At 50.1% G+C, this 72,089-nt stretch overlaps 1 protein-coding gene and 1 long non-coding RNA gene across 3 annotated transcripts in view; both read right to left on the bottom strand.

The window, feature by feature from the left end:
- Nucleotides 1–20,154, bottom strand: part of ADAMTS19 (ADAM metallopeptidase with thrombospondin type 1 motif 19) — a 205,051-nt gene extending 184,897 nt beyond the window's left edge. The window contains exons 1-2 of the mRNA XM_069960685.1: nt 20,105–20,154; nt 5,262–5,941 (exon numbers count right to left, since the gene is read on the bottom strand). Coding sequence (XP_069816786.1) covers nt 5,262–5,941; nt 20,105–20,129 — 705 coding nt within the window. The 5' untranslated portion in view covers nt 20,130–20,154. The remainder of the gene's footprint in view (nt 1–5,261; nt 5,942–20,104) is intronic.
- Nucleotides 20,155–31,430: 11,276 nt separating this feature from the next.
- Nucleotides 31,431–44,892, bottom strand: LOC138785127 (uncharacterized). Of its 2 annotated transcripts, none has more exons than XR_011362072.1 (3): nt 44,777–44,892; nt 32,433–32,550; nt 31,431–31,953 (listed from the first exon to the last, which is right to left on the bottom strand). It is a non-coding gene; the product is annotated as an uncharacterized lncRNA (long non-coding RNA). The 2 variants fall into 2 exon arrangements; XR_011362073.1 differs by lacking the exon at nt 44,777–44,892 and adding an exon at nt 43,144–43,356.
- Between the last annotated feature and the right edge of the window lie 27,197 nt (nt 44,893–72,089).

Genomic DNA, 72,089 nt, shown 5'->3' with positions numbered 1-72,089 from the left:
CCTCTATACATCCCCTATACATCTATACATCCCCTATACATCTATACATCCCCTATACATCTATACACCCTCTATACATCCCTTATACATCTATACACCCCCTATACATCTATACACCCTCTATACATCCCTTATACATCTATACACCCCCTATACATCTATACATACCCTATACATCTATACACCCCCTATACATCTATACACCCCCTATACATCCCTTATACATCTATACATCCCTTATACATCTATACACCCTCTATACATCCCTTATACATCTATACACCCCCTATACATCTATACACCCCCTATACATCTATACATCCCTTATACACCCCCTATACATCTATACATCTCATACATACTGGCAGAGCAGGAGCCAGCCATAGGCTCTCCTCTCTGCCAATTACTCTTGTGGCGGGAGGCAACACCCCCCCCCTATACATCTATACATCCCTTATACATCTATACATCCCCTATACATCTATACACCCCCTATACATCTATACATCCCCTATACATCTATACACCCCTATACATCTATACACCCCCTATACATCTATACATCCCCTATACATCTATCTATCTATACATCCCCTATACATCTATACACCCCATATACATCTATCTATACATCCCCTATACATCTATACACCCCTATACATCTATACACCCCCTATACATCTATACATCCCCTATACACCCCCTATACATCTATACATCTCTCATACATACTGGCAGAGCAGGAGCCAGCCATAGGCTCTCCTCTCTGCCAATTACTCTTGTGGCTGGAGGCAACACCCCCCCCCCCTATACATCTATACATCCCCTATACATCTATACATCCCCTATACATCTATACACCCCCTATACAGCTATACATCCCTTATACATCTACACACCCCCTATACATCTATACATCCCCTATACATCTATACACCCACTATACATCTATACATCCCTTATACATCTATACACCCCCTATACATCTATACATCCCCTATACACCCCCTATACATCTATACATCCCCTATACAGCTATACATCCCTTATACATCTATACACCCCCTATACATCTATACATCCCTTATACATCTATACACCCCCTATACATCTATACATCCCCTATACATCTATACACCCCCTATACATCTATACATCCCCTATACATCTATACACCCCCTATACATCTATACAACCCCTATACATCTATACATCCCTTATACAGCTATACACCCCCTATACATCTATACATCCCTTATACAGCTATACACCCCCTATACATCTATACACCCCCTATACATCTATACACCCCCTATACATCTATACACCCCCTATACATCTATACATCCCTTATACAGCTATACACCCCCTATACATCTATACACCCCCTATACATCTATACACCCCCTATACATCTATACATCCCTTATACAGCTATACACCCCCTATACATCTATACATCCCCTATACATCTATACACCCTCTATACATCCCTTATACATCTATACACCCCCTATACATCTATACACCCTCTATACATCCCTTATACATCTATACACCCCCTATACATCCCTTATACATCTATACACCCCCTATACATCTATACACCCCCTATACATCCCTTATACATCTATACACCCCCTATACATCTATACATCCCTTATACATCTATACACCCTCTATACATCCCTTATACATCTATACACCCCCTATACATCTATACACCCCCTATACATCCCTTATACATCTATACACCCCCTATACATCTATACATCTCATACATACTGGCAGAGCAGGAGCCAGCCATAGGCTCTCCTCTCTGCCAATTACTCTTGTGGCGGGAGGCAACACCCCCCCCCCCTATACATCTATACATCCCTTATACATCTATACATCCCCTATACATCTATACACCCCCTAAACATCTATACATCCCCTATACATCTATACACCCCCTATACATCTATACATCCCCTATACATCTATCTATCTATACATCCCCTATACATCTATACACCCCATATACATCTATCTATACATCCCCTATACATCTATACACCCCCTATACATCTATACACCCCTATACATCTATACATCCCCTATACACCCCCTATACATCTATACATCTCTCATACATACTGGCAGAGCAGGAGCCAGCCATAGGCTCTCCTCTCTGCCAATTACTCTTGTGGCTGGAGGCAACACCCCCCCCTATACATCTATACATCCCCTATACATCTATACACCCCCTATACAGCTATACATCCCTTATACATCTATACACCCCCTATACATCCCTTATACATCTATACACCCCCTATACATCTATACATCCCCTATACATCTATACACCCACTATACATCTATACATCCCTTATACATCTATACACCCCCTATAAATCTATACATCCCTTATACATCTATACACCCCCTATACATCTATACATCCCCTATACACCCCCTATACATCTATACATCCCCTATACATCTATACATCCCTTATACATCTATACACCCCCTATACATCCCTTATACATCTATACACCCCCTATACATCCCTTATACATCTATACACCCCCTATACATCTATACATCCCTTATACATCTATACACCCCCTATACATCTATACATCCCCTATACACCCCCTATACATCTATACATCCCTTATACATCTATACACCCCCTATACATCTATACATCCCCTATACATCTATACACCCCCTATACATCTATACACCCCCTATACATCTATACACCCCTATACATCCCCTATACACCCCCTATACATCTATACATCTCTCATACACACTGGCAGAGCAGGAGCCAGCCATAGGCTCTCCTCTCTGCCAATTACTCTTGTGGCTGGAGGCCACATTCTGCTCTGGCCACAAGAGGCCGCTCCCGCCCCCAAGTGACATCATGGAAAAAAGACACAGGATGCTGCAGATAGATGAGTATGTTTTTTTTTTTTTTGTTTCACATAGGGGGATGCCTAGAAGGGGAGATGCTACATAGGTGAGAGGGGGTCTAAATAACAGAGGAGACGCCTACATGGGGAGGGGGGGGAGGTGACCAACAGGGGAGATGCCTGTATGAGGGATGAGGGGGGGAGCAACTATGAGGGAAGAAGTCTACATGGAGGGCGGGGGGGGGGGGGTAATTAATAGGGGAATTGCCTACTCGGGAAGGGGGGGGCTAACTCACTGTGGGGATGCGTTTAGTAAGGGTATGGTGATATTAGTTATTAAGTAGTGATAATGGTGGTGGTCAAGATGTGTCAATAATAAGTGTTTTTATGTACTGTTATTACTGGTCTTGGTTTATTGGATTTTAGAAATGGTCTAGTGGTATTGATCACTATGTGGTGAGGGTGTAGTGATAATATATTATTTGGTTGACTGGTCAGTAACAGTGTGATGGTATCAATCTACTTCTGGCTGCTATGGCGCTACTTGGATTATGTGAACAGCAGTGGGAAAAGTGTTTGGGCGTGGCTATGGGAGCGTGACCATGGGGGTGTGGCCATGAGAGTGTGGCTATAGGGTGTGGCTATGGGAGCATGACCATGGGAGCGTGACCATGGGGATGTGGCCATGGGAGTGTGGCCATAGGGGTGTGGCCATGGGAGTGTGGCTATGGAAGTGTGGCCATAGGAGTGTGGCTATGGAGTGTGGCTATGGGAGTGTGGCTATGGGAGTGTGGCTATGGGAGTGTGGCTATGGAGTGTGGCTATGGAGTGTGGCTATGGAGTGTGGCTATGGAGTGTGGCTATGGAGTGTGGCTATGGAGTGTGGCTATGGAGTGTGGCTATGGAGTGTGGCTATGGAGTGTGGCTATGGAGTGTGGCTATGGAGTGTGGCTATGGAGTGTGGCTATGGAGTGTGGCTATGGAGTGTGGCTATGGAGTGTGGCTATGGAGTGTGGCTATGGAGTGTGGCTATGGAGTGTGGCCATGGGAGTGTGGCTATGGGGTGTGGCCATGGGAGTGTGGCTATGGGGTGTGGCTATGGGGTGTGGCCATGGGAGTGTGGCTATAGGGTGTGGCCATGGGAGTGTGGCCATGGGAGTGTGGCTATGGGGTGTGGCCATGGGAGTGTGGCTATGGAAGCGTGGCTATGGGAGTGTGGCTATGGACGCATGGCCATGGGGTGTGGCTATGGACGCGTGGCCATGGGGTGTGGCCATGGGAGCGTGGCATGAAGGCATGGCGTGTTGGCTTGAACGACCCTCTTTCTCAGCAAAAGTTGGGAGGCATAGAATAAATAAATAAATTCTATTACCAAGTCATCCGCCATATTACAAAGAGCAGCAGGGAAGCCTCTGGGCTTATTGTAATCCCTAGAAGGAAAGATTATATGTGGAGGCACCAGGCAGCCTTTCTACTGGGAACGATAGCGTCTACTATACATCTATACACCCCCTATACATCTATACACCCCCCCATACTGGGAGCAGGGATGTGCAGACCCCTGAGACCAGCCTACAGTAAATAGCAGGGACCACCCTGAAGCTCTGTCATTCTGTGCTTCACCCATCATTTGCCAATATTAAAGCGTAACTGTCATTTCAGGGTCATTTTTCTGAAAACATTAAATATCAACAGTACAAGCGATTTTAAGACACTCTGTAATAGGATTTATGTACTAAAAGAGTTTCCTTCTGTAGTGAAAAAGCAATCTCCCAGCCTTCCCCCTCACTTCAGAAGCAGCAGGATTTCTGTGTCCATTATGTGGCTATGGAGAGGGGAGGGGCTGAGAGGAGTGAGTGAGCACGGAGCAGTCCTGCACAGCACAACACCCTGCAATCTTCTCTCAGTAAGTTCATAGATAAGCACTGACCTTTCTGACCCCAGAATCCTGCGGTTTAGGTGCCCAGAGAGTCTACAAACAGCTGACCTTCATGTCACCTCTTCCTGCTCCCTCATCTCCCTCGGCCCCTCCCCCCTTCATAGGCTTACAATGGAGAGAGCAGAGCCCGTCTTCACTGGCTTCTCTGTAATGAAGACGTGTTTGCCTGATAATGCACAGATAAGAAGTCGGGGGGGAGGCTGGGAGATTGCTTCTTGAGTACAGAAGGAGGCTTTTTTGGCTGATGAAACCTATTACAGAGTTTCTTAAAATCGCTTATACTACTGATTTCTGCAATAAAAAAACATGACAGTTACGCTTTAAATCTTTTTATTCAGTAATAAAATATGCATCAATTTTTACTTTCTATGTGTTTCTACCAGTCAATATCATTTTACTTGCTTTGAACTTACCAGTCCCCCACATGTGCTGAAGGAAGCAAATGATCCCCTATGTCCAAGAACGATGCCGCTATAATAACAGTCTCTATCCGTAGTCCCAGGATTCAGTGATTCCTTCCTGTCTCTCTTCCGCTCTTCAACAACAAAGCTTGGAGACAGGAATCGGCTATCCTTCTTTAGTAGAAGATACAGGTCCTTCCCAAAGGCAGAAATCTTCACTTTCATCTTTCCACCATGATCTGCTGATCCTGTAGAACTGTTACATTTTCCAGAATGGGATGTTATCATGGCTGAGATTATACTAGGAGAAGATGGAGAAGAACTAGGAGAAGATGGAGAAGAACTAGGAGAAGATGGAGAAGATGCAGTCACTGATTTTGCTTCAGACAACCAAGGAAAAGAAGCCAAATGGTAAAGCTCCGGAGTCTCTTGCTCGTCATACGCCTCCTCATCGGGATCTGTTTGTTGATAACTTGGAGTAGATGAAAGAGAGGATACAGAACGAACTTCCCTTGAGCTACTAGCAGCCTGGTTACTGGCTGACGGAACGTCCTCACCACTACGGTTTCTGTTGGCATCTTGAACACTTGAACCCACAGTGGACCGTCCATCTTGTCCCTTTTCCTGTGGTCCCCACAGAGATGGAAAAACTACTTCCCATTCCTCATCCCATTGGGAGGATGAAATAAGACCTAAAAAATATCAAGTGTGATGATTATTCAAAAGGCAATGGTCGACTTCATGTATCAAGAGCAACACATGGTCTACAAAAGGCAGACTGATAACCTGTACACATACTACAGTGTCAGGAGGAACATCAGATACCATTGTGGGAGATCAGGAGAGACTTTCAGAAGTTTACTGTAAGGCTATGTTCACACATCATAAAATAAAGGTAAAATAAGTCAGTAATTCTGTGGTACAAATCCGGCCATATTTTCAATATAATAATGTGAGGAACAGGTCAGGGACACACGGAATACACAGACCAGGTGATGCCCTGACGCTGCTCCCCCAGACTGCCCCTGCCTCCTTTACAGGCCGCCCCAACCTGACTGTAACTGCTCTGAAATCGGTGCAAACACAAATCACGGACAAGACAACAAAATACACAATAATAGACAGGTCAGTAACTATCGGACAATGAAGTACAAAGTCATGGTTCAGTGGGATAGGAGAACGAGAGCCAAGATCTAGTAACAAGGTATTAGACAACGTCATAACTAGAGATAGACAGCTTAGTCACTCCAAATGACGGCTATAGCAGGCAAAGTAGAACATGGTGGGGGTAGCTGTTATATAAGTCCCGTCCCAAGAACGAGATTTGGTCCCTGCTTTTAAACTGGAGCATTGCAATACTCATTTCCTTTAAAATGCCTCAATACAGGCCGGGAACCCTTCCCTCACCTCCATCGCTCTCATTCATTCCTCATGTCCGTCCCTCACCTCCATCTCTTACCTCAGTCCCTCACATCCGCCCCCCACCTCCATCCCTCACATCCGCCCCCCACCTCCGTCCCTCACATCCGCCCCCCACCTCCGTCCCTCACCTCCGTCCCCCACCTCCGTCTCTCACCTCCGTCCTTCACATCCGTCCCCCACCTCCGTTTCTCACCTCCGTCCCTCACATCCGTCTCTCACCTCCGTCCCCCACCTCCGTCTCTCACCTCCGTCCCTCACCTGTGTCCCCCACATCCGTCTCTCACCTCCGTCCCTCACCTGTGTCCCCCACATCCGTCCCTCACCTCCGTCCCTCACCTCCGTCCCTCACCTGTGTCCCCCACATCCGTCTCTCACCTCCGTCCCTCACCTGTGTCCCCCACATCCGTCCCTCACCTCCGTCCCTCACCTCCGTCTCTCACCTCCGTCCCTCACCTCCGTCCCCCACCTCCGTCCCTCACCTCCGTCCCCCACCTCCGTCCCCCACCTCCGTCCCCCACCTCCGTCCCTCACCTCCGTCCCCCACCTCCGTCCCCCACCTCCGTCCCCCACCTCCGTCTCTCACCTCCGTCCCTCACCTCCGTCCCCCACCTCCGTTTCTCACCTCCGTTCCCCACATCCGTCTCTCACCTCGGTTTCTCACCTCCGTCCCTCACCTGTGTCCCCCACATCCGTCTCTCACCTCTGTCTCTTACCTCCGTCCCTGACACTTGTCCTTTAAGCTATGGTGGGGATTTATCATTGTCCGGGCTCGGCCGGGAACAGTTATAATAAATGAGGGAGCAAAAATAGACATACACTTGGTCTGAGGATTTACAGCCCCGGCTGTGCCAGATGTATAATAATTTCCTGAGGTCGCATAAATTATCTCAGAAATCCGCACTAACCTGAGGCGAGCAAATACTTCACATACACGGCCGCATCGTAATAAATCAGGGAAGCAGAAATCATCCGCATTACATAAAGACTGGCATGTACAATGTATTCTAACCATTGTGTAAACTCACGGCCGTTGTTTCTATAGACTTTAATGAAAACCATTGAATACTGAAAATAATGGAGCTGCTGCTGCTGGTGGTAATGGAGCTGCTGCTGCTGGAGCTGCTGGTGGTAATGGAGCTGCTGCTGGTGGTGGTGATGGAGCTGCTGCTGGTGGTGATGGAGCTGCTGCTGCTGGTGGTGATGGAGCTGGTGGTGGTGATGGAGCTGCTGCTGGTGGTAATGGAGCTGCTGCTGGTGGTGATGGAGCTGCTGCTGGTGGTAATGGAGCTGCTGCTGGTGGTGATGGAGCTGCTGCTGGTGGTTATGGAGCTGCTGCTGGTGGTGATGGAGCTGCTGCTGCTGGAGCTGCTGGTGGTGGTGATGGAGCTGCTGCTGGTAGTGATGGAGCTGCCTCTGGTGGTAATGGAGCTGCTGCTGCTGGAGCTGCTGGTGGTAATGGAGCTGCTTCTGGTGGTGATGGAGCTGCTGCTGCTGGTGGTAATGGAGCTGCTGCTGCTGGAGCTGCTGGTGGTAATGGAGCTGCTGCTGCTGGAGCTGCTGGTGGTGATGGAGCTGCTTCTGGTGGTAATGGAGCTGGAGCTGGTGGTGGTGATGGAGCTGCTGCTGGTAGTGATGGAGCTGCCTCTGGTGGTGATGGAGCTGCTGCTGGTGGTGAGGGAGCTGCTGCTTCTGGTAGTGATGGAGCTGCTGCTGCTGGTAGTGATGATGGAGCTGCTGCTGGTGGTGATGGAGCTGCTGGTGGTGATGGAGCTGCTGCTGCTGGTAGTGATGGAGCTGCTGCTGGTACTGATTGAGCTGGTGGTGGTGATGGAGCTGCGGCTGGTGGTGGTAGTGATGGAGCTGCTGCTGGTAGTGATGGAGCTGGTGGTGGTGATGGAGCTGCTTCTGGTGGTGGTGATGGAGCTGCTGCTGCTGGTAGTGATGAAGCTGCTGCTGGTAGTGATGGAGCTGCTGCTGCTGGTGATGGAGCTGCTGCTGCTGGTAGTGATGGAGCTGCTGGTGGTGATAGAGCTGCTGCTGGTAGTGATGGAGCTGCTGGTGGTGGTGATGGAGCTGCTGGTGGTGGTGATGGAGCTGCTGGTGGTAGTGATGGAGCTGCTGGTGGTAGTGATGGAGCTGCTGGTGGTAGTGATGGAGCTGCTGGTAGTGATGGAGCTGCTGCTGGTAGTGATGGAGCTGGTGGTGGTGATGGAGCTGCTTCTGGTGGTGGTGATGGAGCTGCTTCTGGTGGTAGTGATGGAGCTGCTGGTGGTGGTGATGGAGCTGCTGGTGGTAGTGATGGAGCTGCTGGTGGTGGTGATGGAGCTGCTGCTGGTGGTGATGGAGCTGCTGGTGGTGGTGATGGAGCTGCTGCTGGTAGTGATGGAGCTGCTTCTGGTGGTGATGGAGCTGCTGCTGGTGGTGATGGAGCTGCTGCTGGTGATGATAAGGCAGCTGCTGTAGGGAACGGAGTTGAGAGATCTGCACCAGCTACACTAGAAAAAAATAACCCCTTCCTCTTGTGCAAGCAGGTGGCAGAGATTACAGCGTCACATGATAGGCCCAATACCACCCGTCGAACGGGCAGTCAAGAGCAAGTGGGGGCTTTAGTTGATTACATGGCACAGTGCTCCTCCAGTTCCATAGGGTTGTCTTCTACCCACTCCTCTCCATCGCCCCCTTTAGCTCAACCCCTTCTAAATGGTTAGAAGACAATGTCAGGGCTGATGATGGAATTCTAGACACCACATGGACTGAACGGCATGACAGTCCGGAGCAAGAGGTGATGGTCAGTCAGCCCCAGAAACAGAGGGAGGGGGGCAAATGCCCAGCGGGGGGGCCCAAGGACAGTACCTCAACATGTGACAGCAAACGCGCCAAGGCACGGAGTGTGCCCAAAACAGTTCAAAGGAACTCTGCAGCCTGGCATATGGTGGTTTGCTTGGTGCGCCACAAGGCCCTCAGCTGAGGTGTGAAAAAAACAGCACCACATGATAAGGCACCTAAATGGCAAACAGGATCTGCAGCGGATCAGTCACCAGAAAAGCCAGCAAACACCTGAGGCTCTGCTGCTTTTGTAGTCTGGGCCTCTACACCAGCCCACCGAGCGACAGCCCCACCGAGTGACAGGCCCACCGAGCGACAGCCCCACCAAACAACGGGCCCTCAAACTGAACATGTGGCAGCAGCAGCAGTGCCACCACCAACATTAACGGCCATATCCACACCTTCCCAGGGAAAATGGCTTTCCATCCCACAAACTTTAGAAGAAAAGAGGCAAATATGTCCCCCTCGCATCCATGATCCCTGATTCTAAACGGGAACATTGCAAAACTCATTTTCTTTAAAATGCCCCTATTCAGGCTGGTGAAGACGGAGAGTTCCATAAAGCTGATGGCGGTGGCTGTCCCACAGTATACCATTCCCAGTGACCACTACTTCTGTTGGAGGGTCATCTCTCATCTGCACCAACAGGTTAGAGAGAAGATATGGTGTGCGCTGTGCAATATAATCAGTGCCAAAGTCCACATAACCACCGATACGCATACAGTGATAGAGCCCCCAGCCGATTGGCTGTACCAGATATAGTGATAGAGCCCCAAGCCAATTGGCTGTACTAGATATAGCGATAGAGCCCGCAGCCGATTGGCTGTACTAGATATAGTGATAGAGCCCGCAGCCGATTGGCTGTACCAGATATAGTGATAGAGCCCCAAGCCAATTGGCTGTACTAGATATAGCGATAGAGCCCCCAGCCGATTGGCTGTACTAGATATAGCGATAGAGCCCGCAGCCAATTGGCTGTACTAGATATAGCGATAGAGCTCCCAGCCGATTGGCTGTACTAGATATAGCGATAGAGCCCGCAGCCGATTGGCTGTACTAGATAAAGTGAGCTCTCAGAGGTGAGCACAATTGGAGGACCCCTATCTGCTGTATGTGGCTGGAGGACCCCTAGCTGCTGTATGTGGCTGGAGGACCCCTATCTGCTGTATGTGGCTGGAGGACCCCTTTCGGCTGTATGTGGGTCCCTTACTACACCACGCCGGTCTCCTTCCTATAACCAGTTACGAGATCAATATGTTTTGTGTTACACATGAGAAGCAAATACCGCAGCATAGTAACGTGTATAAAGCTGCTTCTACCGTCACCATCAGACTTCAATAACTTATACAGAACTTTCAGTTTAAACCCTAAAATCCAAGTCGCCGATGTGATGATGCCGTAATAAAAGCTCATCCGATGTACAATGGATTCCAAATGGCAGCAAGGAGCTGGGGGCCCAGGGCGAAGAGACGCCGCTGCACAGACGACGACACACAGAAACCGCTGCACAGACACAACACAGACGCCGCCGCACAGACGACACACAGACACCGCTGCACAGACACAACACAGACACTGCCGCACAGACACCGCCTCACAGACGACACACAGACACCGCCGCACAGACACTGCCGCACAGACACCGCCGCACAGACGACACACAGACACCGCCGCACAGACACTGCCGCACAGACACCGCCGCACAGACGACACACAGACACCGCCGCACAGACACAACACAGACACCGCCGCACAGACACAACACAGACACCGCCGCACAGACACAACACAGACACCGCTGCACAGACACCGCCGCACAGATGCCGCCGCACAGACACAACACAGACACCGCCGCACAGACACAACACAGACACCGCTGCACAGACACCGCCGCACAGATGCCGCCGCACAGACACAACACAGACACCGCCGCACAGACACAACACAGACACCGCTGCACAGACACCGCCGCACAGATGCCGCCGCACAGACACCGCCGCACAGACGACACACAGACACCGCCGCACAGACACAACACAGACGCCGCACGCCTTCTCCACCACTTAGGTAGATTCACCTTTAGGTTGTTGTGTCACAGTTTGTTCTTTTTTTTTGCTTGTTCGCTTTGACCAGATACTGGATGGTGCGATACATACGAGGAGGGGGGGTATTAAACTTTCCCTATACGTCACCTCCAAGCAGGGCGCGTATGTTGAAAATGACAACTCTCTTCTTGGGGAGACCCTGAATCAGCCATAACAACAAAACCATCTGCAATGCGGAGGGTAATGAGCAAACTAAAACCCAACGCATTTTAATCAGAGCAATGACTTCATCAGGGGAATGACTGGCTGGAAGTAGACATGAGCAAATATTGAGCATGCTCAAGTTAGTCTGAACCTGAGCGTTCGGCATTGGATTAGCGGTGGCTGCTGAAGTTGGATAAGGCTTAAGGCCTTCTGAAAAACATGGGTTTAGTCATTGGCTGTATCCATGTTTTCCAGACAACCTTAGGGCTTTATCCAACTTCAGCAGCCGCCGCTAATCAAATACCGAACACTCGGGTTCAGATGGACTCCAGCATGCTCGATATTCGCTCCTCTCTAGCTGGAAGTTCCAGAAAATGATTGCAGGGTATGAGGTGCATGGAGTCCCCCACACATACATATGCACTTTGCCCCCACAAGGTCTTACACCTTGGCATATTGGTGGTTTCCGGTCGGCGCGGTCACATGACGCCATGATATGTGAGTATCATATATAGTCGCACTGTTGGCGACCATTGTCCCATACCACGATACTTTCTCTATTCAGAAGTGAGAGAAAATCGGTTTCTGAAAGTCTCGTTCTCTCAGTGTGTAAAATAATAAGGTAATAAACATTCTAATTGGCGCTTACACAGAGGTGAGGGGCCGCCCGGCAGCAAATGCTTCACTCCTTACGGTGCTGGCGGATACAAGCCGACCTCCTATCACCCGGGGCAATGACATTTGTTTCCACCCCTTCCCCCCATTTCCTTTCCACAGCCGTCAGGTTAGTCGTCCCCCCGTTGTTTGACCCCATGACATCTGCCTGCTCCTCTATAGTACAAAGCCCCCATCATGCCATGCAGATTCATAGAATAATCAATCTACAGCAGGGACGTTACTATACACAGGACGGCGCTATACACAGGACGGCACTATACACAGGACGTCTCTAAACACAGGACGTCTCTATACACAGGACGGCACTATACACAGGACAGCGCTATACACAGGACGTCTCTATACACAGGATGGCGCTATACACAGGACGGCACTATACACAGGACAGCGCTATACACAGGACGTCTCTATACACAGGACGGCACTATACACAGGACGGCACTATACACAGGACAGCGCTATACACAGGACGTCTCTATACACAGGACGGCACTATACACAGGACGTTACTATACACAGGACGGCACTATACACAGGACGTCTCTATACACAGGACGGCGCTATACACAGGACGTTACTATACACAGGACGTTACTATACACAGGACGGCACTATATACAGGACAGCACTATACACAGGACGGCGCTATACACAGGACGGCACTATACACAGGACGTCTCTATACACAGGACGGCGCTATACACAGGACGTTACTATACACAGGACGGCACTATATACAGGACAGCACTATACACAGGACGGCGCTATACACAGGACGGCACTATATACAGGACGTCTCTATACACAGGACGTCTCTATACACAGGACGGCACTATATACAGGACAGCACTATACAAAGGACGGCGCTATACACAGGACGGCACTATATACAGGACGTCTCTATACACAGGACGTTACTATACACAGGACAGCACTATATACAGGACGGCGCTATACACAGGACGGCACTATATACAGGATGGCACTATACACAGGACGGCACTATACACAGGACGGCACTATACACAGGACGTCTCTATACACAGGACGGCGCTATACACAGGACGGCACTATACACAGGACGTCTCTATACACAGGATGTTACTATATACAGGACATTACTATACACAGGACAGCACTATACACACGACGTTGCTATACACAGGACGTCTCTATACACAGGATGTTACTATATACAGGACATTACTATACACAGGACGGCACTATACACAGGACGGCGCTATACACAGGACGTCTCTAAACACAGGACGGCGCTATACACAGGACGGCACTATACACAGGACGGCGCTATACACAGGACGTCTCTATACACAGGACGGCACTATACACAGGACGTCTCTAAACACAGGATGGCGCTATACACAGGACGTTACTATACACAGGACGTTACTATACACAGGACGGCACTATACACAGGACGTCTCTATACACAGGACGTCTCTATACACAGGACGGCACTATACACAGGACAGCGCTATACACAGGATGGCGCTATACACAGGACGGCACTATACACAGGACAGCGCTATACACAGGACGTCTCTATACACAGGACGGCGCTATACACAGGACGTTACTATACACAGGACGGCACTATATACAGGACAGCACTATACACAGGACGGCGCTATACACAGGACGGCACTATACACAGGACGTCTCTATACACAGGACGTCTCTATACACAGGACAGCACTATACAAAGGACGGCGCTATACACAGGACGGCACTATATACAGGACGTCTCTATACACAGGACGTTACTATACACAGGACGGCACTATATACAGGACGGCGCTATACACAGGACGGCACTATATACAGGATGGCACTATACACAGGACGGCACTATACACAGGACGGCACTATACACAGGACGTCTCTATACACAGGACGGCGCTATACACAGGACAGCACTATACACAGGACGTCTCTATACACAGGATGTTACTATATACAGGACATAACTATACACAGGACGGCACTATACACACGACGTTACTATACACAGGACGTTACTATACACAGGACGTCTCTATACACAGGATGTTACTATATACAGGACATTACTATACACAGGACGTCTCTATACACAGGATGTTACTATATACAGGACATTACTATACACAGGACGGCGCTATACACAGGACGTTACTATGTACAGGACATTACTATACACAGGACGTCTCTATACACAGGATGTTACTATATACAGGACATTACTATACACAGGACGTCTCTATACACAGGACGTCTCTATACACAGGACGTCTCTATACACAGGACGGCACTATACACAGGACGGCACTATACACAGGACGGCACTATACACAGGACGTCTATATACACAGGACGGCACTATATACAGGACATTACTATATACAGGACATTACTATACACAGGACGGCACTATATACAAAACGGCACTATACACAGGACGGCACTATATACAGGACATTACTATATACAGGACATTACTATACACAGGACGGCACTATACACAGGACGTTGCTATACACAGGACGGCGCTATACACAGGACGGCACTATACATAGGACGTCTCTATACACAGGACGGCACTATACACAGGACGTTGCTATACACAGGACGGCACTATATACAGGACAGCACTATACACAGGACGTCTCTATACACAGGACGGCACTATACACAGGACGTCTCTATACACAGGACGGCACTATACACAGGACGTCTCTATACACAGGACGTTGCTATACACAGGACGTTGCTATACACAGGACGGCACTATACACAGGACGGCACTATACACAGGACGTTGCTATACACAGGACGGCACTATACACAGGACGGCACTATACACAGGATATAATGAATTCATTAGAATAACATCCACTCTAATATACAGTATCAGCAGATCACATTTCATTCATTGGGAACTGCTGACATTTTCCTCATTGACAAAGTCCCCGACTATCAGCGGCCGCACACAGAGAACTGCTCTGCCAGGGACCCCTACAGTATATGATGAGCGGGGAACAGGGACCCCTACAGTATATAATGAGCGGGTGGGGGGGATATGGACAGGGACCCCTACAGTATATGATGAGCGGGGGATATGGACAGGGACCCCTACAGTATATGATAAGCGGGGGATATGGACAGGGACCCCTACAGTATATGATGAGCGGGGGATATGGACAGGGACCCCTACAGTATATGATGAGCGGGGAACAGGGACCCCTACAGTATATGATGAGGGGAGGGATATGGACAGGGACCCCTACAGTATATGATGAGCGGGGAACTGGGACCCCTACAGTATATGATGAGGGGAGGGATATGGACAGGGACCCCTACAGTGTATGATGAGGGGGGGATATGGACAGGGACCCCTACAGTATATGATGAGCGGGGAACAGGGACCCCTACAGTATATGATGAGCGGGGGATATGGACAGGGACCCCTACAGTATATGATGAGCGGGGGATATGGACAGGGACCCCTACAGTATATGATGAGCGGGGAACAGGGACCCCTACAGTATATGATGAGGGGGGGATATGGACAGGGACCCCTACAGTATATGATGAGGGGAGGGATATGGACAGGGACCCCTACAGTATATGATGAGCGGGGGATATGGACAGGGACCCCTACAGTATATGATGAGGGGGGGATATGGACAGGGACCCCTACAGTATATGATGAGGGGGGGATATGGACAGGGACCCCTACAGTATATGATGAGCGGGGGATATGGACAGGGACCCCTACAGTATATGATGAGCGGGGGGGGGGGGGGATATGGACAGGGACCCCTACAGTATATGATGAGGGGGGGATATGGACAGGGACCCCTACAGTATATGATGAGGGGGGGATATGGACAGGGACCCCTACAGTATATGATGAGCGGGGGATATGGACAGGGACCCCTACAGTATATGATGAGCGGGGGGGGGGGGGGATATGGACAGGGACCCCTACAGTATATGATGAGCGGGGGATATGGACAGGGACCCCTACAGTATATGATGAGCGGGGGATATGGACAGGGACACCTACAGTATTTGATGAGCGGGGGGATATGGACAGGGACCCTTACAGTATATGATGAGCGGGGAACAGGGACCCCTACAGTATATGATGAGGGGAGGGATATGGACAGGGACCCTTACAGTATATGATGAGCGGGGAACAGGGACCCCTACAGTATATGATGAGGGGAGGGATATGGACAGGGACCCCTACAGTGTATGATGAGGGGGGGATATGGACAGGGACCCCTACAGTATATGATGAGGGGGGGATATGGACAGGGACCCCTACAGTATATGATGAGAGGGGAACAGGGACCCCTACAGTATATGATGAGCGGGTGGGGGGGATATGGACAGGGACCCCTACAGTATATGATGAGCGGGTGGGGGGGATATGGACAGGGACCCCTACAGTATATGATGAGCGGGGAACTGGGACCCCTACAGTATATGATGAGGGGGGGGATATGGACAGGGACCCCTACAGTATATGATGTCCGGGGGATATGGACAGGGACCCCTACAGTATATGATGTCCGGGGGATATGGACAGGGACCCCTACAGTATATGATGAGCGGGGGATATGGACAGGGACCCCTACAGTATATGATGTCCGGGGGATATGGACAGGGACCCCTACAGTATATGATGTCCGGGGGATATGGACAGGGACCCCTACAGTATATGATGAGCGGGGGATATGGACAGGGACCCCTACAGTATATGATGAGGGGGGGGGGATATGGACAGGGACCCCTACAGTATATGATGAGGGAGGGATATGGACAGGGACCCCTACAGTATATGATGAGCGGGGGGGGATATGGACAGGGACCCCTACAGTATATGATGAGCGGGGGGGGATATGGACAGGGACCCCTACAGTGTATGATAAGCGGGGGATATGGACAGGGACCCCTACAGTGTATGATGAGGGGGGGGGGATATGGACAGGGACCCCTACAGTATATGATGAGGGGGGGGGATATGGACAGGGACCCCTACAGTATATGATGAGGGGGGGGGATATGGACAGGGACCCCTACAGTATATGATGTCCGGGGGATATGTACAGGGACCCCTACAGTATATGATGAGCGGGTGGGGGGGATATGTACAGGGACCCCTACAGTATATGATGAGCGGGTGGGGGGATATGGACAGGGACCCCTACAGTATATGCTGAGCGGGTGGGGGGATATGGACAGGGACCCCTACAGTGTATGACGAGTGGGGAACAGGGACCCCTACAGTATATGATGAGCGGGGGGGGGGGGGGGGGGGGGGGGGATATGGACAGGGACCCCTACAGTATATGATGAGGGGGGGGATATGGACAGGGACCCCTACAGTATATGATGAGGGGGGGGATATGGACAGGGACCCCTACAGTATATGATGAGCGGGGGGATATGGACAGGGACCCCTACAGTATATGATGAGCGGGGGGGGGGGGGGGGATATGGACAGGGACCCCTACAGTATATGATGAGGGGGGGATATGGACAGGGACCCCTACAGTATATGATGAGGGGGGGGGATATGGAGAGGGACCCCTACAGTATATGATGAGGGGGGGGGATATGGACAGGGACCCCTACAGTATATGATGTCCGGGGGATATGTACAGGGACCCCTACAGTGTATGATGAGCGGGGGGGGGGGGATATGGACAGGGACCCCTACAGTATATGATGAACGGGGGGGGGGGGGATATGGACAGGGACCCCTACAGTATATGATGAGCGGGGAACTGGGACCCCTACAGTATATGATGAGGGGGGGATATGGACAGGGACCCCTACAGTATATGATGAGCGGGGAACTGGGACCCCTACAGTATATGATGAGGGGAGGGATATGGACAGGGACCCCTACAGTGTATGATGAGGGGGGGATATGGACAGGGACCCCTACAGTATATGATTAGCGGGGGATATGGACAGGGACCCCTACAGTATATGATGAGCGGGGGATATGGACAGGGACCCCTACAGTGTATGATGAGGGGAGGGATATGGACAGAAACCCCTACAGTATATGATGAGCGGGGGATATGGACAGGGACCCCCTACAATATATGATGAGCGGGGAACAGGGACCCCTACAGTATATGATGAGGGGAGGGATATGGACAGGGACCCCTACAGTATATGATGAGGGGGGGATATGGACAGGGACCCCTACAGTATATGATGAGGGGAGGGATATGGACAGAGACCCCTACAGTATATGATGAGCGGGGGATATGGACAGGGACCCCTACAGTATATGATGAGCGGGGGATATGGACAGGGACCCCTACAGTATATGATGAGCGGGGGATATGGACAGGGACCCCTACAGTATATGATGAGGGGAGGGATATGGACAGGGACCCCTACAGTATATGATGAGGGGGGGATATGGACAGGGACCCCTACAGTATATGATGAGGGGAGGGATATGGACAGAGACCCCTACAGTATATGATGAGCGGGGGATATGGACAGGGACCCCTACAGTATATGATGAGCGGGGGATATGGACAGGGACCCCTACAGTATATGATGAGCGGGGGATATGGACAGGGACCCCTACAGTATATGATGAGGGGAGGGATATGGACAGGGACCCCTACAGTATATGATGAGCGGGGGATATGGACAGGGACCCCTACAGTATATGATGAGCGGGGGATATGGACAGGGACCCCTACAGTATATGATGTCCTGGGGATATGGACACAGTATACCACCGTAGAGGATTGCTGTATACTGTTATAGAGGATAGCTGTATACCACCATAGAGGATTGCTGTATACTGCTATAGAGGATTGCTGTATACTGCTATAAAGGACTGCTGTATACCACAATGTTCATTTTGCAGCCAAAAGACGGAGATGCAGATACTGAGCATGTAGTATGTAATGATGTAGAAACTTGTAATGAAGAAAATGAATGCCGCACTCACACTATCTAGTTGGCTTAAGCTGTATTTGTCAAACGTATCTCCTGTGCTACGGCCGTTACGGGACTCCTTAGCCGGAAGAAGGGGCGGAGCCCTGTAACGGCCGTAGCACAGGAGACGCGTCCTGCACCCTACACCATCCCCTCCCAAGCATTTGTGTCAGTTTGACGAATAAAGCCTAAGCCTGCTACTGGATACGGTGAGTGTGGCATTCATTTTCTACAGTACAAGTTTCTACATTACTGCATCCCATATATATGCCTAGCACCCCGCGGGGGTCTATATACTACTGGGGTAACACACAGGGGGGCCATGCACTAATGGGGAGTGCACAAGAGGGCTATATACTACTGGGGAAGCGCACGGGGGGGGGCTATATACTACCATGGGAGCACACAGGGGGGCTATATACTACCATGGGAGCACACAGGGGGGCTATATACTACTAGAAGAGCACACAGGGGGGCTATATACTACTGGAGTTGCACACAGGGGAGAGATATACTACTGGGGGAGTGCAACACTAATGATGTTCAGCTCGGACCTTCACCTGACAATAGACCCCGGTAAGTGGCCATTCACTAAAAGTTGTTTAGTACCCCTGCAGTAAATTATACTGCTATTACTATACATGACACTGCTATCCTCTATACAGTACATGACACAGCAGAGAGGCGGCCACCTACCTGTACTGATCCTGCAGGACACCATCCACCAGAGCACACACAGCAAAGAGGCGGCCACCTACCTATACTGATCCTGCAGGACACCAGAACACACAGAGCAGAGAGACAGCCACCTACCTGTACTGATCCTGCAGGACACCATCCATCAGAGCACACAGAGCAGAGAGGCGGCCACCTACCTGTACTGATCCTGCAGGACACCATCCACCAGAGCACACACAGCAAAGAGGCGGCCACCTACCTGTACTGATCCTGCAGGACACCATCCACCAGAGCGCACAGAGCAGAGAGGCAGCCACCTACCTGGACTGATCCTGCAGGACACCAGAACACACAGAGCAGAGAGGCGGCCACCTACCTGTACTGATCCTGCAGGACACCATCCACCAGAGCGCACAGAGCAGAGAGGCGGCCACCTACCTGTACTGATCCTGCAGGACACCATCCACCAGAGCGCACACAGCAGAGAGGCGGCCACCTACCTGTACTGATCCTGCAGGACACCAGAGCGCACAGAGCAGAGAGGCGGCCACCTACCTGTACTGATCCTGCAGGACACCATCCACCAGAGCGCACAGAGGAGAGGCGGCCACCTACCTGTACTGATCCTGCAGGACACCATCCACCAGAACACACAGATCAGAGAGGCGGCCACCTACCTGTACTGATCCTGCAGGACACCATCCACCAGAACACACAGATCAGAGAGGCGGCCACCTACCTGTACTGATCCTGCAGGACACCATCCACCAGAGCGCACAGAGCAGAGAGGCGGCCACCTACCTGTACTGATCCTGCAGGACACCATCCACCAGAGCACACACAGAAAAGAGGCGGCCACCTACCTGTACTGATCCTGCAGGACACCAGAACACACAAAGCAGAGAGGCGGCCACCTACCTGTACTGATCCTGCAGGACACCATCCACCAGAGCGCACACAGCAGGGAGGCGGCCACCTACCTGTACTGATCCTGCAGGACACCAGAACACACAGAGCAGAGAGGCGGCCACCTACCTGTACTGATCCTGCAGGACACCATCCACCAGAGCGCACACAGCAGAGAGGCGGCCACCTACCTGTACTGATCCTGTAGGACACCATCCACCAGAGCGCACAGAGAAGAGAGGCGGCCACCTACCTGTACTGATCCTCCAGGACACCATACACCAGAACACACAGAGCAGAGAGGCGGCCACCTACCTGTACTGATCCTGTAGGACACCATCCACCAGAGCGCACAGAGAAGAGAGGCGGCCACCTACCTGTACTGATCCTGCAGGACACCATACACCAGAACACACAGAGCAGAGAGGCGGCCACCTACCTGTACTGATCCTGCAGGACACCATCCACCAGAGCACACACAGCAAAGAGGCGGCCACCTACCTGTACTGATCCTGCAGGACACCATCCACCAGAGCGCACAGAGCAGAGAGGCAGCCACCTACCTGTACTGATCCTGCAGGACACCAGAACACACAGAGCAGAGAGGCGGCCACCTACCTGTACTGATCCTGCAGGACACCATCCACCAGAGCGCACACAGCACAGAGGCGGCCACCTACCTGTACTGATCCTGCAGGACACCATCCACCAGAGCGCACAGAGCAGAGAGGCAGCCACCTACCTGTACTGATCCTGCAGGACGCCATCCACCAGAGCGCACAGAGCAGAGAGGCGGCCACCTACCTGTACTGATCCTGCAGGACACCATCCACCAGAACACACAGAGCAGATAGGCGGCCACCTACCTGTACTGATCCTGCAGGACACCATCCACCAGAGCGCACAGAGAAGAGAGGCGGCCACCTACCTGTACTGATCCTCCAGGACACCATCCACCAGAGCGCACAGAGCAGATAGGCGGCCACCTACCTGTACTGATCCTGCAGGACACCATCCACCACAGAGCAGAGAGGCGGCCACCTACCTGTACTGATCCTGCAGGACACCATCCACCAGAGCGCACACAGCAGAGAGGCGGCCACCTACCTGTACTGATCCTGCAGGACACCATCCACCAGAACACACAGAGCAGAGAGGCGGCCACCTACCTGTACTGATCCTCCAGGACACCATACACCAGAACACACAGAGCAGAGAGGCGGCCACCTACCTGTACTGATCCTGCAGGACACCATCCACCAGAGCGCACACAGCAGAGAGGCGGCCACCTACCTGTACTGATCCTGCAGGACACCAGAACACACAGAGCAGAGAGGCGGCCACCTACCTGTACTGATCCTGCAGGACACCATCCACCAGAGCGCACACAGCAGAGAGGCGGCCACCTACCTGTACTGATCCTGTAGGACACCATCCACCAGAGCGCACAGAGAAGAGAGGCGGCCACCTACCTGTACTGATCCTGCAGGACACCATACACCAGAACACACAGAGCAGAGAGGCGGCCACCTACCTGTACTGATCCTGCAGGACACCATCCACCAGAGCACACACAGCAAAGAGGCGGCCACCTACCTGTACTGATCCTGCAGGACACCATCCACCAGAGCGCACAGAGCAGAGAGGCAGCCACCTACCTGTACTGATCCTGCAGGACACCAGAACACACAGAGCAGAGAGGCGGCCACCTACCTGTACTGATCCTGCAGGACACCATCCACCAGAGCGCACACAGCAAAGAGGCGGCCACCTACCTGTACTGATCCTGCAGGACACCATCCACCAGAGCGCACAGAGCAGAGAGGCAGCCACCTACCTGTACTGATCCTGCAGGACGCCATCCACCAGTGCGCACAGAGCAGAGAGGCGGCCACCTACCTGTACTGATCCTGCAGGACACCATCCACCAGAACACACAGAGCAGATAGGCGGCCACCTACCTGTACTGATCCTGCAGGACACCATCCACCAGAGCGCACAGAGAAGAGAGGCGGCCACCTACCTGTACTGATCCTCCAGGACACCATCCACCAGAGCGCACAGAGCAGATAGGCGGCCACCTACCTGTACTGATCCTGCAGGACACCATCCACCACAGAGCAGAGAGGCGGCCACCTACCTGTACTGATCCTGCAGGACACCATCCACCAGAGCGCACACAGCAGAGAGGCGGCCACCTACCTGTACTGATCCTGCAGGACACCATCCACCAGAACACACAGAGCAGAGAGGCGGCCACCTACCTGTACTGATCCTGCAGGACACCAGAACACACAGAGCAGAGAGGCGGCCACCTACCTGTACTGATCCTGCAGGACACCATCCACCAGAGCGCACAGAGCAGAGAGGCGGCCACCTACCTGTACTGATCCTGCAGGACGCCATCCACCAGAACACACACAGCAGAGAGGCGGCCACCTACCTCTACTGATCCTGCAGGACACCAGAACACACAGAGCAGAGAGGTGGCCACCTACCTGTACTGATCCTGCAGGACACCATTCACCAGAGCGCACACAGCAGAGAGGCGGCCACCTACCTGTACTGATCCTGCAGGACACCATCCACCAGAGCGCACACAGCAGAGAGGCGGCCACCTACCTGTACTGATCCTGCAGGACACCATTCACCAGAGCGCACAGAGCAGAGAGGCGGCCACCTACCTGTACTGATGCTGCAGGACACCATCCACCAGAGCGCACAGAGCAGAGAGGCGGCCACCTACCTGTACTGATCCTGCAGGACACCATCCACCAGAGCGCACACAGCAGAGAGGCGGCCACCTACCTGTACTGATCCTGCAGGACACCATCCACCAGAGCGCACAGAGCAGAGAGGCGGCCACCTACCTGTACTGATCCTGCAGGACACCATCCACCAGAGCGCACACAGCAGAGAGGCAGCCACCTACCTGTACTGATCCTGCAGGACACCATCCACCAGAGCGCACAGAGCAGAGAGGCGGCCACCTACCTGTACTGATCCTGCAGGACACCATCCACCAGAGCGCACACAGCAGAGAGGCGGCCACCTACCTGTACTGATCCTGCAGGACACCATCCACCAGAGCGCACACAGCAGAGAGGCGGCCACCTACCTGTACTGATCCTGCAGGACACCATCCACCAGAGCGCACACAGCAGAGAGGCGGCCACCTACCTGTACTGATCCTGCAGGACACCATCCACCAGAGCGTACACAGCAGGCAGCGCTTGCACAGCAGTCCCATCCCTTTTTCTTGCCCCATCCACTTAATGGTCTAAACACATGGAGCAGACGCCGAAATCTGCCAATGTGACTTTCTCGCTTCCCCAGCTGCTTTTTTTTTTTTCCAGAAAAGTTTGTGAATCACTGCCCAGAGAAGAACTTTGCCTTTTTTTCCACCGTCGTCTGTGCGGATTTATTCAAGGGGGCAAAAAAGGGGAAATGATAAGTTGGTTGCAGTTCTTTCTTCTGGGTGTTTCGTGTTATTGGAGATTCCCTCTAAGCACAATCAGGTTCCAGCTTCCTAGTAAAGGAGCTGAGGATTGGGGGAAAGATGAAAGAAAAGAGGAAGAGAGAAATATAAAGCAGCTGCAAAGCGGACAAAGAGGCCGAGAGCTGCGATCTCCTGCAGTCACACATGCTGGGCTATTGCACATTATTATATAGGAGCAGCCGGAGGGAGGAGAACCAGGGAGAACCCTGCAACTCACCAGGAGACATCAGAGGAGGGGGCTCTGCTGCACAGGGAATCCCATTGGCTGCAGCCAGGGAATTATTAGCATAAATTGCACGTGAAATGGGAGCAGGTAGGATGGCAGAGTCTCACAGGAGCCATGAACGTCCAGATCAGCAGCAGCAGTGGGAGAGCTGGATCAGTATCAAGGCTTTCTAGGTAATTGGATGTTACCTTTCTTATTACAGACATCATACGATTGCATCTTCTCAATCTTCTCTGCGGTTACTCACCCCTCTGACCTGCCTGGTACCAACCCCTCTGACCTGCCTGGTACCAACCCCTCTGACCTGCCTGGTACCAACCCCTCTGACCTGCCTGGTACCAACCCCTCTGACCTGCCTGGTGCCCGCCCCTCTGGTCTGCCTGGTGCCCGCCCTTCTGACCTGCCTGGTACCCGCCCCTCTGACCTGCCTGGTACCAACCCCTCTGACCTGCCTGGTACCAACCCCTCTGACCTGCCTGGTACCAACCCCTCTGACCTGCCTGGTACCAACCCCTCTGACCTGCCTGGTGCCCGCCCCTCTGGTCTGCCTGGTGCCCACCCCTCTGACCTGCCTGGTGCCCGCCCCTCTGGTCTGCCAGGTACCAACCCCTCTGGTCTGCCTGGTGCCCGCCCCTCTGACCTGCCTGGTACCAACCCCTCTGCTCTGCCTGGTCCCCACCCCTCTGGTCTGCCAGGTACCAACCCCTCTGGTCTGCCTGGTGCCTGCCCCTCTGGTCTGCCTGGTGCCCGCCCCTCTGGTCTGCCAGGTACCAACCCCTCTGGTCTGCCTGGTGCCCGCCCCTCTGGTCTGCCTGGTGCCCGCCCCTCTGGTCTGCCTGGTGCCCGCCCCTCTGGTCTGCCTGGTACCCACCCCTCTGATCTGCCTGGTGCCCTCCCCTCTGGTCTGCCTGGTGCCCGCCCCTCTGGTCTGCCTGGTGCCCACCCCTCTGGTCTGCCTGGTGCCCGCCCCTCTGGTCTGCCTGGTGCCCGCCCCTCTGGTCTGCCTGGTGCCCGCCCCTCTGGTCTGCCTGGTGCCCACCCCTCTGGTCTGCCTGGTGCCCGCCCCTCTGGTCTGCCTGGTACCCACCCCTCTGGTCTGCCTTGTGCCCTCCCCTCTGGTCTGCTCGATGCCCTCCCCTCTGGTCTGCTCGGTGCCCATCCCTCTGGTCTGCTCGGTGCCCACCCTTCTGGTCTGCTCGGTGCCCTCCCCTCTGGTCTGCTCGGTGCCCGCCCCTCTGGTCTGCTCTGTGCCCACCCCTTTGGTCTGCTCTGTGCCCACCCCTCTGGTCTGCTCGGTGCCCTCCCCTCTGGTCTGCTCGGTGCCCACCCCTCTGGTCTGCTCGGTGCCCTCCCCTCTGGTCTGCTCGGTGCCCACCCTTCTGGTCTGCTCGGTGCCCACCCCTCTGGTCTGCCCAGTGGTTCCCAACTGTCACCTTGGGGAACCCCTGAACGTTCTCCACTCTCTGCCTGTCAGCGTGCTTGGTGGGAATCGGTGACAGGCAGAGAGGGCCTCTCTGCCTGTCAATCATCTCCTCTGAGTACGCTGACAGGCAGAGAGCAGTGACTACACACAGGCGGGGAGCCGCCCAGATGACTACCTGCCACCCCTCTCCCTGCCGAGCATCCAGGTATAAGACTTCTTTTTCTCGGGTATAAAGCTGCTTTAGCCGCGGCCGTTACATGCCACACAGAAGCTTTATACAGCACTCCAGGGAAACAATTGGGCTGATCTGTTCCCTTTGAGTGTTCCCCTTATTTTTTCGAGCAGTGTGTATTGTCACTGGAGAGCTCCTTCGAATGGGCAATGTCACTAGAAAAAACTTCATATGTCATAAAAAACATATAGCAAAAGCTTTTTCAGAGTCTGAATGTTCAGACGGATCAGGAGAAGGAACTGGGAGAAGCCCATGCTCCGCACATCCCTCTGCGTCACCCGAATGAGAGAGATGCTGTAAGTGTATGGGGCGAGAGGCGGCACACCTCTCCCTTCTCCTCACTCTGACTGATAAAAAGGTTGGACGTCTCTCGTTCAGGTCTGCTTAACAAAACCTGCTGAACTAAAGCTAACAGTATATAAAGGCCATGTAATGCACAGAATGAACACATAATACCGCCAAATGGTTGCATATGGTTCTGTATGGGTGCCTATAGTTCTGTATGGGTGCGCATGGTTGTATATGGTTCTGTATGGGTGCGTATAGTTCTGTATGGGTGCGTATAGTTCTGTATGGGTGCGTATAGTTCTGTATGGGTGCGTATAGTTCTGTATGGTTCTGTATGGGTGCTTATAGTTCTGTATGGGTGCGCATGGTTGCATATGGTTCTGTATGGGTGCGTATAGTTCTGTATGGGTGCGTATAGTTCTGTATGGGTGCGTATAGTTCTGTATGGGTGCGTATAGTTCTGTATGGGTGCGTATAGTTCTGTATGGTTCTGTATGGGTGCGTATAGTTCTGTATGGGTGCGTATAGTTCTGTATGGTTCTGTATGGGTGCGCATGGTTGCATATGGTTCTGTATGGGTGCGTATAGTTCTGTATGGTTCTGTATGGGTGCGTATAGTTCTGTATGGGTGCGCATGGTTGCGTATGGTTTTGTATGGGTGCGCATGGTTGCGTATGATTCTGTATGGGTGTGCATGGTTGTATATGGTTATGTATGGGTGTGCATGGTTGTATATGGTTCTGTATGGGTGTGCATGGTGGCGTATGGTTCTGTATGGTTGCGCATGGGTTCATATGGGGACATTTAGCAGCATCATCATTTTTTCATTCTTCTGCTCCAATGATCAGGAGCAGACATACAAAAAAACAACACAAATATGAACCAAGCCTAATACATATAAACATTTCACATATATGCACACACAGTATACACATACATACCCCATATAAACTTTACACATAGACCCACATCCAGTATATACATACAGTACACATAGACCCACATCCAGTATATACATACAGTACACATAGACCCACATACCATATATACATACAGTACACATAGACCCACATACCGTATATACATACAGTACACATAGACCCACATACCGTATATACACTACCGTTCAAAGGTTTGGGGTCACCCAACCAATTTAGTGTTTTCCATGAAAAGTCGCACTTCTTCACCACCAGACGTTGTGAAATGAATAGAAAATAGAGACAAGACATTGACAAGGTTAGAAATAATGATTTGTATGTGAAATAACATTGTTCTTCCATCACACTTTGCTTCCGTCCCAGAATCCTCCTTGTGCACCAATTCCAGCATTGCGCACCTTTGGCATTCTAGCTATTAATCTGTTGGGGTAAGCTGGAGAAATTGCCCCCCACGCTTCTAGAAGCAGCTCCCACAAGTTGGATTGGTTGGATGGGCACTTCTGGAGTACCATACGGTCCAGCTGCTCCCACAATGGGGTGGTGATCTGGTGACTGCGCTGGCCACTCCATTACCTAGGATAGAATACCAGCTGCCGCTTCTGCTGGAAATAGTTCTTGCACAATTTGGAGGTGTTTAGGGTCATTGTCCTGTTGTAGGATGAAATTGGCTCCAACCAAGCGCTGCCCACTGGGTATGGCATGGCGGTGCAGAGTGATCGCCTTCCTTATTCACAATCCCTTTTACCCTGTACAAATCTCCCTCCTTACCAGCACCAACCCCAGACCATCACATGACCTCCACCATGCTAACAGATGGCGTCAGGCATTCTTCCAGCATCTTCTCATTTCTTCTGCGTCTCACAAACCTTCTTCTTTGTCATCCAAACACCTCAAACTTGGATTCATCCATCGTCCACAACACTTTTTTCCAGTCTTCCTCTGTCCAATCTCTGTGTTCTTTTGCCCATCTTAATCTTTTTCTTTTATTGGCCAGTCTCAGATATGGCTTTTTCTTTGCCACTCTGCCCTGAAGCCCAAAATCCTGCAGCCGCCTCCCTCTTCCCTGTAGATGGTGACACTGGTGTTTTGCGGGTACTATGTAATGAAGATGCCAGTTGGGGACCTGTGAGGCGTCTGTTTCTCAAACTAGAGACTCTAATGTGCTTATCTTCTTGCTTAGTTGTGCAACGCAGCCTCCCACTTCTTTTTCTACTCTGGTTAGAGCCTGTTTGTGCTGTCCTCTGAAGGGAGTAGTACACACCGGTGTAGGAAATCTTCAATTTCTTAGCAATTTCTCGGATGGAATAGCCTCCATTTCTAAGAACAAGAATAGACTGTCGAGTTTCAGATGAAAGTTCTCTTTTTCTGGCCATTTTGAGCGTTTAATTGACCCCACAAATGTGATGCTCCAGAAACACAATCTGCTCAAAGGAAGGTCAGTTTTGTAGCTTCTGTAATGAGCTAGACTGTTTTCAGATGTGTGAACATGATTGCACAAGGGTTTTCTAATCATCAATTTTATCATCAACATTAATGTATCTGGTGGAGGTGTACCAAGATAGCTCCAGAGGATCCTCCAAAAGATTCTTCCCTATCCCCCCCCTCCCCCATGGGGCCCAGAAGTAGCCTTACTTAACTTGACATTGGCCTCCCTACCCCCTTCATATTCATCTGTAGGTGTGCACATCCTCACAGCAATGATAACAGCTATAGCTAGGGTATGGAAAGAGTCTCCCCACCCCCAAGTGTGCCGCCTATACTGGCGACAGTGTCACATAACTAAGAAATGGAAAAGTTACTTGGGTAATTATGATTCCTTTTCCAGCAAATGGCAAGTTTGGGTAGATGACTACAATACCATAGCGACTCGCTGGTCTCCTTGTATTTTACTTGTTGTCTGCACTTACCTGTGACATATTGCTGCCTCTCAGCAAGCCTGAAGGTTTTTGTGTTCTATCTGTTACTCTCGCCACAAGGTTGCGGTATTGTGGATTTGCGCATCCTCGCCCATATGAAAGCTTTGTATTTTCTGTATTTTCCTACCTTGCACAGAAAACAAAGTGTTAAAAGAAAACACAGGTCTAAAAGAAACCTGAACTGAAAAGTTTTATCAGAAGGTTCGGCGGTGTTTAAATCCATTTACCAAGTCGAATTTTCCAGCCTGAAGACTGATGATTTGGAGGCGGCACTGGTCACATTTCACATCTGAAATTCTATAGATCTCTTGTTTTCCACCTGCTTTATGCATCAAGCGAATACAATTATGCCCTGAGGTTAACCATGCAATTGCCGCAGCTCCACAAAACGGGACTTTTTCATAAATGTAACTAATTTAGGGATTTCCAATGTGTCCGGACCATAAGGAGATCGTGTAGGTTCACACAGCCGGGTCAGTACCCACAAGGAAAGTACTTTTCATCCCGAAGGAAGCGAAATGCGTTGCGCACATGCATGTAACAGCTGGGAGCGCTCTGGTTTTAGTTAACATGTTTTATCTATGAAGTAATTGTTACAATCTGTATTGTTGCACTTTCTAATCTCTTATGAACCTGACATGAAGTTGGCGGCAATTCTATGTATCCCCAACTATAAGAAGATGGATGTGCCGTCTACAGTGGGGTAACTTGGATAACCAATGGCGTTGGTGTTACACGCTTATGTGGATGTCCTTCTAGTTAATGGAATAACCTCATATAAATATATTGCAGCCTAAATCAATCAAGTGCATGATTACATAGACTACATGGCGCAAGCCCTTCACGGCACATGACGTAAATGTACCTCATGGTAGGGGGGTCCTGAAAGGGGGTCACGCTATGACCCCACTCTGAACCGCACAGCTTCCGGCTGCTATTAGCCACCGTGGGCCGAATAGCAGTGCTGACTAATAAACCATTTAAATGCTGTAAAAACTGGATCCTTGGTGGTCTAGTGGTGGGATTTCACCCCTCCCCCACCCACAATGCGATTGCGAGGGTGCGACCTTCCTACTTGCTTGGCCTGGACTCAGCGATCTAATGTCACTGATCCCAGTCTGGCAATTCTTTACTATGAGCTTCAGCAGCCTTTAGGGTCCTTTTACAAAGACAGATTTATCTGACAGATTATTGAAGCCAAAGCCAGGAACAGACTATAAACAGGAAACAGGTCATAAAGGAAAGACTGAGATTTCTCCTCTTCTCACATCCATTCCTGGTTTTGGCTTCAATAATCTGTCAGATAATCTCTCTGTGGACTGAGCAATTGCAGAGATCAATGCAGGACATATGTACTGTCTCTATTAGAAATCAGTGCATTGCTCAGAGAAGTCCCCCAGGGGGGGCTACAAGTTACAGTAAAAAAAAATGTTTGTTCATCAATAAAAAATCCAATCACATGATAAAAGTTTAAATCACCCATTTCCCATTTTATAAATAAATAACCATATTTGGTGTCGCCACGTGCGGAATCACCTGAACTATTAAATGTTCACGTTCCTGATCTCGCCCAGAAAACGCCATAAGCACCAAAAAATTACAAAGGGCAAAATTGCAGATTTATGGTTGCATCAAATCCGGAAAAATTGTAAGAAAAAGCAATCAAAAAGTTGCATATATACGCAATAAGAAGTACAGATCTTGGCGCAAAAAATTACACCTCACATAGCCCCATGGACCAAAGGATAACAGCGTTATAAGGAGGGAATAGAGCAAAGGTGCAGTTCAGTTCAGGTTCGGTTCGGACTAACTCAAACTTTACGTTTAAATTTTGAAATGTTTCTAGTTTAAATTTTTTTTTTTACTTTTTTTGACTATTTTATTTTAGATACATGAGAATAATAAAGACCATTTTACAGATGTGCTTGTTTTAGACTTTCCATAATGTGTTTCAGGGATACAACCTACAATTGCTCGGGATTACAGGTCAGAATTGCTCCGGCACCAGAATCAATGGACGACAAGACGATACAGATGTAAACCTCATGTTGGATGGTACAAAAACTGGAAATGACATGTAATCATGAGAGTAGCCCTATACATGAAGCTAAATCATCGGAGTAGTCATTTTCATTTCTTCCTCTGCCAGAACAGCTTCTGATTATGTAAAACATTTATTAATGTCAGAGAATATAATGTCACGAGTTCCCTCAGTAATCAGTTACCGGGGAGCCGCCATCTGACAAGCATTTACGTGCAGCTAAACATCCATCACTCCGTCCAGCCCCCACATTTATTTCATTTTTTAATCCCAGGTCCTGTAAACATTGATGAATGTTTTTGAGCTTCTGTGGAATTTCATTTGTTTTCCATCCGGACGACCCCTGGGATACGATTTTTGCAACCCCCTTGCCGCTTCAAACATAATAGTGAAACATACTAAAAGGCATAAAACAAGGAGAAATGGAAAAGTCAAATTTTAGTGCAGAATGTTTAGCTATTTACACCACATTTTGCCCATTTGTCCGACCTATACACGAGGCGCGCTCCCAGTTACCCCGGTGAGTGGGATGTTAGAATAGTGGACTGAATGTGGTCTAGCCGTGACCAGTCTATCTGTTTAGTTCATTTTCAAAAGCCGGGTCTACCGCACATTTGTATAACCGCATATAAATTCTTTAGTAACAGACAAATACATTCACTACTAGACTATGTTCGGTCCAGTGCTGGCCGATAGTGTGTGGCAGTATATGTCTATACAATAAGAGGTAAAAACAGATGCCAGCACTGCCAGGAATCTGTATGGAGTATAGGCTAATGGATACTGGCTTAGCAGACCAGTAATAGAAGTGGACACGGTACATAAGACAGAGCAGTAGGTGGCAATGCAATGAGAAGAGAAGATGTCTTGCACTTACTGATTCTTAGCTCTCAGCAGGGAGGGGGGGGGGGAAAAGGGGTTGCAGGTGAGGGTGTGCCTCCTAGGATGATGGTTTCGCACTACTTGCGCCTCCTCAGGTCGGGAGCTCTACGTCACTGCAACAACATACAAAGTGCTTATTGGACTAGACCTCCAGGAACACTAGAGGAAAATCACCAAGATCCGTATACCATATGACAGTACAAGCGTTTATAACAAATGACAGTACAAGCGATTAGAACAAACTCTGTAATAGGTAATTAGGCAAAAGAGCTTCTTTCTGTACTGACAAGGCTGCGCCTCTGCTTCACTTCATAGCGGGTGTAGATTTCTGCCATGATGTACGCCTGCAAGGCCAGGCCTCCTCCCTGTCTTGTCACACCCCCACCCGCCCATGATTCTGTGACTTCTCCCTGGTGTACACCAGTGACACAGTCTTTATAAATTTCTCCCTATGGGTACGTTCACACTGAGCAAATGTGGTAGAACTCAGTGTCAGACAGCGTCTCTTTGGGAGGGCTTGCGTGCCTCCGCTCATAGAATTGACATGTCTCAGTTTGAACATACCCTAAGTGTGCAACATTTAGTCATAACGTTAGTCGCATGGAACCTTTCATACAATAAAATGATCTTAAAAACTTCTCAAATAATTAATCTGCGATGTGTGGAGTAATCGCCCTGTCCCCATCCCTTGTTATCACCCTGTCCCATGTAATCACCCTGTCCCGTGTAATCGCCCTGTCCTCATTCCGTGTAATCGACCTGTCCCCGTCCCGTGTAGTCACCCTGTCCCCGTCCCATGTAATCGCCCTTTTAGTTTGGTGTGGCTGGCTATACCCTTTCCCCTGTGGTCGGTGACCTGCCGGGCTGTGAGAGGGTTCCTTAGGCGCTTTTCACGGTGGTCCGGAGTGGAGATATGACCCGCCTATACTATCGGTACTTCCACCCACAAAAGTGAGATGACTCAAGGACGGTGTAACTACTGTGTAGGTGCTGGAACAATAACCACTAAGTCCCGTTATAATAAATAAACTCTTCTTTACAGAGGTAACACTTTATAATGCCAGCTGACAATATACTTCTGACTTGACTGGAGAAGATCTGTGCTGAGAGCCTCAGAGGTAGACTTATAGTACTGACTTGATTGTGTGCTGAAGAGTAGAGCGAGTTCAGAGCAGAGAAGAGGAGTAAGTTGTGAAATTTAAGAGTAGCGGAGAGGAGTTTGTCCTCAGAGTCCCAACTTAATTTTGTATTGTGCTCTGCCGGAACTTTATAAGAAAAAGAAGTAGAGTACTTGAGAGTAGAAGAATACTTGTGCCCGTGTTTTGACCTCTGTCGTGATACCACCTATTGCCCTGCAGTTTTGAGTGACACAAGTCCAAACAAGGTGACACAAGACCCAGTCCTTGTTACTTGGGTTGAGCAAAGCGTTTCCGGTGTCACTTGCATTGTGAGATAGAGTACGTAGGCTTATAGAAACTTTGCTCTATCCAGATAAGTTCCTCTAGCTTTAGGATACTGTCCTGCAGCTTTAGAGATATTCACGGCGTGGGTTAGGGTGATCCCTGACTTTTCCTCTTTGTTGGCGTTTAGCACTGCATAGTTGGAATAAGTGTAGCTTTAAAGAAAAGAGTCTCTGAGTTTCCCATGTAGATAAACTACAGATGGTCTGTCCAGTAGGGGGAACCTGGCAGAGCCAGGCCCCTGGCAAAACTCTGCAAGAGACTGTGTCTGTGTGTCTTGCCTCTACGAGAACCAGAGAAGAACTCCCTAAGTGTGGGTGTACACTTCCTCTCCCCATGTGACAACTTCCTACAGGGTGTGTAACAACTCCTGTGAGTGGTGGAGAAGAGAGTGCAAAGAGAAAGAAGAATAGAGATAGGTGAAGAAAAGGAATAGCTCTCATTGCACTATTGTACTACATGTTTTCTTTTGTGTGTGTGGGCGCGGTGTGTTTATGTGCTAAAAAAACTTCTAAAAAAATTCCAGGATGAAACCAAGAGTGAAAACTTTTTTTCACATTTCTTCCAATATAGCATTGGTTTTACCAATCAAAAGACATTAAGGGAACAAGAGGACATTTCATTGGGTTTCTGCAGAAGGATAATATTAAATGGAATCCAATTAAATGAATAAATGAGGAGGCATCTGTTTAACACCAGGGCCCCAACCCTGTTATGTAAAGGGGTTATTCAGGATTAGAAACACATGGCAGCTTTTTTCCAAAAACAGATCCACCCCTGTCCTCAGTTGGTATGTGATATTACAATTCTGCTCCATTCACCTCAATGGTACTGAGCTGCAATTCCCCCCCCACACACACACACCCACACACCCAACCTGAAGACAAGAGAGCCCCCATTCCTGGAACAAAGTAGCACTGTGGGGGAGATTTATCAAACATGGTGTAAAGTGAAACTGAATTTGAGTCTGTGAGGAATGAGAGGTGGAATCTGGAAGGGCTGGAAATCTGGAGGATCCCTCATATAGGCTCAAAACTCCACATTCAGCCGCATATTACCCTGTGCAAACATGCAACAATGATGACGGAGTAGTCAGGGATACCGGAACAATCCAGCCGGCACGCTGAGCCAGGTAAACCTCTCCCTAACGCAGCACTGATCTACCAGCTCGGCCTCATCATCCCAGCCATGCATCCACCTACTGTCCCCGCCAGTTGTGACCATTGTATGTTCTACAGCTGCCGCTGCCTTGTGTGCAGCCGGTGCGTTATATAGGGAGTACAAAGGACAGAGACAACCCCTCTCAGCCCTACTCTCCCTTTATAACACAATGGGCCCTACTCTCCCTATATAACACAATGGGCCCTACTCTCCCTATATAACACAATGGGCCCTACTCTCCCTATATAACACAATGGGCCCTACTCTCCCTATACACAATGGGCCCTACTCTCCCTATACACAATGGGCCCTACTCTCCCTTTATAACACAATGGGCCCTACTCTCCCTATATAACACAATGGGCCCTACTCTCCCTATACACAATGGGCCCTACTCTCCCTATATAACACAATGGGCCCTACTCTCCCTATATAACACAATGGGCCCTACTCTCCCTAAACACAATGGGCCCTACTCTCCCTATATAACACAATGAGCCCTACTCTTCCTACATAACACAATGGGCCCTACTCTCCCTATATAACACAATGGGCCCTACTCTCCCTATATAACACAATGGGCCCTACTCTCCCTATATAACACAATGGGCCCTACTCTCCCTATACACAATGGGCCCTACTCTCCCTATATAACACAATGGGCCCTACTTTCCCTATATAACACAATGAGCCCTACTCTCCCTATACACAATGGGCCCTACTCTCCCTATATAACACAATGGGCCCTACTCTCCCTATACACAATGAGCCCTACTCTCCCTATACACAATGGGCTCTACTCTCCTTATATAACACAATGAGCCCTACTCTCCCTATATAACACAATGAGCCCTACTCTCCCTATACACAATGGGCTCTACTCTCCTTATATAACACAATGAGCCCTACTCTCCCTATATAACACAATGAGCCCTACTCTCCCTATACACAATGAGCCCTACTCTCCCTATATAACACAATGGGCCCTACTCTCCCTATATAACACAATGGGCCCTACTCTCCCTATATAACGCAATGGGCCCTACTCTCCCTATATAACACAATAAGCCCTACTCTCCCTATATAACACAATGAGCCCTACTCTCCCTATACACAATGGGCCCTACTCTCCCTATATAACACAATGGGCCCTACTCTCCCTATATAACACAATGGGCCCTACTCTCCCTATATAACACAATGGGCCCTACTCTCCCTATATAACACAATGGGCCCTACTCTCCCTAAACACAATGGGCCCTACTCTCCCTATATAACACAATGAGCCCTACTCTTCCTACATAACACAATGGGCCCTACTCTCCCTATATAACACAATGGGCCCTACTCTCCCTATATAACACAATGGGCCCTACTCTCCCTATACACAATGGGCCCTACTCTCCCTATATAACACAATGGGCCCTACTCTCCCTATACACAATGAGCCCTACTCTCCCTATACACAATGGGCTCTACTCTCCTTATATAACACAATGAGCCCTACTCTCCCTATATAACACAATGAGCCCTACTCTCCCTATACACAATGGGCCCTACTCTCCCTATATAACACAATAAGCCCTACTCTCCCTATATAACACAATGAGCCCTACTCTCCCTATACACAATGGGCCCTACTCTCCCTATATAACACAATGGGCCCTACTCTCCCTATATAACACAATGGGCCTACTCTCCCTATATAACACAATGGGCCCTACTCTCCCTATATAACACAATGGGCCCTACTCTCCCTATATAACACAATGAGCCCTACTCTCCCTATATAACATAATGAGCCCTACTCTCCCTATACACAATGGGCCCTACTCTCCCTATACACAATGGGCCCTACTCTCCCTATATAACATAATGAGCCCTACTCTCCCTATACACAATGGGCCCTACTCTCCCTATATAACATAATGAGCCCTACTCTCCCTATACACAATGGGCCCTACTCTCCCTATATAACATAATGAGCCCTACTCTCCCTATATAACATAATGAGCCCTACTCTCCCTATACACAATGGGCCCTACTCTCCCTATATAACATAATGAGCCCTACTCTCCCTATACACAATGGGCCCTACTCTCCCTATATAACATAATGAGCCCTACTCTCCCTATATAACACAATGGGCCCTACTCTCCCTATATAACACAATGGGCCCTACTCTCCCTATATAACACAATGGGCCCTACTCTCCCTATATAACACAATGGGCCCTACTCTCCTTATATAACACAATGGGCCCTACTCTCCCTATACACAATGGGCCCTACTCTCCCTATACACAATGGGCCCTACTCTCCCTATATAACACAATGGGCCTTATGTACTAACAATCCGTCAATGATAAGCAGTTATGCTGCCGGTTGTGTCAGGTTTTTCGCGTCAAATTCATTAATTATTGGCCTTAGTAAATCTGGAAGGTTTTTCACAGGACAAAACTTAAACCGACCACCCGGCCACACGAGACACAAGAAGCCACTGGTTTTTAGAATCCAAAACCCTTCAAAGAAATGACGGTTTAGCTTAGTAAATCTGTGGGTTGTGGCGGGTTTTAAAGAACCCACCCACAGTCCACCCACTACACACCCACAGTCCACCCACTACACACCCACAGTCCACCCACTACACACCCACAGTCCACCCACTACACACCCACAGTCCACCCACTACACACCCATGACACGCCGGGACACACTCACTACACACCCATGACACGCCCGGGACACACTCACTACACACACATGACACGCCCACGACACACTCACTACACACCCATGACACGCCCGGGACACACTCACTACACACACATGACACGCCCACGACACACTCACTACACACACATGACACGCCCAGGACACACTCACTACACACCCATGACACGCCCGGGACACACTCACTACACACACATGACACGCCCACGACACACTCACTACACACACATGACACGCCCAGGACACACTCACTACACACACATGACACGCCCAGGACACACTCACTACACACCCATGACACGCCGGGACACACTCACTACACACACATGACACGCCCAGGACACACTCACTACACACCCATGACACGCCGGGACACACTCACTACACACACATGACACGCCCAGGACACACTCACTACACACACATGACACGCCCAGGACACACTCACTACACACCCATGACACGCCGGGACACACTCACTACACACACATGACACGCCCAGGACACACTCACTACATACCCATGACACGCTGGGACACACTCACTACACACCCATGACACGCCCGGGACACACTCACTACACACCCATGACAAGCCGGGACACACTCACTACACACCCATGACACGCCCGGGACACACTCACTACACACCCATGACACGCCCGGGACACACTCACTACACACCCATGACACGCGCCGGGACACACTCACTACACACCCATGACAAGCCGGGACACACTCACTACACACCCATGACACGCCCGGGACACACTCACTACACACCCATGACACGCCCGGGACACACTCACTACACACACATGACACGCCGGGGACACACTCACTACACACCCATGACACGCCCGGGACACACTCACTACACACCCATGACACGCCCGGGACACACTCACTACACACCCATGACAAGCCGGGACACACTCACTACACACCCATGACAAGCCGGGACACACTCACTACACACCCATGACACGGCCGGGACACACTCACTACACACCCATGACACGGCCGGGACACACTCACTACACACCCATGACACGCCCGGGACACACTCACTACACACCCATGACACGCCCGGGACATGTCGGAACACCAAACTGACAGGGAAAACGGACAATAACCCAACGGGAACATGTTAGTAAATGGCTGCCTATATTATCCAAAGCAAAGTTCTATGGTAAAAGGACAACCAGACAGGGCCGTTTTAATACATTGGTGGGCCCAGTGCACAGCCCTCAAGAGTGGGCCCCCCCTTCCCTTTCGGCACATTGTATAATGTACTGAATTTGCCCCCACACTGTATCAGGAGCCCCAATACATACAGTAGTTACCTTATAACATTATTTCCACCATACAGTGATTACATATTACATAAAAACTGCACTAAACAAAACAGAAAGCTATCATCAATGATACCATTACATAATACCGCCCTAACACTACAACCCTATAACAGAGTGCAGTTACATCCAGTGACTCACAGGGGGCGTCTTCTCCGATCAGAGTCTGTCACCTTTTCTTTTTCTCTCCATCCAGCCTGGGCCACCTTGAAGTCTTCTCCTGGCTGTTAATCTTCTCTCCAGAATCTGCCAGACAAATATTTTAGGCTCCAACACATACAGTAGTTAGGTCCTTTGTACCCCTATACAGTAGTTACACCCCTCTGTAACCCTACATAGTTACACCCCTCTGTGCCTCCATAGTTTTAAGGTGTCCCTGTAGTATATAGACCCTCATGTGCTCCTCCAGTTATATACAGCCCTCCTGTGCGCTCCCCCATTAGTATATAGCCCCCCTGTGCACTCTCCCCAGTAGTATATAGCCCCCCTGTGCTCTCCCACAATAGTATATAGCCCCCCTGTGCTCTCCCCCAATAATATATAGCCCCTCTGTGCTCTCCCACAATAGTATATAGCCCCCTGTGCTCTCCCCCCAATAGTATATAGCCCCCCTGTGCTCTCCCCAATAGTATATAGCCCCCCTGTGCTCTCCCCAATATATAGCCCCCCTGTGCTCTCCCCCATAGTATATAGCCCCCTGTGCTCGCCAATAGTATATAGCCCCCCTGTGCTCTCCCCAATATATAGCCCCCTTGTGCTCTCCCCCATAGTATATAGACCCCTGTGCTCCCCAATAGTATATAGCCCCCCGTGCTCTCCCCAATATATAGCCCCCCTGTGCTCTCCCCCATAGTATATAGACCCCTGTGCTCCCCAATAGTATATAGCCCCCCTGTGCGCTCTCCCATTAGTATATAGCCCTCCTGTGCTCTCCAATAGTATATAGCCCCCCCGTGCTCTCCCACAATAGTATATAGCTCCTCTGTGCTCTCTCCCCAATAGTATATAGCCCCCCTGTGCTCTCCCCACAATATTATATAGCCCCCCTGTGCTCTCCCCCCAATAGTATATAGCCCCCCTGTGCTCTCCCCAATAGTATATAGCCCCCCTGTGCTCTCCCCAATAGTATATAGCCCCCCTGTGCTCTCCCCCATAGTATATAGCCCCCTGTGCTCCCCAATAATATATAGACCCCTGTGCTCCCCAATAGTATATAGACCCCTGTGCTCCCCAATAGTATAAAGCTCCCATGTGCTCCCCAATAGTATATAGACCCCTGTGCTCCCCAATAGTATATAGTCCCCTGTGCTCCCCAATAGTATATAGACCCCTGTGCTCCCCAATAGTATATAGCTCTCCTGTGCTCCCCCATAGTATATAGCTCCCCTGTGCTCCCCCATAGTATATAGCTCCCCTGTGCTCCCCAATAGTATATAGCTCCCCTGTGCTCCCCAATAGTATATAGCTCCCCTGTGCTCCCCAATAGTATATAGCTCCCCTGTGCTCCCCCATAGTATATAGCCCCCTGTGCTCCCCCATAGTATATAGCTCCCCTGTGCTCCCCAGTAGTATATAGCTCCCCTGTGCTCCCCAGTAGTATATAGCCCCCTGTGCTCCCCAATAGTATATAGCTCCCCTGTGCTCCCCCATAGTATATAGCCCCCTGTTCTCTCCCATAGTTTATAGCTCCCCTGTGCTCCCCAATAGTATATGTGCTCCCCCTCCCATATAACATTGAAAAAAACAAACACTTACTCACCTGGGTCCACGCGTTCCTCTTCTCTTCCCTCCTGTGGCCGCACTTCCTGTGGTCACAAGAGGCTGCACTCCCCTTACCCTCGCGCCGACGCTCCAGTCGGGCGCTAGAGGGAGAGTGCGGCCTCTTGTGACCGCAGGAAGTGCGGCCACAAGAGGGACTGACAGGGAGGGAGCCAATGGCTCTCTCTCTGTCAGTGTCGCTGCTGCTGAAGCGCCGCAGCAGCAGCGGGCGGGGGCAGCGGCGGACGGGGGGGCCCTGCAGGGGGCGCCATGGAGGGGTAAGTAGATTACCCATCCATGACGCTCCCCCCTGACAGGCTGGTGGCCGGAGCCCTGTGCGACCGCATTGGTCGCACATAGCAACGGCCGGCCTGCTCGGGGGGCCCCTTTAACCAGTGGGCCCGGTGCACGTGCACCATGTGCCCTCTGGTTAAAGCGGCCCTGCAACCAGAAGGTCAGACATCTGTGATTTAAAGGTTTTCGACGCCACCATCTGCTCTCATGTACTATTACCTCGGCAAGCTGATGAGTATACAGAGTATACAGCACATTGCTCTGACTCTTCAGGTCCATTGGATCTTCTTATAAACAACTTGCCGCAAGCATCCAATCTCTAGACTATTCTGCTCGGTAAGCGGCTTCATCTTTTATTACTTATTTGTACTTATAATTTCACACAAGCGTTCCGTATAATAGATAGGTTTCAGCCAATGGTCAGGACGCTCTCCGTCCATGCTCTTCCCTCGGTATCTTTTACCTAATGACATAAGAGAAACGTGAAATACAAAATCCCTTTCGATTTTAAGGGGGAAAAGTAAACATATCTTTCCATGGCGACGGGGAAAACAATGAGCTGGAGTACAGATGCATTATTCATAGCGTTGTGCCTGCGCAGACAGATGGATTACTTCATGGATAAATAAATAAGGGACAGATCCAGGAAATTCTGTTCCTGAAGAGTTCATGGTGATTTGTATTTAACCTCTCGCTGACCTGACCCTTACCAGATTCCTCTTGGTCGGTTCTGTTTTCTGTTACTTTTTATCATTTTCACTGAATTGTATCAGCAGCTGCGTGCATCCAGTATGAGGTAACCCCCCAACACGGAACGCTCGCACCGCTCGACCATTACACCATCTTACTGTTACTGGACCTCCATTGTGCAGGATACTGAATAGAAAAAATATAGAAAGGCGTCCGTATACATGGACTGAATAGAAAAAATATAGAAAGGCGTCCGTATACATGGACTGAATAGAAAAAATATAGAAAGGCGTCCGTATACATGGACTGAATAGAACGGGAAACTGGATTCTGAGCAAATCTTGGGTCATCCTTAGAGGTCAGTGAACTTTTCAAAAGATTGTTTCGGCAACTTTAAGGGAAAGTTCAGGTTCATCAGAACTGGAGAAAGAGGACACGTGGGACAGGTGAGCATACCCTTTTTTGTGTGTCCTAAATTGTGCGGCTGCCATTTTAACAAACTCATTATGCAAAAAGTTTAGGACGGAACCAAACTCTTTGCGAAGTTTGTAATGAGTCTCAGTGCATGAAATTCAGTTCTCTCTTCTCCAGTTATCCCACAATGCAGTTATCTCCTCTCCATAGGAAAGAGGAGAACCAGTAGACTGATGGGGTCTGGCTGCTGGAACCCCCACCGATCATGAGAACCAAGATGACTTGTGCCCTGAAAACAGCCGAGTGCAGGAACCATAAAGAAGTTGTGAGTGAGCGCTGCACTGGGTGAGTGACTTCTACCACAGCAAAGTCTCCCAGACCATAATCCGGATTTGCATTGTATTCCGTTCTGACACCTACGCGGTAATCAGGTCATAATGTGACAATCCGCATATCAGCGGTAGAATAAAGTGTTGTCATCTAATAAGCAGAAACCTGAAAAACATTATACCTACAGATGAGCCAACCAAACTCCCCAAACTAAATTGGTTACCAACTCCGCACAAAGCTTGGTTAGTTCACAAATTGTCGGAAAACTTTGTACGAACCCGGTCCACAATGGCGGCCGCACATGGTACATTACTTTACATCAAAAGCACCTAAAAAATATGGAGGCATAAATCATAGTAAACTGGGCACAAGGATGGCGATCAAAAATCCTCCCGATAATGTAAAAATCCTCAATAAATACAAGTACAATCAGTGAGATCATTTATATATGAAGCCTCGCACTAAAAAGGTGTACGCTAGTGTGTGAGTGTGACCAACCTGTGAACAACCAACCTTAGTGGTCACGATGTATAACGATAATGGCGGAGGTTCAGCTTGTAGACGGTTACCGTGTTATCGATGAGCCGGTATAGTTGGTGCTGACTGATCCATGTTGTGAAGGAGTTGATGAGATGATGTATTATGATACGTTATTCCATCACAACTATCCCCAAAGCAAAGTCACCCAGGGATCGGACGACCATCGCCATGGATTCAGTGATCTGTGAGTCTGTGGAACTCGACGGAAAACTCAAAATGTCATCACAAAGTAACAAACATAAAGACGAAGGAAAATGAGCAAAAAATAGTAACATGTGAACTCAATAGCACTTCTGTATATAATAAGGGGGGGACGTGTTCAGTCATTTTGTAGATACAGAAATACACTGTATGAACACGGTCTAAGCAACACTACAAGTCTCAGCAGGTCTAGAAGGTCCCTGCAGCGTGCTGATGTCAGACACAGGGGATGTCTATAATGTCCCGGTGTAACAGAGTATATACCCCCAGCCCAGACTATACCCGGTGTAACAGAGTATATACCCCCAGCCCAGACTATACCCGGTGTATATACCCCCAGCCCAGACTATACCCGGTGTAACAGAGTATATACCCCCAGCCCAGACTATACCCGGTGTATATACCCCCAGCCCAGACTATACCCGGTGTATATACCCCCAGCCCAGACTATACCCGGTGTAACAGAGTATATACCCCCAGCCCAGACTATACCCGGTGTATATACCCCCAGCCCAGACTATACCCGGTGTATATACCCCCAGCCCAGACTATACCCGGTATAACAGAGTATATACCCCCAGCCCAGACTATACCCGGTATAACAGAGTATATACCCCCAGCCCAGACAATACCCGGTATAACAGAGTATATACCCCCAGCCCAGACTATACCCGGTATAACAGAGTATATACCCCCAGCCCAGACTATACCCGGTGTAACACAGTATATACCCCCAGCCCAGACTATACCCGGTGTAACAGGCCAGAGTATATACCTCCAGCCCAGACTATACCCGGTGTAACAGAGTATATACCCCCAGCCCAGACTATACCCGGTGTAACAGAGTATTTACCCCCAGCCCAGACTATACCCGGTGTAACAGAGTATATACCCCCAGCCCAGACTATACCCGGTGTAACAGAGTATATACCCCCAGCCCAGACTATACCCGGTGTAACAGAGTATATACCCCCAGCCCAGACTATACCCGGTGTAACAGAGTATATACCCCCAGCCCAGACTATACCCGGTGTAACAGAGTATATACCCCCAGCCCAGACTATACCCGGTGTAACAGAGTATATACCCCCAGCCCAGACTATACCCGGTGTAACAGAGTATATACCCCCAGCCCAGACTATACCCAGTGTAACAGAGTATATACCCCCAGCCCAGACTATACCCGGTGTAACACAGTATATACCCCCAGCCCAGACTATACCCGGTGTATATACCCCCAGCCCAGACTATACCCGGTGTAACAGGCCAGAGTATATACCCCCAGCCCAGACTATACCCGGTGTAACACAGTATATACCCCCAGCCCAGACTATGTATATTTTGGCCTAGGCTAGATTATACCCCCATGATATCAGCAGCAGTGAGTGATAGACACAAGAAATACTTTCTCACCATATTATTGGGGATTCGGCTTTGTCTGTGATATTAGGGAGAAGCTGCTGATGGAAATCTTACACATCTAATCACATAGGAGATTTATCAGACATGGTGTATAGTGACACTGGCAACCAATCAGATTCCACCTCTTATTCCTCACAGACTCTTTGGAAAATGGAAGGTGGAATCTGATTGGTTGCCGGGGGTGACTGAGCCAGTGTCACTATACACCATGTCTGATAAATCTCCCCCATACGGCACATGTATCATTGTGTTTTTGTTTTTTGGCTAATAAGGAGATTTTGTGACTTCATAAATATCTGTCCCGGACTTATTAAGGATTTTGTGCTATTCTACATCAGTTTTTATTGCCTGCACTGTTTTTCAATGTATGTGAGGGGGAGGGGGGAGGGGGGTGTTCTATTAACTAGTTTTCATTAGATTTGTCAAGTGCAAATTTTTTATCTTTTTGCGCAAAATCCTCCCCTAGCGTAGCTTTGTAGCCAAGCTGTTTTAGGCTGGGTTCACACTGTGTTTTTGCAGTCCTGTTTTTTTCCCATTCGTTTTTTTGCAAAATGGCAGCACTGATTGGCTGATGGGGAGCGAGGGGAGCCAGGAGCGTCGCACACAGCCGCAGCGCCAAACAGGTAATGTATGCTCGGGGCTGAGGCGGATGGCGGGCGGCGGAGGGGTTAAAGGAGCTGGGCGGCCGGCAGCAGGGGAGTTAAAGGGGCCAGGTCCCCTAAACGCAGCGGATCCGCTGCGTGTAGGGGAACCATTTAGCTTCACAGTATAGGATCCGGTGCAAACTCGCAGCGTGAAATCCGCTGCGGATCCGGTACGTGTTAAGTTACCATTAATCAGTTTTTACATTCCATAATAAAAAACGGATAAAAATGCCTCCTTTTAGCATACACAAATACTGTGGTTGACCGCATTTTTGTGTACGCTAAGAAAAATGAGTTTTGATCCGTTTTTCAATCCATATTTTTTTTTGCAAAAAATGATGAAAACAAAACGGACTGCAAAAAACGCATAAATTATGGAATAAATGTGTCTAAGGGTACAAACACACACACCGTATACGCAGCAGATCTGCAGCAGATTTGATGGTGCAGATTTGATGCTGTGTTCAGTTATTTAGATCTAATCTGCTGCGTATACGGTGTGTGTATTTGTACCCTAATGATGATTTTTGCGCAAAAAACTTTTGCACAGCCCATAAAAACCTCCACCTGCTTAAATAGTGCAGATGATGCAGTGATGGGACAGCGCCACCTACTGTCAGTATAATGTAAGCTGATGGGACAGCGCCATCTACTGTCAGTACAATGTAAGCTGATGGGACAGCGCCACCTACTGTCAGTATAATGTAAGCTGATGGGACAGCGCCACCTACTGTCAGTATAATGTAAGCTGATGGGACAGCGCCATCTACTGTCAGTACAATGTAAGCTGATGGGACAGCACCACCTACTGTCAGTACAATGTAACCTGATGGGACAGCGCCACCTACTGTCAGTATAATGTAACCTGATGGGACAGCGCCACCTACTGTCAGTGTAATGTAAGCTGATGGGACAGCGCCACCTACTGTCAGTATAATGTAAGCTGATGGGACAGCGCCACCTACAGTCAGTATAATGTAAGCTGATGGGACAGCGCCACCTACTGTCAGTACAATGTAAGCTGATGGGACAGCGCCACCTACTGTCAGTATAATGTAACCTGATGGGACAGCGCCACCTACTGTCAGTACAATGTAAGCTGATGAGACAGCGCCACCTACTGTCAGTGTAATGTAAGCTGATGGGACAGCGCCACCTACTGTCAGTGTAATGTAAGCTGATGGGACAGCGCCACCTACTGTCAGTATAATGTAAGCTGATGGGACAGCGCCACCTACTGTCAGCACAATGTAAGCCGATGGGACAGCGCCACCTACTGTCATTACAATGTAAGCTGATGGGACAGCGCCACCTACTGTCAGTATAATGTAAGCTGATGGGACAGCGCCACCTACTGTCAGTATAATGTAAGAAGATGGGACAGCGCCACCTACTGTCAGTATAATGTAAGCTGATGGGACAGCGCCACCTACTGTCAGTATAATGTAAGCTGATGGGACAGCGCCACCTACTGTCAGTATAATGTAAGCTGATGGGACAGCGCCACCTACTGTCAGTATAATGTAAGCTGATGGGACAGCGCCACCTACTGTCAGTATAATGTAACCTGATAGGACAGCGCCACCTACTGTCAGTGCAATGTAAGCTGATGGGACAGCGCCACCTACTGTCAGTATAATGTAAGCTGATGGGACAGCGCCACCTACTGTCAGTATAATGTAAGCTGATGGGACAGCGCCACCTACTGTCAGTGCAATGTAAGCTGATGGGACAGCGCCACCTACTGTCAGCACAATGTAAGCTGATGGGACAGCGCCACCTACTGTCAGTGCAATGTAAGCTGATGGGACAGCGCCATCTACTGTCAGTACAATGTAAGCTGATGGGACAGCGCTATCTACTGTCAGTACAATGTAAGCTGATGGGACAGCACCACCTACTGTCAGCTCAATGTAAGCACTGTACTGTAATTCCCAACAAGAGGAAGCAGCTGTGTTTCCGAGTATGATAAAAAAAAATGTAAAAAAATCTGCGCACTTTTCAACAAATTAAAGATAACGTGAAAAAAACTGTGAAGTGATAACATTATGACCTGGAGGGATATCCTGGCCTGGGCTATGTTACATCCCCCTGTATAGAATATATCCCTCCTGTATACTGTGGCCTGGGCTATGTTACACCCCCGGTATAGTATATATCCCCTCCTGTATACTGTGGCCTGGGCTATGTTACAACCCCGGTATAGAATATATCCCCTCCTGTATACTGTGGCCTGGGCTATGTTACATCCCCTGGTATAGAATATATCCCCTCCTGTATACTGTGGCCTGGGCTATGTTACACCCCCCGGTATAGTATATATCCCCTCCTGTATACTGTGGCCTGGGCTATGTTACACCCCCCGGTATAGAATATATCCCTCCTGTATACTGTAGCCTGGGCTATGTTACACCCCCGGTATAGAATATATCCCTCCTGTATACTGTAGCCTGGGCTATGTTACACCCCCCGGTATAGTATATATCCCCTCCTGTATACTGTGGCCTGGGCTATGTTACACCCCCTGGTATAGTATATATCCCCTCCTGTATACTGTAGCCTGGGCTATGTTACACCCCCCGGTATAGTATATATCCCTCCTGTATACTGTAGCCTGGGCTATGTTACACCCCCCGGTATAGAATATATCCCTCCTGTATACTGTGGCCTGGGCTATGTTACACCCCCTGGTATAGAATATATCCCCTCCTGTATACTGTGGCCTGGGCTATGTTACACCCCCTGGTATAGAATATATCCCCTCCTGTATACTGTGGCCTGGGCTATCTTACATCCCCTGGTATAGAATATATCCCTCCTGTATACTGTGGCCTGGGCTATGTTACACCCCCCGGTATAGTATATATCCCTCCTGTATACTGTGGCCTGGGCTATGTTACACCCCTGGTATAGAATATATCCCTCCTGTATACTGTGGCCTGGGCTATGTTACACCCCCCGGTATAGTATATATCCCTCCTGTATACTGTGGCCTGGGCTATGTTACACCCCTGGTATAGAATATATCCCCTCCTGTATACTGTGGTCTGGGCTATGTTACACCCCCTGCTATAGAATATATCCCCTCCTGTATACTGTGGCCTGGGCTATGTTACACCCCCTGGTATAGTATATATCCCTCCTGTATACTGTGGCCTGGGCTATGTTACACCCCCTGGTATAGTATATATCCCTCCTGTATACTGTGGCCTGGGCTATGTTACACCCCCGGTATAGTATATATCCCCTCCTGTATACTGTGGCCTGGGCTATGTTACACCCCCCGGTATAGTATATATCCCCTCCTGTATACTGTGGCCTGGGCTATGTTACACCCCCTGGTATAGTATATATCCCTCCTGTATACTGTGGCCTGGGCTATGTTACATCCCCTGGTATAGAATATATCCCTCCTGTATACTGTGGCCTGGGCTATGTTACACCCCCTGTATAGAATATATCCCCTCCTGTATACTGTGGCCTGGGCTATGTTACATCCCTGGTATAGAATATATCCCCTCCTATATACTGTGGCCTGGGCTATGTTACACCCCCTGTATAGTATATATCCCCTCCTGTATACTGTGGCCTGGGCTATGTTACACCCCCCGGTATAGTATATATCCCTCCTGTATACTGTGGCCTGGGCTATGTTACACCCCCCGGTATAGTATATATCCCCTCCTGTATACTGTGGCCTGGGCTATGTTACACCCCCTGTATAGAATATATCCCCTCCTGTATACTGTGGCCTGGGCTATGTTACACCCCCCGGTATAGTATATATCCCTCCTGTATACTGTGGCCTGGGCTATGTTACACCCCCCGGTATAGTATATATCCCCTCCTGTATACTGTGGCCTGGGCTATGTTACACCCCCTGTATAGAATATATCCCCTCCTGTATACTGTGTCCTGGGCTATGTTACACCCCCCGGTATAGAATATATCCCCTCCTGTATACTGTGGCCTGGGCTATGTTACATCCCCCCGGTATAGAATATATCCCCTCCTGTATACTGTGGCCTGGGCTATGTTACATCCCCTGGGTATAGTATATATCCCCTCCTGTATACTGTAGCCTGGGCTATGTTACATCCCCTGGTATAGTATATATCTCCTCCTGTATACTGTGGCCTGGGCTATGTTACACCCCCCGGTATAGTATATATCTCCTCCTGTATACTGTGGCCTGGGCTATGTTACACCCCCCGGTATAGTATATATCCCCTCCTGTATACTGTGGCCTGGGCTATGTTACACCCCCCGGTATAGTATATATCCCCTCCTGTATACTGTGGCCTGGGCTATGTTACACCCCCGGTATAGAATATATCCCCTCCTGTATACTGTGGCCTGGGCTATGTTACACCCCCGGTATAGAATATATCCCCTCCTGTATACTGTGACCTGGGCTATGTTACACCCCCGGCAGTAGCGAAATTTGGTGGGGGGCAAGGGGGGCGGTCGCCCCCGGGCCCACTCAGACAGGGGCCCACTGAGGTCTTAGACAGTTAATGCTGTCTGCAAAAGCTATTGCTTTTGCAGACAGCATTAACACGTCAGTAGTGGCCGGAACTGTATGCGCTCGCACTCCTAATGAGCGCATACAGTTCCGACTGGGCCAGGATGTGATTGACACAGCATCAGGAGCCATTGGCTCCTGGCTGTGTCAATCATTCTTGTGGCCGGAGGCAGCGTTATGCCTCCAGCCACAAGAGGCTGCGCTCCGCATCCGCACACGCCCCCCGAACCGCCGAGCCCACCCCTTCCTTTATGCCTCTCTTGCGACCGCAAGCACGGTCTTGCTTGCGGCCGCAAGAGGCAATCTTGCCCCTGTCTGATGCGTCGCTCCCTGGGGGATTCCCAGGGAGCGCACGTATCAGGAACCTTAGTGCGCGTCGCTGGGACTTCCTGTACCGGAAGTCCCGGCCTGGGCGCACACTCAGCTTCCGGATGTGTGCGCTGCCCGGGAATCCCCCAGGGAGGGACGCATCAGCTGGGGGCAGAAGAGAGGACAGCAGCGACGGGGGAGCGCTTGTTAGGTGAGTTGTGTGTTTGTTTTTTTTAATCTGCTGTGCAGGGGGCAAACTATAAGGGGGGATACAGGGGGGGAGCCATCTACAAGGGGGGAATACAGGGGAGGGAAGCCATCTATAAGGGGGGATACAGGGGAGGGGAGCCATCTATAAGGGGGGATACAGGGGGGGAGCTATCTATAAGGGAGGAATACAGGGGAGGGGAGCCATCTATAAGGGGGGGGGGGATACAGGGGAGGAGCCATCTATAAGGGGGGGGGGATACAGGGGGGGAGCCATCTATAAGGGGGAATTCAGGGGAGGGAAGCCATCTATAAGGGGGGATACAGGGGGGGGAGCCATCTATAAGGGGGGATACAGGGGGGGGAGCCATCTATAAGGGGGGAATACAGGGGAGGGAAGCCATCTATAAGGGGGGATACAGGGGGGGGAGCCATCTATAAGGGGGGAATACAGGAGGAGCCATCTATAAGGGGGGAATACAGGAGGAGCCATCTATAAGGGGGGATACAGGGGAGGGAAGCCATCTATAAGGGGGGGATACAGGGGGGGGGAGCCATCTATAAGGGGGGAATACAGGAGGAGCCATCTATAAGGGGGGAATACAGGAGGAGCCATCTATAAGGGGGGATACAGGGGAGGGAAGCCATCTATAAGGGGGGGATACAGGGGGGGGGAGCCATCTATAAGGGGGGGGATACAGGGGTAGCCATCTATAAGGGGGTAATACAGGGGGGGCATCTATAAGGGGGCAATACAGGGGGGAGCCATCTATAAGAGTCAGCCTACCCACTAAACAAGGGTGTAAAGGGGCCAGTACAGATGTGCAGTGTGTAGAGAGATGAGGATGGTGCCAGAGTGTGGAGCCTAATATGTATGTCTGGCAGATTCTGTGGATTCGTGGCTCGGAGAAGTTCTCATAACGGCCCAGGGCAGATGGAGAAGAAGATGAAAAGGGAAGAACTCTGATCAGAGAAGACGTCCCCTGTGAGTCACTAAATATATCTGCACTGTAATGTATATGGTGTGTAGAGCCTGTGTAGAGCTGGGGCTACTGCTAAATGACTTGAAGAGGTGATATTGCTCTGTGTACAGTGGATTATTCAGTTGCAGCAGTGGTGTTAGTCAGTATGTGCTGGTATTAGTCGGTATGTGGTGGTATTAGTCGGTATGTGCTGGTATTAGTCGGTATGTGCTGGTATTAGTCGGTATGTGCTGGTATTAGTCGGTATGTGCTGGTATTAGTCGGTATGTGCTGGTATTAGTCAGTAAGTAGTGGTGTTATTTGTTACTTGTAATCTGGTACTGTGTTTTATTGGATTTAGTATAGAGGATTTAGTCAGTAACAATATGGTGGTGATGGTAGTGGTTGTGGCGATATTTCCCCCTTGTATACTGGTATTATTGGTAATACCATATATATATACCAGTAGCATGCACTTGGTCGAGGAAGGGGGGCTCCAGGTTGACAGTCTGCAGCCCTCAGGGTATGCTGGGAGTTGTAGTACAGTAGTACAATCCTCTGATACCTGCCGCTGTAGACAGATGTATTGCTGGAACTTCAGGGCTGATGGTTGTCACCCACAGGTTGCAGCCACCAGGAGAATCAAACTGAGGACAAGAGTGGTGCTGTCTGTGGAAGAAGGCAGCTATATTTTTCTAATCTTAAGCCCTTTTACTTTTTTTGTGGTTCTATATTCCAGATGTAGAAGCCTCTTACACGGCTCTGTATCCTTATTCACTATAAGAAATGTAGAAGAATATTCCCTTTATTATTCAAAAAAATCCTTGTCACCTGCTGGGGTTCCCTATGGGTAACGTTGGTTGGGGGCCCACTCAGCCTCACTCGCCCCCCCTAGGCTGAACCCCTAGCTACGCCCCTGACCCCCGGTATAGAATAAATCCCTCCTGTATACTGTGGCCTGGGCTATGTTACACCCCCGGTATAGTATATATCCCCTCCTGTATACTGTGCCCTGGGCTATGTTACACCCCCTGGTATAGTATATATCCCCTCCTGTATACTGTGGCCTGGGCTATGTTACACCCCCCGGTATAGAATATATCCCTCCTGTATACTGTGGCCTGGGCTATGTTACACCCCCGGTATAGAATATATCCCCTCCTGTATACTGTGCCCTGGGCTATGTTACACCCCCCGGTATAGTATATATCCCTCCTGTATACTGTGGCCTGGGCTATGTTACACCCCCTGGTATAGTATATATCCCCTCCTGTATACTGTGGCCTGGGCTATGTTACACCCCCCCGGTATAGAATATATCCCCTCCTGTATACTGTAGCCTGGGCTATGTTACACCCCCCGGTATAAAATATATCCCCTCCTGTATACTGTGGCCTGGGCCAGAACTGAGAAAACCAGTGATATGATAACTTGGAGGGATATAGTCTGGCCTAGACTGTTTCACACTACCTTGTATAGAGTCTATCCTCCGGGGTATACTGTGGCCTGGGCTAGACTGTCCCCAGGTTTATAGTCTGGCCTAGGCTATATTACACCCCGGGGTATAGTTTGGCCTAGGCTATGTTACACCCCAGGGTATAGTCTGGCCTAGGCTATATTACACCCCGGGGTATAGTCTGGCCTAGGCTATGTTACACCCCGGGGTATAGTTTGGCCTAGGCTATGTTACACCCCGGGGTATAGTCTGGCCTAGGCTATGTTACACCCCGGGGTATATTTTGGCCTAGGCTATGTTACACACCGGGGTATAGTCTGGCCTTGGCTATGTTACACACCGGGGTATAGTCTGGCCTTGGCTATGTTACACACCGGGTATAGACTGGCCTAGGCTATGTTACACCCCGGGGTATAGTCTGGCCTTGGCTATGTTACACACCGGGTATAGTCTGGCCTAGGCTATGTTACACCCCGGGGTATAGTCTGGCCTAGGCTATGTTACACCCCGGGGTATAGTTTGGCCTATGCTATGTTACACACCGGGGTATAGTTTGGCCTAGGCTATGTTACACCCCGGGGTATAGTCTGGCCTAGGCTATGTTACACCCTGGGGTATAGTCTGGCCTAGGCTATGTTAGACCCCGGGGTATAGTTTGGCCTAGGCTATGTTACACCCTGGGGTATAGTCTGGCCTAGGCTATGTTACACCCCGGGGTATAGTATGGCCTAGGCTATGTTACACCCCGGGGTATAGTCTGACCTAGGCTATGTTACACCCCGGGGTATAGTTTGGCCTAGGCTATATTACACCCCGGGGTATAGTCTGGCCTAGGCTATGTTACACCCCTGGGTATAGTCTGGCCTAGGCTATGTTACACCCCGGGGTATAGTCTGGCCTAGGCTATATTACACCCTGGGGTATAGTCTGGCCTAGGCTATGTTACACCCGGGTATAGTCTGGCCTAGGCTATGTTACACCCCGGGGTATAGTTTGGTCTAGGCCATTTTATACCCGGGTATAATCTGGACGGGGGTTAATCTGGCCAGCTACACCGGCATACTGATGAGAGCAGCAGCGTAGGGTCAGGCCTCGTATGTCGGGGGAGCACTTTATGTTAGGTAAAATCTGCCACCTGGTGTTTTTATACTTCGCTTTTCTATGATAATTAGAGATGAGCGACCCTGGAGCAGCTGGAGTCCATCTGAACCCGAACGTTCGGCATGTGATTAGCGGCGGCTGCTGAAGTTGGATAAAGCCCTAAGGCTATGTGGGAATCATGGATATAGTCATTGGCTGTATCCATGTTTTCCAGACAACCTTAGTGCTTTATCCAAGTTCAGCAGCCGCCACTAATCAAATGCCGAACGATCGGGTTTGGATCGACTCGAACCGAACCCAGTTCGCTCATCTCTGGTGATAATGTAATCTGTCTGTACCTGTGGTAAGGATGGGATATTCTGTATATATAGTGCAGCCCTTACAATATGGCGCTGACCTTCTAAGCAAGTAGAGGTTATGTAAGTAACACTAGTGCTACACAAGTAACTCTCCTCTCACCTCAGCCAATGACGTACTGACACACGCCCTAGTAGAAGAACCCCCGCCCAGGATATATATACTGCCTACCCCCAGGGTATATGTATACTGCCCGCCCCCAGGATAATACACTGCCTACCCCCAGGGTATATGTATACTGCCCGCCCCCAGGATAATACACTGCCTACCCCCAGGGTATATGTATACTGCCCGCCCCCAGGATAATACACTGCCTACCCCCAGGGTATATGTATACTGCCCGCCCCCAGGATATATACACTGCCCACCCCCAGGATATATATACTGCCCACCCCCAGGATATATACACTGCCCACCCCCAGGATATATATACTGCCCACCCCCAGGATATATATATATATATATATATATATATATATATATATATATATACTGCCTGCCCCCAGGATATATACACTGCCTACCCCCAGGATATATGTATACTGTCCGCCCCCAGGATATATACACTGCCTACCCTCAGAATATATATATACTGCCCGCCCCCAGGATATATACACTGCTTACCCCCAGGATATATGTATACTGCCCGCCACTAGGATATATACACTGCCTACCCCCAGAATATATGTATACTACCCGCCCCCAGGATATATACACTGCCTACCCCCAGGATTTATGTATACTGCCCGCCCCCAGGATATATACACTGCCTACCCCCAGGATATATGTATACTGCCCGCCCCCAGGATATATACACTGCCTACCCCCAGAATATACAGTATGTATACTGCCCGCCCCCAGTATATAAACACTGCCTACCCCCTGGATATATATATATATATATATATATATATACTGCCCACCCCCAGGATATATACACTTCCCGCCCCCAGGATATATGTATACTGCCCACCCCCAGGATATATGTATACTGCCCGCCCCCAGGATATATACACTGCCCACCCCCAGGATATATATATATATATATACACTGCCCACCCCCAGGATATATACACTGCCCGCCCCCCAGGATTCCGTCCCAGAATCCTCCTTTTGCAGCAATTCCAGCATTGCACACCTTTGGCATTCTAGCTATTAATCTGTTGGGGTAAGCTGGAGAAATTGCCCCCCACGCTTCTAGAAGCAGCTCCCACAAGTTGGATTGGTTGGATGGGCACTTCTGGCGTACCATACGGTCCAGCTGCTCCCACAATGGGGTGGTGATGTGGTGACTGCGCTGGCCCCTCCATTACCTAGGATAGAATACCAGCTGCCGCTTCTGCTGGAAATAGTTCTTGCACAATTTGGAGGTGTGTTTAGGGTCACTGTCCTGTTGTAGGATGAAATTGGCTCCAACCAAGCGCTGCCCACTGGGTATGGCATGGCGGTGCAGAGTGATAGCCTTCCTTATTCACAATCCCTATTACCCTGTACAAATCTCCCACCTTACCAGCACCAACCCCAGACCATCCCATTACCTCCACCATGTATAACAGATGGCGTCAGGCATTCTTCCAGCATCTTCTCATTTCTTCTGCGTCTCACAAACCTTCTTCTTTGGGATCCAAACACCTCAAACTTGGATTCATCCGTCCACAACACTTTTTCCAGTCTTCCTCTGTCCAATGTCTGTGTTCTTTTGCCCATCTTAATCTTTTTCTTTTATTGGCCAGTCTCAGATATAGTCACAGTTGCAGTGCAAATAGTTTCCAGAACAGGCATGGCTGTAGAATCAAAAATGAACTGACAGTGAGAAACAGACAGCGTGTTCTGGGACACTGCATACCTCCCTAGCAAGTTTTGAGCCAACCTCGGCGAATCTCGAGGGGTAGCAAACATAAATAGACTGGACAATTAGACAACAGGACTGAATGATGATTGTGAGTTCTGAAGTGTGTTTCCCACGCTCAAGGCACAGGTGACAAAGTGAAACTAAGAAGAGAGAAAACCCTGGTGGCAGGACTTCACCTAGGGGTGCCTAACGTACTCTGGTTACAGGTAGTTAGTGCGTGAACCATCTGACATGGAAGCCAGGACAACTTAACTGCTGGCGGGGGACCCTCAATATTCCAGCCAGTTAGACAGTAGGTTTCCAATATAAAGTGTTACCCTACTGGAAAAAGAGAACTGTGAAGACCTGTGTACTGCCTTGGGTGTCTGTGTGAAGTGAAAGAGAAAGAATAAAATAACAAAAGCAAGCATACATTTGGCGCGCCATACATACCAGTCAATCACATGACACAATTACTCAATAGGCCAAACACACGAAAAGGTATCCAAGGTGCAATATGTATGAACCAGTGTGAATGTTAAGTATGACTATGTGTAGCAACTACGGTGTGTAGGGACAAGACAGAGGTGAACAAACACTGGAAACAAAAGGAAGGGAAATACAAAAGACAACAAATACTGCGAGGTCTGGAGGAGGATTGGCTCACATAACTCTGAAGACATCTGACGAAAACTGGCTCCAATAATCTTTCCAGCTGTAGATATAATACTGTAATGAGAAATACAAGACTTGTTAAGAAAATACACTCCTGCAAAACTAGACTTTCTCTGAGAGGTATATAAACTGACTTCTCTTACTCAGAGGAGGAGCTATCTGACTCTGACACAAAAATATAGATAGATACTGTTTCCTTTTCAAAAGAGGCCCTCTACTCTGAGGCTATCTCCGTGACCTTTTGCTTACTCAGAGGAGGAACATACATGAATAACCTTGATACTACTGGAATATGATACTAGAAATAAGTGCAATACTGACATAAGTGCAATGACAACCTGTTGATACCACATAATTGGACAAAAGTGCTTTAGGAAGGAATGGGTTAAGTGTCTCTGTTAGGTAGAGTCTCTTTTAGGCAATTGAAACCATCATCCATGTAAAGGCTCTGGGACAGACACTAGAGAACAGTTTGGTCAATGTGAGTGTCCATCAGCTCATGGCTGGTTAGTACAGGAAACTTGGTCAGGAGGACCAGGCACGAACCTTAACCCCTTAACGACATCGGGCGTACCCATACGCCCCCGTTGCCTGGGCTTTAACGCAAACGGGCGTATGGGTACGCCCGATGTTTCCCCGATCGCTGCGTGTTCACACACAGCGGTCGGGGAAGATGGCCTGCTATAAATCATAGCAGGCCATCATAGCTTCACGGCACGGGGGGTGGTTAACACCCCCCGTGCTTACGATCGCCGCTATAGGCTGATCAATTCAGATCAGCCAATAGCGGCAATCGGAACCTTTCCGGGTCATCGGTGACCCGATGACCCGGAAAAAAATGGCGGTCGGTGCTGTCCGAGGACGGCACCGACCGCCATTACTGTAAAAAGTAATGGTGATCGCCGTGCCACCGGCCCGATCGCCGTGAACGGCCGGCCGGCCGTTCACGGCGATCGGGCCGGTGGCACGGCGATCAGAGTCCCACAATATAGTAAATACCTGCCCTGGACCCCTCAGCTAGGTAGCCGAGGGGTCCAGAGCAGGTATTTGTACATTACTCACCTGTCCCGGGCTCCTGATCGGCGTCTTCCGGGTTCGCGGCGTCCTCCGTCATTCCGTTCGGTCTTCGGGTCTTTCCGGCGGTCCCCGTCGTCTTCTTTCGGCTATTTTCGGCTCCAGCCTCGTCATTTTCCGGATTTTGCGCTCTGCTGCCCCCTAGCGGCTGATATGTGTAATACACTTATCAGCAGCTACAGGGATATTCAGAATGTAGAAAAAGGGGGGTTTTTTTTTCCAAATTTTTTTTTTTCTATTTTCCGCACCCTATCGCCGCTGAGTGTTGATCTGCATCGCACGAAAGTGCGCTGCTAATCAGCAACTCCTCCTTTTTGGCGTAGGGTGTTTTTTTTCTATATCCTACTGCCACGGTCTGCTTATAAGTGCCGCACATAAGTGCGCCATTTATCAGCAACTCCTTTGTTGGCGTAGGTTTTTTTTTTATACTTACTGTAAAAAATCACGTAAAAAACACTACATTACACCACACTACATTGAATAAAGTTTGACACTACACCACTACATACCCCATATACCAATCCCCGTATGGCCCCCAGGGTGTTTTCGGCGTCAGAGGGATACGTTATTATTACCTCCGACACCGAAACAGCCAGTGAGGATGAATGGGGGGGATCCTTCTTTCCTCCATTCATCCTCATCATCCAGTGACGTGTCTGGGGGTAGCGTAGCGTACGCTGCCCCCCAGACACGTCTTTTCCGCCAGTACCGTCCCAATAAGAGATCACAGTATGGTGTGAAATTCTACAAACTCTGTGAGCGTACCTCAGGGTACACTTACAGATTTCGGGTACGTGCAAACTGCGGAATGGCGAAGGATAACCCTTCGTGCATTCCGCAGCTGGCACCCGCCGGCGGACTAATGCGGGCGCATGTCTCTACCCGTGTCATAGACACCAATCTATGCACGGGCGGAATCCGTCGTCCATCCAAAGAATGAACACGTTGGACGGAGAGCGGAATCCGCCCGTGCATAGAATGGAGTCTATGACACGGACGGAGACGTGCGCCTGCATCAGTCCGCCGGCGGGTGCCAGCTGTGGAATGCACGAAGGGTTATCTGTCGCGATTCCGCAGTGTGCATGTACCCTTAGAGTGTATGTAGGAAGGGACACCCGAATCCAGCCCCCAGATGCCCCCTCCCCCTCCCCCCATCCTCGGAGTTAGTGGGAAGATCGTCCGGGAACTGATCTTCCCACTGCTGGATAAAGGTCACCACCTGTACGGGGATAACTTTTATACCAGCACCCCTCTTCCGGTCCCTCGCTGCCCTGTAGCTTGCGGCACGATCCGAACATATCAGAAATAGTAATAGGGCCCTAATATTTAGCAGCCATGGAGCGGACCCAGCGCTTCTGGATATGAAGGACCCCGTATCGCACCAGGACAACATTTTCCAGGTGACGTCCCACACACTGGAGAAAGGGAGACCCCAGAAGAAGTGCAGAGTGTGGGGTAACAGGGGGATCAGGAAGGACGCCATTTTCCAGTGTGACACCTGTCCTGATCCCCCCGGCCTCTGCATACTGGATCGCTCCAAGGCGTACCACACGTCACTGGGGTTCTACATTATCTAAATTCTGTCCCTTATTCCTATTTCAGGGGTCACGTTGATCCGGGGATTATTCTGATCGCCATTATGGAGTCGGGAAGGAATTTTTCCCCTGTGATGAGGCTACTGTCGTCTGCCTTACGAGGATTTTTTGCCTTCCTCTGGATCAACACAGGTTGAGTTTGATGGACTCCTGTCATTTCCAACCTTATAAACTAATAATTGCCCTAATACCCCCAAATAAATTAGAATGGTCCCTTTTCCCCAGCTAAGTAGGTATGGCAGCCATTCCCATTAGAGGATGCCATGATGCAATTACAAAGCCTCTGTGCGGCCAGGACAGTAGAAACCCCCCACAAGTGACCCCATTCTGGAAACTACACCCCATAAGGAATCTAAGAAGGGGGGCAGCGGGGATATGGCCCCCTGGTGACGGCCACATTTGGGACGTGAAAGTGAAAAAAATTGTATTTTTTATTTTCTCGGCACATGTTCTACGTAAGTGCCCGTCACCAGGGGGGTCCATATGCTCACTGCACCCCTTGTTAGATTCCTTATGGGGTGTAGTTTCCAGAATGGGGTCACTTGTCGGGGGTTTCTACTGTCCTGGCAGCACAGGAGCTTTGTAATTGCGACATGGCCTCCATCCTCCATTCCAGCCTCTAAATGGCGCTCTGTCCCTTTGGTGACTTGCCCTGTGCCCATATGGCACATTATGCCCACATGTGGGGTATTTTCGTACTCAGGGGACACTACCCTACACGTTTTGTGTTCATTTTCTTTTTTAACCCCTTGTGGAAATGGAAAAAAATCAAGGCTAGACCAACATTTAGTGTAATTTTTGTAAAATTTTTACTCTAAATTATTAATCTTGTCATGTTTTTTCATTTTCACAAGGGGTTAAAAGATAAAAAAAAACATTTAATGTGTAGAGCAATTTCCCCTGAGTACGGAAATACCCCACATGTGGACATAAAGCGCCATGCGGGTGCAGGGTAAGCCTCCGAAGGGAAGAAGCGCCATTTGGTTTTTGAAGGCTGGATTTGGATGGAATGGATTTCGAGGGGCCATGTTGCATTCAAAAGGCCCCTGTGTTGCCAAGACAGTTGAAACCCCCCACAAGTGACCCCATTATGGAAACTGCACCCCTCAAGGAATGTAACAAGGGGTGTAGTGAGCATATGGACCCCACTGGTGACGGACACAAATGTGGAACAATGTGGCGTGAAAATGAAATATTACATTTTTTACACTATAATGTTGGTTTAGCCTTGAATATATCATTTTCACAAGGGGTTAAAAGAGGAGAAAAAAAACAAAATGTGTAGCGCAATTTCCCCCGAGTCCGTAAATACCCCACTTGTGTACATAAAGCGCCATTCGGGTGCAGGGTAAGCCTCCGAAGGGAAGGAGCACCATTTCGTTTTTGAAGGCTGGATTTGGATGGAATGGATTTTGAGGGGCCATGTTGCATGTAAAAGGCCCCTGTGTTGCCAAGACAGTTGAAACCCCCCACAAGTGACCCCATTATGGAAACTACACCACTCAAGGAATGTAACAAGGGGTGTAGTGAGCATATGGACCCCACTGGTGACGGGCACAAATGTGGAACAATGTGGCGTGAAAATGAAATATTACATTTTTTACACTATAATGTTGGTTTAGCCTTGAATTTATCATTTTCACAAGGGGTTAAAAGAGAAAAAAACACACAATATGTGTAGAGCAATTTCCCCCGAGTCCGTAAATACCCCACATGTGGACATAAAGCGCCATGTGGGCGCAGGGCAAGCCTCCGAAGGGAAGGAGCGCCATTTGGATTTTGGAGGTTGGATTTGGCTAGAATGGATGATGAACGCCATGTCGCATTTACAGAGCCCTCGTGCTGCCAGGACAGTGGAAACCCCCCACAAGTGACCCCATTCTGGAAACTGCACCCCTCAAGGAATCTAACAGGGGGGGAAAAGAGGATATGGACCCCTTGATGACGGGCACATTTGTGCCATGAAAGTGAAAAAATGAAATTTTTCCCTTTCACGTCACATTGTTCCACATTTGTGCCCGTCACCAGTGGGGTCCATATGCTCACTGCCCTCCTTGTTAGATTCCTTGAGGGGTGTAGTTTCCAGAATGGAATCACTTGTGGGGGGTTTCCAGTGTCTTGGCAGCACGAGGGCTCTGTAAATGCGACATGGCCCTTGAAATCCTTTTCAGTGAAATTCAGCTTCCAAAAGCCAATTGGCGCTCCTTCCCTTTGGAGGCTCGTCCTGCGCCCCCTTGGCACTTTATCGCCACATGTGGGGTATTTCTGTACTCGGGAGAAACTGCGCTACACATTTTTTGTCTTTTTTTGCCTCTTATCCCTTTAAGAAAATGAAAAATTGAAGGCTAGAACAACGTTTTAGTGTAAAAAATAAATTTTTCTTTTTTCACGCCATATTGTTCGGAAAATCTGTGAAGCACCTGTGGGGTCCAGATGCTCACCGCACCCCTTGTTACATTCCTTGAGGGGTGTAGTTTTCTGAATGGTGTCCCTTTAGGGGTGTTTTTTAGGTTTTGACACCTGAGAGCCTCTGCCAACCTGAAGTGGTACAGTCAAAAATGACCAAATATAACGGAGGCATTGAAATTCACTAGGCGCTCCCTTATATCTGAGGCTTGTGGTTGCGTCAAATAGCGCAATAGGGCCACATATGGAGTATTTCTATAAACTGCAGAAACGGGGCAATAATTATTGGGGTGCATTTCTCTGGTAATAGGTTCATAATTATGAAAAATATTGGATTACAATAAAATTTCTGCACAGAAAATTAAAATTTTCAAATTCCTTACACACTTAGCTTTTATTTCTGTGACTCCCCTAAAGGGGTAAAACACTTTCTGGATGTGCTTTTGCAGAGTTTGGGGGGGTGCAGTTTCTGAAATGGGGTGCTTTGTGGGGCTTTCTAACATACAGGCCCCTCAAATACACTTTAAACCTGAACAGGTCCCTAAAAATATCTGATTTTGAAATTTTACTGAAAATTTGGAAATTTGCTGCTAATGTTTTAAGCTCCCTATTGTGTAAAAAAAATGAAAAATAGTTTAATAAATGCCGCCAACATAAAGTAGACATGTTGCTAATGCTATTTAATATATAATTTATGTGGTATAACCACTTTCTGTATACGCAAAAAAGTTTCAAAGTTGGAAAAATGCATTTTTTCACATTTTTTCACATTATTTGGGTTTTTTTCATAAAGATTTGTTATGAGTATCGACTCCAATTTACCAGAAATGTAAAGTACAATATGTCACGAGAAAACAATCTCAGAATCAGCCGGATAGGTAAAAGCATCCCGAAGGTATTAATGACTAAAGTGACACTGGTCATATTCATAAAATTTGTCTCTGTCATTAAGGCCATTTCAGGCTCTGTCCTTAAGGGGTTAAACATTGCAGAGCAAAAACTTAGAACATCAACAGTCAACAAAACAAGAAGAACAGTTAAGGGCTCTGGTCTCTGTAGCGAATTGGAGGAATTCCTCTGGTAGAGCACTCAGACCGTCTCAGCGGAGGATCCTCTTCAACAGTGATCGGTGCAGGTACAGGTCGAGGATCACCCCCAGTGGCTGGCTGTGGAGGTGGAGCTGTTGGAGGCACAATTGGAAGAGGAGGGCCCACTGGAATGTGCACAGGGACCGCCGAATAGCCTATGGGCATGAGGAACGGTTCAACTTGGAACATTTCTTCCAGAGAGAGAGGTTTACTGGAGCCGCTGGGGGAGCCAGAGGTGTTGGTGCAGGTACCAGACACTGGGTTGTAAGGCCTTGTAGGTCCTCCTTAGTGCAACGCTTTATCCTATTCCGGTGCACCGTCTGTGGGGCTAGCCCTGGCTTTTTGACTTCAAACACATCAGTCTCTGGGTAAGGGATAGAAGAGATGACTTAGGGCTCAGGCTCCCAAAGGCTTTCAAGTTTGTGAGAGCGATGATATTTCTTTAGCCAAACTTTATCTCCTACTTGTAGTGGTGTGGCATTTGCCCTTTGGTTGTAGGCATCCTCCTGGGGCTGTTGAGCTTCCCCCATCCTCTTGTCAACAATTTCCCGGGCATCCTGGATTCTCCTCTGATGCTCCTGAACCCAGTCAGTTTCAGGTAGGGGGTTGAAGGCGTCAGGAGCTTGGACTCCTAAAGCACGGTCCTGAGGAAGTTGGCCTTGGCGCCTAAACATCAGGTAGAACAGGGAGTAGCCAGTGGAACAATGAGTGGTATTGTTATAGATCTCCACCAGTTCATCCAACAAGTGGGGCCACTCTACTCTCTTCGTCACTGAGGCCGTTTGGAGCATGTTGATAAAGACCTGGTTAACTTTTTCACACAGACCATTCCCTTGAGGATGATAGGCCATGGTACGGAGTTTCTTACACTCCTGGTAGGCGCACAGCTCCTGGAAAAGTTGCGACTCGAAGGCCGGACCCGGTCCGTCAGCAGAGACTCTGCGCACCCATAGTGCTTTACATACTCCTTGTAAAAAGTGAGGGCAGTGGTTCTGGCGGTTAAGTCTCTGACAGGTACCACGACTACCCACTTGGAGTAATGGTCGACCATGGTGAGGGCGTAGGTATACCCGCATCTTGTAGGGGCCAGCTTCACATGGTCTAGGGCGACTAACTGATTCGGCCGGTGGGAGGTGAATGGATGCAAAGGGGCCCTGACTTCTCTTCCACCAGCTTTGGAGATATTACAGGCAGGGCACTCAGCACACCAGTTCTCAATGTCAGCCCTCATTCCGATCCATTAGAACCGCTGTCAGATAGTTGCCTCCGTCTTGTGTACCCCGAAATGACCGGACTGGTCATGGTAGGCATCTAGCACCATCTGAGCGTCTCGTCGGGGAATGAGGATCTGGTGGCACCTCTCTCCAGAAACCGGGTCAAGAGAGTTCCGCAGGATCAGTCTCTTCTGTAAGAAGAGCCTCTTTCTTTGCCTCCAGAGTCGCCTTAGTTCGACATCAGGGTAGGGCCTCTTGATCCGCATGGGGACCCGACCAGTAGAGAGGTAGTCATAGATCTCCCCCAGGACACAGGACTCTTTCTGGACGGTCTGCCACCTGGCCAAGTCTTGCGGGGCCTTAGGTGGAGGCGGAGGCGTTTCAGGCCCAGCTGCATCAATTGCACTCTGAGTGGCGAACCTTTGATAGAAGGGAGGCATTTCTACATCTTCCCAATCACTGTCCTCTGGGGCCTCTTCACCCTTGGGTAACTGGGACAGGAGGTCTGCATTGACGTTAGCTTTGCCACTGCGGTACTTGATTTCAAACTGGAAGTTGGCCAGTCGAGAAGCCCATCGCTGTTCCAGGGCACCCAGTCGAGCTGTGTTTAAATACGCCAACGGGTTGTTATCCGTATAGATAGTAACAGGGGTGGCCGCGAGGTGGTCCTTGAACTTTTCAGTGACGGCCCACACTAGGGCTAGTAACTCCAACTTGAAGGAGCTATAATTATTGTCATTCTTTTCAGCGCCCCGCAGACTCCGGCTGGCATAGGCCACAACTCTCTCTTGGCCATCTTGAACCTGGGACAGCACAACTCCCAGGCCTTGGAAGCTGGCGTCTGTGTAGAGCCGGAAGGGAAGGTTATAGTCCGAGTAGGCCAGGATAGGAGGCGTGGTCAACAGGCGTTTCAGGGTTTGAAAGGCAACCTCCTGCCGTTCGGACCACTCGACAGGGAGTCGTCGGTTGTAGCTTTCTCGAGGACAACCCCGGAGTAACTCATTGAGGGGCTCGGCCACTTGTGCAAAGTGGGGAATGAAGCGGCGGTAATAACCGGCAAATCCCAGAAAACTTCTCACCTCCTTGACGGTCTTAGGGGTATCCCAGTGTTCCACAGCCGAGATCTTCTCTGGATCAGGTCGTATCCCCTCAGCACTCACAACATGCCCCAGGTAGTTCACTTGGGGTTTGAGAAGATGGCACTTGGAAGGCTTGATTTTTAGGCCATGATCAATTAGGACCTGGAACACTTCAGATGATGGACGTGGTCTTCGTAGGTACGTAAATAGACAATCACATCATCTAGGTATAGCAGGACACTCTGGAAGTTAAGATGGCCGAGACATCTCTCCATCAATCGCTGGAAGGTGGCGGGGGCGTTGCACAGACCGTAGGGCATGCTGGTGAACTCAAAGAGCCCCATAGTGAAGGCCGTCTTCTCGCGGTCTTCGGGTGCCATGGGCACCTGCCAGTACCCACTGGTGAGGTCCAAGGTGGAGAAGTAGGCGGCTGACCCCAAAGCGGCAATAGACTCTTCAATCCGGGGTAATGGATAGGCATCCTTGTGGGTAATCGTGTTTATCTTCCTATAGTCCACTCAGAACCGGATGTTACCATCTTTCTTTTTCACGAGGACAATAGAGGCGGCCCACAGACTTTCTTGGATGACCAGTTTCCTGACCTGCTGATAGCTGGCAGGGGGAATTGGCCAATGCTTCTCCTTGATAGGCAAATGGTCTCCAGTATTTATTCGATGCTGGACCAGAGTGGTCTTCCCAAAATCAAGGGAGTGCTTGCTAAAGGCCTCGTGGTACCGTTTGGCAACTTTGAGAATGCCGTGGAGATATTCAAGGGGAGTATTGGCGTCGCCAATGTGGAGTTCATCCCACCAAGGGACGGGGGCTCTGTTTGAGTCTCTTTTAGTACCGCGGATAGACCTTTGATAGGCAATAGTCTCCTCACAGACAACGTCCTCAGGATCAAGTTGATACAGCTTGGCCACGGTAGTGAACTTAGGCAGGTCAGCAGCGGAGTCCCCCAGATTCACCAGGCGTACAGGGACCTGTCCATTGGACACAGTCACCAGGCTCCTAGCAGCTCTGACGAGGGGTTGTCCCTCGATCTCAATAGCATCCAACAGAGCAGCATAGTCGGCATTGTCAAGGCCCGGGGGGACTCTGCACCAGATAAGAAACTCACTGTTAGCCGGGATGGTGATCGGGGGAGCGTCCTTGGTGCGGACACGGCAGATTTCTCCTCGCTGATTGGCAAACCTCCGCTGAGCGGTGAGCGTCTTGATTGTCTTCTGGACAGCTTGCCTGTATTGAGAGGAAGCATGAGACAGGGAGGCATGTAAAGCATCTACCACTTCAGCAAACACATGGCGAATAACATTCATGCCTAACACAACAGTACCGCCATCTCCCTGGGCCTCAGTAACAATGACACCCTGCCGAGGTAGTTCTCGGCTACCAATACAGATAGTCGGCTCCCAGTACCCTAGTTGCACAATAGGCCGGCCATTGCTAGCAATAAGCTTTAAACGGTACTCCTCAACCGGGCTCAAGGCCTGTGGGTTCCAATGTTCCTCAAAAACATGTCGAGGTATCGTGGTAACCTGGGAACCAGTGTCTATGAGGGCCTCCAAGGGGACATTGTCTATCCAGAGAGTCACATGGGGGCATTGTGAGAGGAATTTGGAGAACCACTGTGCTTCTTGCGGGCCTGGGGTTTGACCTCCTGGGTGTTGGCCCTCGGACCCAGGGGTAGCCCGTTTAACTGGGATCGGTAGTGTCCATGCCGCCTGCAGTGGCGGCAATAGGGTCGTTCAGGAGTTCTAAGTCTTTGTGGGCAAGGTTCATCAGGCTCCTCGTAGTCGGTGTAGAAGTCCTGAGGTAGAGGTGCAGCAGAGGCCCCTTGCAGCCCCCTTAGGGCTTGGCAGAGAGAGTCAACCACCTGTGTGAGAAGGTCGGGGGCCACTGGTGGATTGGCACAGACCAGCTGTTGAGCAGCTTGTACAGCAGCAACAGGTGGGGCCACAATTGAGCCTGGAGGTGAGAGGGTGGGTTCCACTGGATCTAGAGGAACCGGACCTGCGGTACCGCCAGCACAGGGAGTGTCGGTGCCAACCACCCTTAGAGCCAGAGTCTTAAAGTCCAGGAAAGGCATGGTAGGGTTTTGGGCGGCTAGCATCCGCAGTTGGCTCTGGATGAGACTAGAATCCACCCCCTCTATGAAACGGTCAGTTATCATGCTCTCTACAGCCGAGGGGTCTATAGTGTCTACTTGCCCGATAGGCAGATTGGAGAGCTAGCGCATAGTCCCTGAGGGTCTCACCTGGCCTCTGGCGCCAGTCATAGAACTTGAGGCGGACCTCCGTGGGTGACTGTACCTCAAATTCTTTGCTTAGCCGGACCAGGATCTGTTGGACGTCAGCTTTCTCAGAGGGGGGCCAGGACCGTACTTCCTCAGCAGCGGGACCCTCGAGTTGTCCTAACAGTAACTGCACCTGCTGAGTGGGAGAGAGTGAGACAAGTTCAAGTGTTCGGGAGATTTTCTCCTTAAAAGCAGCTAGCGTGTGGGGTTCCCCTTTATAGCTAGGGAGATTGGAGGGCCCGATGAAGAACGGCACGGCTGCGGTGACTATAGCGGCAGGGGCAGGGGCATCAGCACGTGCTGCAGGCGGACTGCCTGACCCATCAGAGTCACTGTTGTGGCCGGTAGGCATGATGGTGAGATCCGGGGTACTGCGCCTTTAAGGGAGCGGGACTGTGCTGGAGCGCTGGGCAGACGGGCCGGGTGATGAGAGAGTGCAGAGCTTGTAGGTGGCAGCCTTGGAGCAGCAGGACCGGCAGTGCAGTATGCCCGGGGTTGGGGAGATAGGGCCGAAGTCGGCTCCCAGGACTTCCGGCGGTCCGGTCACAATCTTTTTCCCCCTTGCAACAGAGGCTGCAGTACAGCAGGGCTGGGAGGTGGAGCTTGCACAGCGCGCGCGCGCGCTCAGGAGAAACACGTCAGCCCCCTTGTTTTAACCCCTCCGTAGGCCGCAGCGCGGCAATGGCAAAGTCTCTGGGGGGTTTCAGTACAGTTCTGGGCACTTAAAACACAGTCTGTATCCTGTTCGTGACGCCTGACCCGGGCAGGACCAGGTATAGATGGGCAGGAACCGGGGCAGCTGCAGGGTATAGGATTGTCACAGTACAGGGCCTGAGGGTGGCACAGCTGAGGGACCGGTCTGCAGGTACTGCGGTATACTTGCTACTGGGCATGCGATTCTTCGCTGTTCCTAGTCAGGGCACCAGTAAACGGACACCAATGCCAGGACTCAGTAACAGCGGTGGTTACACTTTTATTGTAACTGAGGTAACTGGTAGCAACAGTCTCTTCCGGATGCAACCGGGTATATAGCAGACTTATAAAGACAGAGCAAAGGTGGTGCTGCATAGGCTGAGGTGAAACGTGCCGGATGATGGGAGTAGTAGTGAGAGAAGAATAGAGATGCTGGGTGGTTTAGAATACTTGCTGTGAATATCTTGACTTGTTGAGCAGAGGAATAACAGGAACGTCACCCAGATGAGGAGGAGATACTCCAGGCACTTGAGCAGACGGACAGCCAGGATCTGTACAGCAGAGCACCAGGTCCACTCTTCTGAAGGTGAAGAGAGACACACAGGAACACAACCTCCTTGCTTGGGAGCAGGGAGCAGACTCTCTGGCAAGAGGAAGTCACATGGTAACCCCTGGCCAAAACTCGACAGCCATTGGAGGAACCATGGTTACAGGGCTTGGTCACGTGATCCTCAGCCTTTGCATACCACATACAGGAACCTGAGAATAATAGGGACTATATAGTCAGGGCCGGTCTTTGGGGTGTGCGACCTGTGCGCTTGCACAGGGCGCCTCACTCCCGGCCAGCTAGGGGGCGCTCTGGCAGAGAGATACACTGCACATCTAACTACAAATAGAAGTCAGATGTGCTGTGTTTCTGCCAGAGGACACTACAGAGATGCTGCTGCTGCTGTGTGGATGAGGCCCTGTATTCCCGCCATCCCCTCCTCCCTATTGGCCGCTGCACATTACAGCAGGTGACACGTCACTCCGCACAGCTCCCGGCCTCCGGCCTCTGTGTCCTGTCAGAAGCTGCAGTGAGTGTCCTCCACCACAGGGGGGCAGTGTGTGGCAGCAGGCCGGGGCGGCATCATGTCTCTCTCATCCTCCTGTGAGGAGGCAGGAGGAGGGGATCAGCGCTCCATACACACAGCCTGGGCTCCTAACAACGGACTACTGTGCCCAGCACTGCACAGCTCAGCACCAGGTACACCGTCCGCAGTGGGGGAGGAGCCTCGGGCCGGTAGGGGGCTCTACAGTCATGTTCTGGAGGGAGGAGATGGAGCTCACCCTGGTAGGGCTGCAGCATGAGGAAGCTGAGATACAGGCTGCTGCATGAGGAAGCTGAGATACAGGCTGCTGCAGGCCTGAGGAAGCTGAGATACAGGCTGCTGCAGGCCTGAGGAAGCTGAGATACAGGCTGCTGCAGGCCTGAGGAAGCTGAGATACAGGCTGCTGCAGGCATGAGGAAGCTGAGATACAGGCTGCTGCAGGCATGAGGAAGCTGAGATACAGGCTGCTGCAGGCATGAGGAAGCTGAGATACAGGCTGCTGCAGGCATGAGGAAGCTGAGATACAGGCTGCTGCAGGCATGAGGAAGGTGAGATACAGGCTGCTGCAGGCATGAGGAAGCTGAGATACAGGCTGCTGCAGGCATGAGGAGGCTGAGATACAGGCTGCTGCAGGCCTGAGGAGGCTGAGATACAGGCTGCTGCAGGCCTGAGGAAGCTGAGATACAGGCTGCTGCAGGCCTCAGGAGGCTGAGATACAGGCTGCTGCAGGCCTGAGGAGGCTGAGATACAGGCTGCTGCAGACCTGAGGAAGCTGAGATACAGGCTGCTGCAGACCTGAGAAAGCTGAGATACAGGCTGCTGCAGGCATGAGGAAGCTGAGATACAGGCTGCTGCAGGCATGAGGAAGCTGAGATACAGGCTGCTGCAGGCCTGAGCAGGCTGAGATACAGGCTGCTGCAGGCATGAGGAAGCTGAGATACAGGCTGCTGCAGGCATGAGGAAGCTGAGATACAGGCTGCTGCAGGCATGAGGAAGCTGAGATACAGGCTGCTGCAGGCATTAGGAAGCTGCGATACAGGCTGCTGCAGGAATGAGGAAGCTGAGATACAGGCTGCTGCAGGCATGAGGAAGCTGAGATACAGGCTGCTGCAGGAATGAGGAGGCTGAGATACAGGCTGCTGCAGACCTGAGGAAGCTGAGATACAGGCTGCTGCAGGCCTGAGGAAGCTGAGATACAGGCTGCTGCAGGCATGAGGAAGCTGAGATACAGGCTGCTGTAGGCATGAGGAAGCTGAGATACAGGCTGCTGCAGGCATGAGGAAGCTGAGATACAGGCTGCTGCAGGCATGAGAAAGCTGAGATACAGGCTGCTGCAGGCATGAGGAAGCTGAGATACAGGCTGCTGCAGGCATGAGGAAGCTAAGATACAGGCTGCTGCAGGCATGAGGAAGCTGAGATACAGGCTGCTGCAGGCATGAGGAAGCTGAGATACAGGCTGCTGCAGGAATGCTGAGATACAGGCTGCTGCAGGCATGAGGAGGCTGAGATACAGGCTGCTGCAGGCATGAGGAAGCTGAGATACAGGCTGCTGCAGGCATGAGGAAGCTGAGATACAGGCTGCTGCAGGAATGCTGAGATACAGGCTGCTGCAGGCATGAGGAGGCTGAGATACAGGCTGCTGCAGGCATGAGGAAGCTGAGATACAGGCTGCTGCAGGCATGAGGAAGCTGAGATACAGGCTGCTGCAGGCATGAGGAGGCTGAGATACAGGCTGCTGCAGGCATGAGGAAGCTGAGATACAGGCTGCTGCAGGGATGCTGAGATATGAGAAGGAAATATCCATCCATTGTTAGTAATTACTATACTGTGTTTTCTCTTGGGTCTGCTGACCACTACTGCTGGTCACCCAGCTTTCCTAGTGTTCTGTACGGCCATTCTGTTGTTCCTTTCTTACTAAACAACCAGGCAGAGTGTATATAGGAGGATATTGACTGATCATTACCTGTCACCCAGCTTTCCCAGCCTCCTGAATGTGATGCAGCACTGCTTTCCCCTTACCCCCTGAGGAGGATGCTGGGGACAGTGTTATGTATGATGTGTGTGTGGACATCAGTGGGATGGAGGGCGGCCATGATGTGTGTGATGTGAGCTTCTTCTCATAGAGGAGCAGAGCTGTGCCTGGCTGGATGGAGGGGAGAGGCCCAGCAACAGGGGGATGGGGAGGCCTGGGGCCTTATATACAAGCCTGGCCTCTACACACATCATGTATATACTGTATGTATGTGTATATACTGTGTGTATATATTTATTAGAGATGAGCGAATCGTGGCACAGCGCTCTGTTCATCAAGCCAATTCAGCGCTGCTCCACTCCCCGTTGCTTCAACCTGGGTGTCAGGGAAAAGCTGGATCCAATCCTAAAAAACTAAGAGAATTTTCCCAGGATTGGATCCAGCTTTTCCTGGGAGGGGTGGCCGGGAGCAGAGCAGCGCTGAGAGGCAAACGGCTTGATGAGCAGAGTGCTGAGCTAGCGAAGCACTTAGCTTTGTTGAGATGAGCGTTTTCTCTCTCTCTCTCTCTCTCTTTTTATATATATATACACACACCACACACACACTGGGATAGATGAGATGATATATTAAATTAAGCCGCTGTACCAACTGCACTGCTCCTACAGAGGTAGTCACCCAGCTTTCCTAGTCTGCACTGCTCCTACAGGGGTAGTCACCCAGC

The sequence above is a fragment of the Dendropsophus ebraccatus genome, chromosome 3 (assembly GCF_027789765.1).
Source record: "Dendropsophus ebraccatus isolate aDenEbr1 chromosome 3, aDenEbr1.pat, whole genome shotgun sequence".
Taxonomy (NCBI): domain Eukaryota; kingdom Metazoa; phylum Chordata; class Amphibia; order Anura; family Hylidae; genus Dendropsophus; species Dendropsophus ebraccatus.
The sequence above is the reverse complement of the archived record's forward strand: the minus strand, read 5'-3'. Positions and strand labels throughout refer to the sequence as shown.